The sequence below is a fragment of the Trematomus bernacchii genome, unplaced genomic scaffold (genome assembly GCF_902827165.1).
Source record: "Trematomus bernacchii unplaced genomic scaffold, fTreBer1.1, whole genome shotgun sequence".
Lineage (NCBI taxonomy): Eukaryota > Metazoa > Chordata > Actinopteri > Perciformes > Nototheniidae > Trematomus > Trematomus bernacchii.
This window is the reverse complement of record NW_022987573.1, coordinates 889120-961208: the sequence shown is the minus strand read 5'-3', so window position 1 is coordinate 961208 and position 72089 is coordinate 889120. Positions and strand designations below refer to the sequence as shown.

The following is a 72089-nucleotide window of genomic DNA, read 5'->3' as shown; positions in this document are numbered from 1 at the left end:
GAATTACACAACAGAGCACTGAGAGCTGCTGTATGACAGCTGATGCTTGTGGGAAACTCTGGGTTGCGGCTGGGAGTAGTGTGGGTTGTGAAGGGATGGGGCGGGCACTTTTTCTCAACCCAAAAGTCTTTTCATGTGAGCAGTGGTGAATACGAAAGAGTTCACATATGATGGAGGAATGAAAAAGAGTGTGAAGATGAAAACAAGAAAGGCCTGTCAGGAACCACTGATGTGTAACCTTCTCTTCCTTCTCATACCGCTTCCTTTCTCTGCGCTCCCCCTTTCCCCATTTCTATATGCTGCTACTTTTATATCTTCTTATGCAGCAGTATCTTACTTGTTCCCCTTTCTTTCTCTCTCTCTCTCTCTTTCTCTTTCTGGTTGTCAGGTCTTTGGGGTCGTCGGGACAAACCAACTCCAGCCCTGATGTAATTACTGCCAGTCAGACTGAAGGGGAGGAGACAGGAGGAAGGGACGTGGGAAGCTAAGCGCCTTGCAACCTTAAAGACCTGCCAATCTCTCAGAAGGAGACAAGAGCGAGCGCAAAAGCATGAGCAAGCCAGACAAGAAAGAGCGAGCGGTTCTGTAAATTAGCATTGGATCCATGCAAACTGACAGTAAACTGATCAAACTGTGGAAAGGTAAAAGAGCTTAGAGGGGAGACGCGTTTATAGACCGCGAAACAACTGCATTTCACAAGCTGTTAAAGAGAGCTTTCCAATTATTAGGCGGAGACTGACCTACACATTCTAGACATCACTTTGTAGATGAGGAAATGCAACATCATGACTTCAGAGTTCCATTGAAATCTCAATATGTGCCACATCGAAAGCTCTTGCCAACCCCGGCAGTCATTAAATGAAGACAGAGCGCTCGTTCGGCAAGCTTCAATGGACTCGGTCGACTTAACCTCCTGTCACAGGACACGGCTGAAAATAAAATCACCCAAAAGTGATTAAATATCCATACCTTCCAATTCAAGTCCGCTTTGGAAGGCATTACTACGTATGCCTCTGACGGTTGTCTTTTTTTACGGTTGCAAAGCTTTAGAAAAAGCCATTTATTCTAAAAGAGGCTCAATGATAGGATTTAGCTGTGGATCTAAATGTGATAAAGATCAGTGTCAAATGCAGTGTTTTTGCATTACCATCCTAACTATTCAGCAGGAAGGGTTATCAGTCTTTCCTCGTCTGTCTCAACATACTTTTGATAAGCCCGGACAAACGTCAAATCTCCTCTCTCCTATTTGTCACTAACTGGTGTAATATTATCTCTAGATGCCCTTGCCGGTGACTTCTATCACCTCTAATCAGGAAGTGCAAACTAGGGAGGATGAAGGCTGGATGGAGGGAAGCAGGGTGAAAAGCAGAAAAGGATATGCATTTGTTGACTGAGTCAGTAAATAAAGTAAATAAATAAGGAAGATTTGATGATGTGCAATTTATGATGCTCACATATCTGTAACTTCAGCCTCACATGGAGGGAGAGAGAGAGAACTGTTGGTGGTAGAGGTGCCAAAGCCAAGGGCAAAGTGTCAGACAGGTGTTTGTGTGAGTGTCAGTGTGGGCAGAGGGTAGGTAGGTCAACACGACTCAGCCCAGTGAAGTGTAACCTCATATCACCTCCTCTCAACTGAGCAGCATATCTGCCCTGCAGAGAGGCTGCTAAATCTCAGAGGTATACCCTTTTGTAAAGGTAATTAAGCCGTTAAGTACGGCACCCTGGAAGGTCGTTCCAAGCCAAATCCCACAGTAGATTAACATGGCATCACTGGACATTACTCATTTGACTCCAAAAGAGAGCATCTAAATTAGTCTGCGTGGACATTTTTTTGCTGAGTGGGCTTTTTGTAGAAGTTTGATTTGTGCATAACCTTGGCATTAACTTCTGAAATCCTCTCGCATGGAGGCAAGTGTTCAGGCTTATCCACCCTATTGCAGGCATCACAGAGAAGTTAACATGGTGTATTTTAGAAGCATGATATTAGCATGAACTGCCAAGCACCTCTTATTCAACCCTAAGATAGCATTTCTATTTGCAGACCAAGTTTTATATGAAAGAGGGGAGAAAAAAATCCCAGTCTTCTTCATTCCTGGTAATCTGCAAGAGGGTGAAACTTCATTATGAAGTGATTTCATGCCTGTGAAACACATTAAACCTGAAGTCCCAAATATAGCATCAAACAGACCGATACTGCCAACTCCACTACGTCTCGTACATCTACAAATGATCCAGATTTGTTGGGCCTATAGTAAGTTGGGTGGTAAAGCGAGGGGCTATTTACAACTCTTCCACTCCAACCGACCCGGTCTTAACCTCAGGAATGAGCCATGAAATTACTCCATTTTGAAACGGCAGGAGGTGATAAAAAGAATTCTGGTTGCAGCTTTAAAAATAAACTAAAAACCCTGCACCCCAGGGATTTTTCCCATGATGCTTTGCAGTCTATTACCCACTATGACATGAGAAACTGTCGCACAGGCTAGGGCTGACGTTTCTCTCACAAACCATCAGTGTCACAGGAACACGCAGATAGGGAAATGGGAATAAACAATGGACACCCACGATGCAGGCTCAAGATAACCACACACCGACTCTTATCAGTACACAAATGAGGAAAACGGCAGTTAGATCTGTGTTTTTGATTGTAGATGCAGATGCCGGCATGTTCATACATACGTGAATGTGACTCTGATGTGAATATTTCGCATACACATCTGTATAATCCCTGTCTGCTTTTCTTCTGGCTGGTGCATCTGAATACAGCTGCAGAGTCTGCATATGCAGCCATGTGGATGGAGGCAGTGTTTTAGATTTAAACAGTGGGGCACTTATGGCTCACAATGCACAGTGTAATCCGAACACAGGTGCAGCTAACATTTCTGTTATGATTTGCCTAGTCCATTTGCCCCCCAAAGGCACAGAGAACAACAAAGGCTGCTGAGAGAAATGGCCAACATTAGCTTCCTATTTTTAGGCAGTACTGTAGAGAAAAAACAAACAAAGTGAAGGGTCCAGCGTTAAGGACAGCCTGACTTATTTTCTCTAACTCCACCGCACTCCACCAAGACAGACAGAACTATTGATTAACCATCACTGTGTCAGAGAACATACAATTACATATCACTTTAGATAAAACACAAACGCAGGAAGACACACACACAAAGACAGTCCACCTTACTCCTTCACCCGAGGACACTGGCTGTCATATCCACTCCTGCTCAGCGGAACTCACTAAATGTTTTGCACTAGAGGAGGAAAATAACTTGTGACACAGCAGAGGAGATGAAATACAGGGGTCTAACATGGTTGTGCCCTCTTAAGAGGATAAAGGACTGAAGGCCAGGGTAAATAAGAACCAAAAAGATGGGAAAATGGGCAAGAAGACACGTCACAGGGGAGTGATTAGATTAAATTAAGCTTCAGAACAGAACATTAATATTAATTGTTATAGGAAATGAAGGAGGACAAAGAGGGAAATTATGAGCAGATGAGATCATGAGATTGTTTTATCCCCTTCACAGCCAAGCTCTCATATGATGACACGGGAGGATAGATTAGATCTCAAAGACAATCGATAACTCAGAGCGGATGTCAAAGGAGAAAGGAGGACGAGGTTGAGTAACAGGATGTGAGGTGAGATCAGGCTGGATCAGCCTTTAATGCGCACTAGTATCCCAGTTATCTGGGGTTCTGCGTGGAGTATCCCGGGTATGTGAGGATAACCTGGTATAAATATTCTGGATTTACTAGACCAAATATTTTTAACATCTTGTTAATGTTTTAAAAAAAGGTGACTTTCCATTTAAGATGGCATCAAAGTTCAGGCAGCTAAAAAACAAACTGTGGTTATGCCAAACTGTTGAGGTAACTCAGTAAGAAGGAAGGAACCAAGGAAGCAATGAAGGAGTGGCCAAATAATTAGGATATTTGAACTCTGATCTTCACAGACATTAAAACTGGGTATGAAAAATCTGATTTATCATGGTCCATGTAAGAATTAGATGTAACTGGTAAAACACTACAAACTTGTTTACAAACGTGTATGTTAATGTGCTCATTGATGTTTCAGCAAAAAAAAACGTAAAGCTCCCTTTAAAATATTAAAGCAGTTTTAAGTAATAAATCTCTCCACATCTGTGAAACCAAAACCCCTAGTACATTATCCGTGAGAATTATGTTTTCAAAATATACTGCACACCACTTTTAATCCAGTTACTTTGACCATGACACCATCCACATACGACTAAAGCAAGCTCCAGTTAGCTCCATCTGCATAATGAATCCATAGTATATTCATCATAGTGAATGCCAGAGCTTTTCAAGGGCACACACTATCTGTGTATATTTGCATGATGTTGTTTATGAGATATTGAATTATTATTCGACAAGCCAGTTTAACTGGGGAGGTAATCAGATGATCAATCTAGTTCACACACACACACTGTTATCAGTCACAGCTCATGAACACCTTAGATACATCCTTCCAAACTAGCCTGGTTGGGATATTGTTCTATCAGATAGGTTAGAGGACAAAATAAAGGAAATTACATTAAAAGGTCAAGCAGGCAGAGCAAGACTCTATGCATGTTTAAACCGTTCTGAATTCACATGGCAGTGACATACACAAGCAAGCATCAAAAAGGTTAAGCTAAATTGTATTCCCTCTGATTGGTTGAATAAGTTATGACTGAGAAAGGTCAAATGAAAGAATTGAACTGAAAATCTGAAATCAACATCCCACTTTGACATCAACTCTTTGACTGGCAGATTCACAATATTTCAGAAGTTTCAATGCAGTGAAACTCAGAGAACATCAGCATTATGTTCTTCTGTATATTTTCAATGACAGTAATTTCAGCCGTCACATAACAATAACACATAATTCCACAGCTTTCACATCTCAATACATGCTGTGATCTAAACTGCCTTCATAGTTTGTCATGTCATGCAGGACGTCCTCCTCTGCATTTTGCTCAAAAGAATCCAAAATGATGGGGGATATTAAATGAACACGCGCATGGAGCACAACTTCTTAGCTTAGACAAGATTTTTTAAATATTTAGTGTTTGTTTACAGCTGTTCCCCTGAGTGGCAAAGTGTTCTGCCTGAGTGGATTAACGGATGTCTGTGAACAAAATATTAAAGTGTCATAATTCTACTTTCCCATCTTAACCCAAAACCACAACCTCTAAGAAAGGCACACTAAATTAACAGCGAGGAAATCGAGTGATACAGTGAACAGGTCAACCACAAAAACAATGTCTGCATGCATTTCAATATCAAGCTATAAGATTTTGATTTCAAGTGCAGTTTAAGCTGATCATTTTGAGGCAAGAGCTATACGCCAGATGGTCTGCTAATGAACTTGAAATTGATTCAAGCAATCACACAAACAGGTTATGCCATAATCGTTTTTTTTTTTTTCTAAACTGAAATTAAAGAAGTAATTTGTGCAAGCAAAACACGGCATGCTAATTCCTTGAGTTCACAAATACCTTCAATGATAGCCTGCAAGGCCGTTCGCCAAGGATCACCCACGCTCTGTCGGCTGAGCATAGAGAAATCAGCCCCTTATACTCACAATATAACTCTTTACATTAAATCACTGCCATGCGCAGAGGTTAAACTAGCCGCTGTGAACCGAGTGGCTTCTGGAGCCTGAATGGACTTCAGTTTATTGTGCTTGTCACATGTGGTCTTTAAATCGATGTGGTGCACTCACACTGTGTCCTGGTGAGAGAATAGGATGTGGAGAGATTCAGCACTCAATAATGTATTGAATGTCCTGAAGCCATGCCTATCACACAAGTAGCCTACTTTGCTTTTCACATGTATGTCACTGCTCATAGACTTTCATATTAGAGGACAAATGAGCGGGCAATGTAGCGTGTGAAAATAACAACCAGTCAATAGCTCCAGATGTACACACACACACACTTGCACAAACAAACACAGCTTATTGAGCACTGAGGGGTTTGCAAACACACATTGAAATGAATAAATGACCGATGTGAGAGTTAGTTGATAATCTGCTCTACACTGAAACCATACAAAGACACCAGGATGAGGGGATAAAAAGAAAATAAAGAGGAATGAACGAGTGGGAGGAATAGGCTTATAGAATGGGTGGGGGGCTGGTGGAGAAAAAGATAAAAGTTAATGCTCCACAGAAGCTGAGAGGTAAACATAGAAAGAGAAGCGCAGGGGAGAGAGAATGGAAATGCGCCAATGAATTGGAAGCTGAGATAGACAGGGGAGGGAATGGAAATTGCAGACAGGGAGTTAGTTTGTAGATCCGAAAGCAGCATGAATGATTAGAAACAGCAACTCGGCAGCGGCTACGGTGCTGGTGGAGGCACCTCTGTGAGCAAACTGAAATATAACTCAGAGCTTTGAAGTTTTTAAAAGTTTGTTGTGATCCTTTGTGATGAAATCCAGGAGGCTGCCGAGACGGCGAGAAGGAGGAGGACAGAAAGAAGGAAGGAAGGAAGGAAGGAAGGAAGGAAGGAAGGAAGGAAGGAAGGAAGGAAGGAAGGAAGGAAGGAAGGACGGACGGACGGACGGACGGACGGACGGACGGACGGAAGGAAGGTGGGTAGAAGATCTACCACACACAGAGGTGCCATAACCGAGACAGGTGAATGGAGATTTGCACCCCTATCAACTACCAACAGAGACATTACACTGCTCTATTTCTGCAATGCCTTATTTAAACAAGCAACAGAAGATGTTAATCTGATACCTTGTCGGTAATCAGTTTTCTTTTGAAGTGAAAAAGATGCTTAAAAAAACATTATTATCCGATCAGCTGCAGCAGCAGGTGTTTCCAGTGTGAGAGAGGAGAGTATGAATGCACAACAGTCAGACGTGTTTTGTACAGACCATTCAGGAGCCCCCTTGTTTTCAGTCTAACAGCAAGACAAATTAACACACACCTGGGGGGGCTTTCTCCCATTCTCCCTGACTCTGTATCCCCTCCCTGCAGTCCCACCTGTCTGTGTGGGTCTCTGCGGCATGCTGCGCTGATTGGGGGTCTGTCTCTCTCAGCTTAATTGCCATGTTATCAGCTCCACTGCTGCACTACCACTTCGTCCGGGCCTTTCAGTCAGGCGGACATGCCAATTACGCCTCCCCCACACATACACTGGTTCTCTCCCAAGACTGCGCTGTCAGGTAACATAGCAGACAGCAGCTGGTACAAAGCGGGCAGTTGGGGATGAAACGGGGAAGAGAATCAAGGCTCTTTATGCACACATGCAGGCAAATACACACTTCAATACACATGCATACCCAGCAGGAGCTTCTCGTCCAGGCCGAAAGAACCCAGTGGAACTTTTCTACTCCCCCTTAATCCTTTACACTAACACTAACTGCCTTCCTTTCATCTCTCCTCTTTCTCTTATACCCCTCTATACTTATTTCCTTATAGTTTGCTTACCTTTCTTTTTCCTTAAAGGCACAGCTCAAGATTTTAGGAAAGATGCTTATTACCCTGTTTCTTTCCAAGGGTATTATGAATAGAGCAAGTGGGTGATAAACATATCTTACGATGTTAATTAGTCAGTTTTGCAGATTTGACTCTGGATGGGGTGTTTTCACCTTAGGGAAGACCCAGACCAGCAATTTCCACCTTTATGCTAAACTAAGCCATCCAACACTTTATCAAACAGATATGAAAGTGGCATCAATCTGCAAGACAATTCATATGTGTAGTTCCCACTCCTCTAATAAACAGACCCATCAAAACGAAGTGTACTAAAACTAAAAATATAAAATCAGCATTGTTTTTTTATGACTATTTCTATAATAATCTCACTTATTATAATTGAACCAGCTATCATCCCGAGCTACATTGTTAAATCTCTTAAAAACCAATCCCTACAGTAATAGTCAATGTAATTAGGTGATTCAGAAACGAGCTCCTTTACCCATTTGCTGAAGCAAATACATCACAGCGCAATCAATGTCAAGATTGTAAACACTTTTAGCTCTCCAACTCTCCTAATGTTGACTTCTAATGACGCCAGATGTTTCATAGGTAGCACTGTGGTAAAGAGACAGCTCAGGGCTCCTTTTTGAGACCCACCAATTAATCAACATCAGTGTGTGTGCATCCATGTCATTGTGTGTGTGAACTTGCTTGTTAACGCTGAAACTGCCACTTTCCACGGTGTGTGTCACAGTGATTTCAGTAATTCTGTTCCCAACCCGCTCTCACTCCCACTCTCTGTTCCACTCTGCTGAACCGTTTCCTTATTATCACCGCTACTCTGACATCACCGACAATCACACACACATAAGGAGACACACAAACTAAAACACACCGTAATTATCCCTCAGACACATCATGTTAGCAATGGGGCATTACAGTTTTTCTCGATTGCTAACACACTAAAATTATACATAAAGCACAATTATTTTTAACTGACACTCAAAAAGCAAAACATCGGCTCAAATCTCCAAAACTCTAAACACGTTTTCAGCTTTTTACACAATTTGCAAATCAACATGGCACTTTTTGCAAACCACTGCACATGTTTCTCCACGTAAGACACAGGAATCTGACATAAAGTCACGTGTTAGCAGGTTTAAAACACTGATATTCAAAATGCCTCACACATGGACCAATGATCAAGAAACACGTTCCACCTGACCAAACACCTGATAGCATAATTGTTGGCTCATCAATCAGGATGTTAGCACTATAAAAAGACCACAGGTGAGTACTTTTTTACAGCATCAAGCCAACATGGAAGCAAGAGGAAGAGGAAGAGCTGGGCTGAGAGTGAGAGGAGGAGGAAGAGTACTCTCTAATGAAATGAAATGTTATCAACCATGGTTTGTCGATGAGAGAGGCTGGACAGAGGGTGCAGCCTAATCTAAGCCGATTTACTGTCGCCTCTGTAATCCGGACACTTAGACTTGAAAACAGGTTACCAGTTTTTAGCTCTGCATAATTCATGATATATCAGCGCTTATATCTGTTGTGTGAAACGTATTTACTTCATTACTGTAATTGAATTGTTGGCATGTTGCATACTATAACTGTACACAAATCCTGCACAATTTACTGTGGTAGACTTATTTTATACTTATACTTTTATGCAACACAGACACTGACCAACCCCTATATCTTTGTTGTTTATCTGAAGGACTGAGAAAAAAAGAGGTGTAGGTGGAAGGCTAAGGATTTTCAATGAGGCACAGGAAGCAGCAGTTACAAACAATGCCATCACACTTAGAGAGATCCGAAGCATAGTAACTATGTGCTGAGATGCATGTTGCACAATGTTATTTTTGAATAAAATGTGATTTTCTTTCAACAACAAAGTATTTCTTCATTTACTGTATTTCTGTAAACTCAAGCAATCTTTCTCTGCAGAAACCTCTATGTACAGAGCATAGCCCATAACAGATGAAAGTGCTTTAGATTATGCTCAGCAGTGAGTAGTTGGGTGGTCAAACAATCTAGTATTATGAATGAAGTGTGTTATATTTGGTGCCAAAGTTTGCATTTGGTAAGTGTTTACGTAGTTTTGAGTGCAGTTCTTCATTTAGCAGGAGAAATGAGGTGTTTTGCACTTTGGGTGTGTGGTTTTGTGAATTGTGTTTAGTGTTCTGAGAAACCGAGCAATTAAAAAAAAAATGTGTGTTAGCAATCGATATAGCACATGCATGATCAAACACGTTAGCTTGCTTTTCTTTTTATATGTCACCCACACTCCCATGTCTGCTATTACATCTACTCCTATCAAGGCATTGGCTGATTTGGAGCCATTTTCACTTTAGATGAGAGAGGACAAGAGAGAGCTTTATTATCTAACCCTTCATTATTTTACATTCATCCCACCCGATATCCTCCAGCACAGTAACTTTCCTCTGCTGTCCCATTACGGAGGCCTCTTAACCAGTTTCAAAAGATATGTCTTATCCCTATAGTGATCTTTTTATTCCACTTTTGAGGACACTGAGATTATTGCAAACTTAATACGTGACTTGTGTCGATTTTTATTCTTATCAGAAATTATTTCTCTGTGCCACAGTTGGCTGGCAAGTGTGTGTATGTGCATGCGCGAGTGCATACACTGTAATGGATGTCTAGGAGTCTGTGTGTCTACATGTGTGTGTTTGCTCCTGCCAAGACCCAAAGCCTGCAGAGCACCAGTGACCTGATATGTAGGGCGAGACCGAAACGCTGGGATGACAGCTAAGAACCCGCCCCCACTAACTCTGACTGACAGCGCTATAACCTCGTCTGCCTCCCGCGACAATAGTTTGCTCTTGCTTTCACTTTAACATCTGTCATTACAAGCTCAATATAATAACAATTTCTGGGACAAAGTTCTATATTAGTCATTGTAACAGGACTGGAGGACAAGACAAAATGAGATGAAGTGAAATGAGAGGAAATTACTGCTTTTAGGGTGATATATTACACAAAGTGATGGCTGTTTATTCCCTAAAGTGACTGTCAGGATCTGCAAACGTCTTACACAGCCCTGAGTTCTTGTATACAGAGTCAAATATACATGGTTGTACATGTATCACTCGAGGATTATTCTGTCTTTCAGTCCTTCAGCCTTTTGTGACAAATGCAGCACTTAGGCAATCACATGCCGTTGCCTCTATCTCCCACTTATAAGAGACAAATCCGTCCTAATCTACGGATAAGGTATACAGCCACATGTCTCAGTGGATTTCAACAGAATCAGGTCAAAAGGGGGCAAACACTCTAAAGAGCAACATTGCACACAAAGAGTGCACAGCCAATTTTCCCACCACTCAGTGTAAAGGGAGCATAAGACCAAAGGATTAAAACAACCACTAATCCAAAGCAAAACTGGGGTACAAAAAAAACTACATTTAGGCCTAGGCTCCACGGGAACGAAAACGGGTTGTATCCGCATATTTCTCTTGCGTATAGCCCTTTAAGCTACACGACGCCGTAACGGAACGGTAGAAACGGACCCTGCAAACGACAACGGGTCCAAAGGTGGATAGATCTGGGAACGGAGCGCTATGGGGGGTCCAACGGGGCCGTGGGGTCGCCTATACGGTCATCCGTTTCTGATAATGACGACGCAATAGCCCCGCCTCTCCCCACCTCTGCTGCTCACCCCCGCAAAAGTACACTGCACACTGAATTCAGATTATTTATCTTTCTCTCGATATGGACATAAACGCGAATGAAGTCTAATCTGACAGGACGGAGACACGCAGCTCCTCCCGCTGTGATGCAGCGGGAGCAAAACACACACTTCAAGTCAGATCATCACCCTTAGCTATTTTAATTACCTCTCAAACTACCTAAACTAGTTATAAATATGTTTATTTTTACTGTCGGGTTTACTTACTGGATCAGCTGCTGCATGAGGAAGCATGAAGATTTAAACTTTAACACACGTTGACCGGCGAAAAACTCTGCTCGGTTCCCTCGGCCCCCACCGCGGAGAATAAACAGAAGTGCAGCCATGACAACCATTCTTCTTCGCTGCTTTTGTGGAGGAAGTTGCTGCTTTTGTGGAGGAAGTTACAGCGCCACGTACAGGCTCGGCATATGTACTGCAGCTTTTCCAGCGGTTGGATGTAAACGGAGCTGTCTCGTGTGGCAAGACACTATCCGGTGTATATTGCATGTGGACGGAAGCTTTTTGGCGATTGCGTTTGCGTTAATCCTATGCGTTTTGCCGTATGCGTTCCCGTGGAGCCTGGGCCTTAGAAAGAAGAACTCTAGCTTTAGCTACAGGTTAAGGATTTCAAATGACAAAACAGATCAAGGACATTTTTTATTTATTTTAGTAAAACATGATCTGTAGTGAGTCTGACTGTCTCTGGCATCATAGTCACAATCTCTTTCTGAGAATGAATCATTTAATAGTAGACAGGAGGGGGCACATGAGGTAGTAGAACATTTTGGCTAAAAGTGATGTCTTCTGTTCAGCCTCAAGGAGATTTTCTGGGACGTGACATTAAGAAAATCACAGTCAGTTCTTATTTGTAGCTGAAAGGCAGAAAATCTGATTATGTTTACACGCAAACTATAACATGTGTGTCACATTGAACTACTTAAATATCCCAGTAGCTTGAGCATGATATAAATCCCTGCAACATATTCGACATGGCGTGAGGCATTTCTTGAGGGTGCCATATGGCTTTTATATATATCAGTCGGAGCCTCAAGGCTCAGTGAGGTTTGGATGGAAAAAGGGAAAAGTTTGTGAGGTGAAAATCTCACATTTGCAGTGATTATGTAACAGACTGTGGGATTGACATGATAGGAGAGGGGCTTTTTTATGTAACTCCAGAGAGATACCATCGGGGGATATCATGAGAGAGCAGCGGGCTGAGAGAGGTATGTTGCAGAAAGAGAGGACTAGATACAGGTGAGAATAAAGTAGAGATGAGAGGAAACATGACAAGTGTGAGATAAAAAAAAATTGTAATGTAGGTATAGCGTTAGTTCCAGAGCTTAAAGCCATTCACAGAAAGTTGAGATGCATTTTAAACAACTCTTTCTCACTTTCTCAGCTGTGGAACTTACACGCTGACACTTGGCTGCCTATTGACATGGTAAATTGAGGGTCCATTCAAGCAGCACTGTGACAGCCAGAGGAGGCCATAGACCCCGACAGAACTGTATATACTCACAGGGCGCTATTACAATACACATCAGGGGACACAGCAGGAGAAGGAAGAGAGAGGCGGTGGAATATGCACAGAAGGTGAACTTTGTAGAGGTAGGACAAATCCAAAATAAAAAAAGTATGAAATGTAGGCTGGAGCACCGAGATGAGGAACAGAGAGAAGGGGAATGGCTAAAAGGCTGATAAGAGGAGAAGACAGAAAGCAAAATTGATTTCTATTTTTGGAAGAGGTATAACCGATGGGTGGAATGAATGTAAAACATGTTCAATTTCAAAGTCAAAGTCGCACACAGACTCACACACACACTTTTTGTACATGCATACACTATCTCACATGCAGATCAAACCTTTTTCGCAGATCATGCTACAAGATTGCGAGCGCCGGCAATGTAATTGCTTTTGCGGTGGGTGAACGTGACTCATGCTCCTGAGTGTGCAAGGATGTCTGACTTGTTACGGTGTAGCTGGAGCCATTATCCATTTGGTTTAATAGGCAATCTGCACCACAGGCCTCACTGACCCCCAGCACTTGGTAGGAGGAGCAGGCCAACCTATTAACAAAGAGTGAAAAGCTCCGAGCTTACCCTATCACACAAGGCCACACTTAATTAGACTGTTTGTTTAGCTGCCTCTAATGGGAAGGATCGTGAGTGGGGGGGGAAAGGTTGACTGCTGTCCTTGAAACTGCAGGCTGAAAGACATCTGGCCAAAGATGAGACGGAAGACACGATGATATTACAGAAACGTGCCTCGAACACAATATGCGCCATCTCATTTTCTCACGACAGATAGCGAGGACAGAGAACAACAATGGACAATATTCATTGATAGCAAATTGAATCATTACAATACCATTAACATAATTATAGCCTAAAATAAAAATACACAAATGGTTTATCTGAAGCACACATTGATTAAATTGATTAAGCCTCTTCGGGAAGACAAAGTTAAAGAGATGGTCTGTATTAAGTCAGAACGTAACAACAGTGTGGCACATAAGGGAAACAACCCCTGGATGAAATGATATCTAATTAGTGCAATCCTTCAGAAAAATTACATTTCTCTTTTACATCCATGGCCGTACCCTTTAAACCTCTCCCTTGATCTCTCTTCGTGTGCAGAAGGCTAATTAAAGGAGAGAAATTGGATATGGGCCTGTGCACACTCTAATTCAGTAGGAGGAAGGAGGAAGTAAGGGAGGAGGGGGGGAATTGAGGGTGAAGTCGGACCCGGGCACTAGATCAGAACGGTTAAGACTTGTCATTTCTGTAAGTATTAAGAGGATGGCAAGGCTGGACTGGACGAGACAATTGAAGTGTGATGCCTCAGAGTCCAAAATCCACCACACTCTGCTCCTGCTAATCCACTGCTGATTTATGCCACAGCAGACTCTCCTCTTTTACCTCATCAATCTCTGAGAGGCCTTTAGGAGCAGAGTGTAAATGTTTATCTACTGAATCATCCTCTGTCCATCCCACCCCTGCACACTGGGTCAGAGGTCCAAACAGTTGGCGGACGGTCTGAGAGGACAAATTCATTAGATCAATAACTCATTGAAAATGTTCTCCATCAACATTATCTTATTAAGAAATGTCTGAGATTGAATTAAATTGATTCTTCTATTTCTACTATAGCAAGAGGATTTAAATGCCCTCCTCTTGACTTATGAACTCCCTTTATCTATGATAATTCCTGTTTATTGCACATAATAATAGCTTTTAACTCTCCAATTTCATTGATGTGCATCAACATCCCTTTAACCCAGTCATAAGGGCCACAAAACCTAACAGGGAAGTGCACCAAAACTGTGTGCTGCGAGTGTGAAGATGTCAATGGCAATGCCAAATCAGCGGAGAACTATTCTAAGCAGCAACATGATGATACAGGTTTCAAACAAACCTCCTAGTTTTGCTCAATATATTTAGGAAAAAACAACAGACAAATTATTGTGATGGCCACAGCCACACATGGTAAAGCAATTACAGTATACTGCACCCTCATCTCCAATAGTTGCAGTCAACAATTAACACCACACTTTCGATTAAAATAGAAAACCCTTTATTTGCTTTAAACGTGACATTAGTATTTGCAAACATTTTAGCACAGGTATTTGTTTGTAATAATATTGTTCTTTGTCTTTGAGTTACCGTGTTCATTGGGGGAGGTTACTTCCTGGATCAGCAAAGGGTGTGGCTGAGGGTGGGGGACTAAATACTGCAAGCAGCCAATTTGGTCAAATTGGGTCAAACCATGTGATCCATGTCAAAGGATTGTCAGTGTTTTTAGGTATTCTGTTGATCTTAATTACCCATTGTTTTCTATTTGGTTTGGCCAAGCCACTATATATCTTCCTTGTTCCCTCCTTTTGTCAGGTCGGTTTGTTCAGTTAGAACAGTTGCTGTTAGAGTTATTTTCTGTTGACCTCTTCTATAGGTCTAGTTATGAAAGATTCTTGGCTTATGATATTTTTTTGGTTAAATATAAAACCCAGTTTCTTTAAAAACTCCTGTGGCTTACTGCTTGGTCCCTGACGATTATCATCCATCTAAATTGTTGGCTGTTTTCCAACCTGTAGCACCGAAGACTGTGTTCTCGGATAGAGGCAAAAACGGTGGTAAGTACAATGCTTTCAAAACAATTAAGGATGACCGAAACTGCAAAGTTGAAATGACATATCTTTTTAAGATGTCACTCGACAGGAAACATTTTATGAGAACTTTCCCCTGTCACTCTTCATCAGTCTTGACAAGACTTTTAGAGACTTTCAGACACTCAACAACGTACACAAACACATCATTCTCTGTCTCCTCTCTCCCTTTGTTCACTTAGTCTTTATACTTTTCTCTGTGTATCTAAAATCCACAGGCTCAGGCCAGGTGCAGCTGCGGGGCTGAGGTGGATCAGAGAGTTGATGATGGAAGACAGGAGGCTGTGTGTGTGTTCAAGAGGATTCTCCATGTGGTATATTGAGTGACACACTCCCTGCTGTGGGGAGGATGGGGTTGACAATGGACAGGGGAAAGAGGTTAACTGCTTGCATGCTCTCTCACACACACACACTCACATAAAATTGCTGTGTGACCCCGCTGGGCCACTGTAACTGAGAGGGTTAACACTCTATTACTTTACTACAGAGGCCAGAAACACATTTGGCTCCAACACCAATTGCGCCAAATGGACGCCGCCTCCAGCAGGCAACATAACGCACGCCAGGAAAACAACAAAGGGTGTATTTGTCAGTGTAAAGCTAACAACCACACCCCCGCCTCCCCCACCGTCCCACCAAATGAGGTGCTTGTTGCCTTCTGCCTCATCTGCATGTTCACACACTCAAGCATAAACACACATTGACCAAAACACATGCAGGCACCCACATGCACAAGTACAGATTGGAATCCTGTGGTAGAAGCGCCCCACTGAAAAGGGGCGATTATTTCCCAGTTGAATGAGCACCGTCTTTGTGACCTGAGCCGAAGAAAAGATGTGTTTGTGTGCTGTGGGCCTTTTGAGGAAAGTCTAGACGGTGGACAGCTCCTAGGCTAAACGCAACAGAAAAACATCAATAGTCAACACTGTAGAAAATGATTTCTACATTAAAAAACAATATAGACATTTGTGATTTTGTGTTTAACATGTTGTATCTAAGAAGAAAATGCAAGTTATAGTTTCCTAAGAAAAAGCATTAGTGTGTTCCTTTTTATGCCATTTCAGTGTCCTTTAAAGGAAAAATCTTATTAAATCCTCTTTGTTTGGGTCTGTACACATTTTTTTTTCTGCTTCCTACTCACATGTCCATCATTAAGACATTGAATAGACAACGTCAACCCTCCTACAGCTGTCTATCCACCCACATGCTTAGGGAAACAGGGGTCGTTATATATAAATAGGTTGTTTTTGGATTCAGACTCAGCAGTGTGCTCATCTCCATGTGAGCCTGTCATATTGGTGAGCACATATGTCTAGCACTGTATGGATGGATGGAAGCAACCCTGGCATTCTCTGCATCGACCCATATCTTTGGATATCTTTCATGCTGAGCTTAGTCAGGCCTGCATGTTGGAGTGGAGACACACACAAGCTCACAAAAATACACACACACACACACACGATTGCCCCATGCTTATTTTTGATGCGTATATGGATGGACCATGCAGCTCTCTCTCTATCTTCCTCCTCTGAAAAATCTCCCTGCTCCTGGATGCTGTGCAGTGGACAATACAGTTAACCAGTAGCATCATTTCTATGGCGGCTTATCTCAGATATAACAATACAGCCAGATGTCCTGGTCGATTTAAGTAAACGTCTGGTGAATTCCATCCACTCTGAATAGCCAAAAGATGGAGGGGGTATACTTATATAGCTTGACTCGTTGTACAGCAGGCAGCAAGACAGAACATGTAATTCTGTTAGCAATATAAATTCAGACGCAACTATTCATTTAAAATGCAGATCAACTCTTGTAATCGATAGAGTCACAGGCCTGTGACTGACTGTCCGCCTAACAATGAAACAACAACCTACAGACAAATCTTGCATATCATCAGCTTTATGGTGTATTTGTACCCCTGAAATATTCATGGTTAACAAATCAGGGTCCAAGATGACATGGAGTAGATTTTGGTTGTATAATGATTATTTACCCACAAACAGGTTACAGTTATCCAGTTCAATACAAAAGCATAGAATATTTTGTGGTTGTCAAGTTCCTATCAAACACCAGTCTCTGCCCTAACATGCATGAGGAGTTTCAGTAAATGGTTCTAGTTGTTGCCACTGGTTGTAAATCAAACCCTGTGTATCCACAAAAAGTGCTACCGTTTTTTGGAGCAAAAACTCTTTAAAGTTTAAGTGGCAACACACTGCCATGGCGGCATCAAAGCCCATGGCGCTGAGTAAATTAATGATGCTTAAGTAAATTATGGATTAATTATAGATAGCACAATGTGTCACTGGCATATATGCATATCTGACTGAGTGTCCAACCTCCAGTCATGCTAATGAATAGCTAACCTGCTTGGGTAGACAGAGGACAGATGGAAGACATACTTGGCATTGGCACTACACTGATGCTCTCACAAGCGTTATTGCCCTTGAGCAGAGAGAGCCTCTGATTAGGCTTCAATTAAGTTAGTTAGCCCGGAGCGAACACCAGCAAGCCAAGCTCAGGAATGCTAAAGGGACAGGACAAGAACAACAAGAACAACAACAACAATGGTACAAACAATCCAAAAATACTCTAATAGCTTTTTTATACACGGCTATTCAGCTTTGTCCCTGGAGCTGGAAAACTGGGCAAGACATCTCAAAAGCCTGAAAACAGACATTTGTTTTAGGCTGTATGAATGCGACCTCTTGAGTAAATGTTGTTGTTCAATATAAACATGTTCCCTCAGAAATGTGGGGTTTGCTTGGTATGCAAAATAGCACAATAAGTCATGAATCAATTGAGAACATTTGAATTAGCAACCATTTTAATAATCTAAATAGTTGCTGTAATGTCTTAAACAAATTACTAAACATTTGGTGTTTCCAGCTTCTCAAATGTGACAATTTGCTGATTTTCTCAGTTTTGTGAAATAATTACATTATGATAATTGGGTTTTGTACTGATAGTCAAACAAAATATGCTCTCCTGCGTCTTAGTCTTCAAACATGTTTGATGGCAATGTTCCACTTTTTTCTGTCATTCAATAGAACAAAAATACACATTGATAAGTGTGACGAGAATATAATTGTAGGAAAGATCGAATATTATAACCATGAGTTAGTCCTATTTTTTGTGAGAGAGATCACATCTGCAGCATTTTGTCTTCATAATTGGTGAAACAAAAGAATGAAAAACAAAGAATGCTGCCTCATTGTTTTATACCTGAGCTATAATTTATCCAGGTTATGGTTAGAGGCACGTGCTGGCCCACAGATATAGAGTGTCAGGTGCAAAATAGACCATGATAAACACTGCACTTCCAATATAGTTACCTTTGCACAACACCAAATAATTGATTGGCTATTTAACTGCATTGAAAATTAAACAATTATAAAACATCTCCATCATAGAAACACTTTTATGTAGAGACATTGTGACTGCAATCATCAATAACACATTTTAGAGTCAAATTCATATTGACATTGTAGATAAATAGTGGAGTCACACTTTGAATAGACGACATCTGTAATTCAGTCAGAGATTTGAGGATTTTTTTTGGTCAGGACTGGCCAAGTTATTCCAAAAATCCAGGAAATTACAAATGTATTGTGTAGTTTCATTTATTGTTGAGTACAGTTGTGCTTTCGATAAAGCATAACTCCAACTACCGTATCCGAACATTTCAGAATAAGCACATGTCCCTGTCAAACACTCAAATGGTCTAATGTGCTATAAAAAAAAGTAGCCTATACTGTAATGTGGCATAACTACGAACTCAATATTATATCCCTGAATGCTTGCATGCTTTAGAGAAACACAGCGCTCTTACCGTCCACAGCCATGCTCGGTCTCAGCGTGTATCTCTCCGTGGTGTCAACAGGGCTCTCCCATTCTTCTGCCGGATGGATAAAATGTTCTGAGTAAAATAAAGAGCGCTTCTTGACCCCTGGTACCTTTCTACGTGAGCATGGAGACGGCTCTCACTGTAGTCGTATACAGAAAAAAGAGAGCAGAAACAAGAATCACACTCTCCCTCTCTGTCGGTTCACGGCCATTTGTTGTCCGGGACACCGGGACCAGTCCGATATGAAGCGGCTCCTCCTGAGTCCCCGCCCCCCTCTCCGTGTACCTGACCGCCGGGAGACAAAAGGTCATTACGCCCCGAGACAAGCTGTTAGTGGATACAGATACTGCCCCCCATCCTCCTCTCTCTCTCTCTCTCTCTCTCTCTCTCTCTCTCTCTCTCTCTCTCTCTCTCTCTCTCTCTCTCTCTCTCTCTCTCTCTCTCTCTCTCTCTCTCTCTCTCTCTCTCTCTCTCTCTCTCTCTCTTTCACACGCACACACTCACATACACACACAAATATAAACACACTCCTCATCATAGCAGCAATGATGGGATACATGTGAGATATTTTTTATCACTGACAATGTTGCAGAAAAGTGTAATATTTTAACCCCAATATCATAATAACAGAGAGACACTCAACACTGACACAAACAACCATAATTTAAGTTGTGGGCGGCACCATACACTTTGCGACATACAAAAAGGATTACATTTTGGTGTGATATTCCTGTATAGTGACTGAGCTGAAAAAAGTTTGTCCACCAATAAAACTTAGCCACAAAGAAGGAAAATCAGTGTGCCTGCCTCTCAGTCCACAGCATTTGAGATGGTGCTTACACTTAGATGATGGCAAGCTGGGTGTAAATCCTTTTTGTCCTTTATAATGGCCAAGATAAAGCTTTGCACAACGCTTCTGTTCTGGAGGTCTCTGGTGGGGGCAAGGAGCAAAGCTTCCTAGTTTTCTCTTAAAAAACCTTTAACAGAGGATATGAAATACTTGCCTCAGAGTCTGACTGATAGTAAACACAGAAAGTAGTCACAGAGGAATCTCTCTATATGTCTCCCTTTATTGTATAGTGGCAGCAATGAAAAGAGCACAGTGTGCACCTTGTCCTTTTATGTGTGCAGGTTGCAAACTTGCAGAGACAAACCCTCATCTTGCCTTCAACCAATGCTTCTGTAGGCAAACAAGCTAAAACAAAAGTGAGCCTTCCTCTGACATAAACAAACCATGCATTCATGAATAAAGCAAGTGAGTCAGTCAGCATGTTGACAATATGGATAAGCAACAGTATGCTATGCAGTTCTTTGTGTTTACTTTCAGTCAAACTTTCAGACAAGCGCTAAGTTGATTTTCCTTTTTCTTTTTTTAAGCATTAGGAGATTTGCACTCCTTGACCCCAAAGTTTTCAAATTCTCTTCAAGGGTGTATGTGAGTTAAACATTTATAATGGAATTTCGTATGAAAATATCCTCCAGTTTGGGACATATTGAAATGTAGTATTGTGCTTCAATCAAATTGGAGCAAATGACAGATTGAATAATATAAATATTAAAGAAATACAATCATATGAAATTGTCAACATCAAGAAGCAGATCTGAGTTGTGGAGCTTCAAAACTGCTAGATCCTTCATGCTAGACTGACCTTGGGAGTGTTCAAATTCATAAGTAAGGAGGCAGGAGAGACAGAAATGTAGTTACAAACAGGGGTGCTATAGTCATACCTGTTTTACATCAAATACCAAAACACAAACACCGAATATAAATCTAAAATATATTAACCACCCTCTAACCCAACCCTGTTTGGTTCATTTCCCATAATGCTATCTATCATAACTATAATTAGCCTAACTTTGGTTATCAAATCATCTTTCAAAATCCACATCCTGTGTATGCAAAGCTGGCTTTCTGTCAATAATTTGACATTAGGGTTATTTTCCCAGACTTTAGAATGCTTTAAACAACATTGTGCAGCTGCTTTTACATGTCTAATATTACTTTATGATGAATCAACAGAGATTTTTGTGTTTCAATTGTGCCCCTTTTAAGGATATGAGCTTGAAACAGAAGAAAAGTCAAGAGCATGTGTGGGCTACCATCTCTGCAAACACGTGATCTTTGCACAAACCTAGAAACAGAAAGAAGGAGTTCCACTAGATGCTTGCAGAAAATCCTAAAAACAGCTGTCCCTCAGCAGACACCCACGTCAGCTGCTATTTGCCCGTCAAACCGCAGAGCTTCACTTCAAAGCTGAGAATTTGGGAACAAGTTGTGAACGCTTCTTTGTCAATATAATCTCACAGCATACCTCGCTAATTGATTCTAGTGCCGTTCTGATGCAAGCAGACTGCTCTATGCCGGTGCTTTTTAGTGTAGAACAGAAACAATCTGTCCTGAAAGACTTCAAGAACGTCCATCAGTCTGTGTTGGAAGATGAGGGCCATCCCCAGAGTCCAGGCACTGGAGCATCAAAGGGTGAACAACAAGGAACAAAGGACTAGCTGGTCCATCAGGGCTCCACTAGAACACATGCTCACTTGGACCGAAGCACTATATGCACAAAGAGGATATGGTACACACTCTTGCACTTACTGTATATCTCAACACACACAAGTTTGTAGACACACACTAATCCACACATGTGTACGCATTCACTCATGCTCTCAAACACAGGACTTAATTTAGAAGTGTGCTACTGCGTGCCTGTAAGGACATTTTGTCCTGTCAAAAATTGAGTAGACAAAGCTTGTATCTTTAATTTAGAAGATGGTCAGTGCAGTGAATAATAAATAGTCTGTGAGCTGCAAAGATCAAGGGATTTGACTTACACAAAATCGGTCTATTAGCTGACAGGTGGCAGAAGAAAACAAAATAGTCTAGTGAAAATGAGTGTTTGTAGTGTTGTGTGGCACGGCACAGATAAACATGAGGGAATAGTAGCTCAAGGGAATGGGAAGTGTTAGTGTTTTTTATTTATTCTTTACCCTGTAGTTGAGAGTTCGGTTGAAGCATCATTTCTTGTTGATAAGCAATTGTGCAAGGGAAGAATAATGGGAACTCAGTAAGTGTTGGTGTCTCTATACAGGCTATACATTACACACTGTTACAAACAGATGATGCCATTGCACTTTTATTGTCAGTGTTATGCCATCACATATGGCCTGTTCTGCTTGTGCCAAGAGGCCTTTACTCTTTGCTGAGACGGTGTTACACACATGCATAGAGAAATACTCACACATTCAAAGTGCTTCACACTTTGGAAAACAGCTGCAGGATGAAAAATAAACTGTATGTTTGAACAGAGACATAATAAAAGGATGAAATAGGGGTGTTTAGAGCCTGGGCTCCGTCTCTTTCTGGAGAGGTAGAGAGAAAGAAGGCACTTTCTCAAGAGACATAGAGAAGCTATTGATACTGGAGTGTGGCATCATCCTTGCCAAAGCTGGTGTCATAGTGAATGGCTGTCACTGAGTTGGCAGTGAGATATAATGGTTCCAAATAGGACAGAAAAAATGGAAAGAAAAGAGCAGTTGAGGAAAGACTGGACTAACCTTGGGAGCATCTACATTCTCAGATTCAAAGAGGTTGTATTTCAATAGAACATAAGCGTTCTCTGCTGCCTGCTCTTAATCTGATCTGAAAGGGAAGGCTCTTTCAGGTGGAAGTGAAAGCAATCTAATGAATTCCCACAGGAAGCTATTTACTCCACCGAGATGAGTGCAGATGATAGAGAGGAATCCACTTTATAGTGTTAAGTTGTGGCCCTGAGCTGTTTTCCTAATCAGAGACCTGGGAGTACGGAGTTTTACGTAATTCCGTGCGCATATTGAAGAGAAGTCTCCTTTGAAAAAGCCGTGTCCCCTCTCTGGATTTATTCAGGATGTGGAGCAAAATAACCTATTGAGAGATATATTCCTTTAGCCAGCCGCTGATCATCACCTCTTGCCTCCTGCTCTACACCCTTAATGTGTGAATGTGTGTGTGATGTATTTGTGCTTATGGGTGTGTGTGCCTATGTGCATGGAGAGAAAGGTGGGAAAGGGAGTCGATTCACATTCCACTCACTCCCTTATGGTGACCTCACTGTTATGCAAATGTCCACAATATAAGAGATAGGGTCTGAAGCTGAGCTGTGCTACAAACACTCTCTCTTACACACAAACACACACACCCACACTATGGTTTGGGAACATCTTTAGGCACATCTGTTTTTTCTTACACAGTGCCTGTTTCCCCCCTTGTGAATCAAAGTCTTTACTGAACAAGGAAAAATGCCATCCTGAGCCTTTGGCTGAATGTCATTGATTCCTTTGATAATGTGGCACAGAAACAGTTGCTTGAAGAGTGTTATTGTGTGCTTATGTGTCACAATGAGATACATAGAGTAATAGAGACAAAAACATTATGTTTCTTTATACAGATAGGCACAATATAAAGAAATGTAATACATAAAAATGACAGATGTAGATAGGAAAAGGCATTCACATCCTATTATGGTGTGTGACATTCAGACACATGCCTAACCAGTGTCCCTGTTGTGCTGTGGGGAACATGTTCTCCCTGCTTTGGGTCCATTCTTGTCTTCTCTGAGGGAAATGTCGCTGCAAATCAATACACATTTATTCCGAGTCATTATCTTATTTAAACAATGAAACATTTCTAGCCTGATGAGTGATCTCTTTCAGTACGACAATGCCCCCATCAGCAGGGCACAAGAGGGCACCGAATGGTTTGATGAGTATGACAATTATGTGAATCATATGCTAGGAGCTTGGTCGTCATCATACTTCAACACAATTGAACAGTAGGGAAGATGTTCTGTCAGCTTGTCCCAACAACTTAGTATGACGAACTGCAATTTTAAACCACCTCTCTCAAACAGTGTGGATGTATTTGGAAGCTGGACTGGATGAACAGTTTGGGATTTTAAATCAAACAGACTGAGAAAAGAGATGTAGTCAGAGCAAGCAGAGGCGAAACCTAAAAATAAAGGCTTTGTGAAAACTAAAGCTAATGATAATAACATTCCCTGCAAGTCAAAAAGAAAAGAAAGGCAACAATTGCACAATCATCCCTTCTCATCTCCAGTCTCGTCTATTGAAAGTCAATGCCCTTGGAGGTCTCTCTTGTCTTTCTCCAGAGATTGTTTCTTTTAAGTATGGTTGCTTTAATAAAAGTTGATGCATCTTTCTTTTGCTAGAATTTGTACTTTATAAAGTTTCTGTACAAGGGACTCGGTTCTTGGACACTTTAACGATGCCTTTACTTAAATGAACTGCTTTTGGTGCATTTAGATTAATCAGAAATAGTCTTAATTAATGCAAAACAACTCTTTCTAATGCTTCTGAATACATACAAAATAATTCAACCTCTTAGTCTTCATGCATTTAATTATCTTCCTCACAATGCCTGGTTTTATCCTCACAAGGGAGCAATTAATTGAATGCAAAGCACTGAGAATGTGAACAAAATATCAAAAACATGCTCTTTACCTCGGCTGAATTAAGACAATACAAAGACAGATTTCTGGCATTAAATGGCAGACAAGAATAAGCTGCCTGATTTACTTTCATCTTTTCCATACAAAAAAATATCTCTTTGTGCGGAGTCTCCAGGGATGATTGTGATTGGAGAGAATTCCAGGTTAATTCAAGCTTCATACTTATGAGTAATGGCAGGATTGCTCAGTCTCTCTTTCTCTCTCCATTCATCTTCTAAAACCCCTCTCATCTCTTCTGTCACTTTTAGTCCCTTTCCCCTCGATGAATCTGTGTTTTGCTGTCCATATACCTGTCCAAACAACTCAAGCAAAGAGTCTCCTCTCAGAAAGTACAGGGTCAGAAGGAATAGTTTGATTCACTGTGTCTAAATAACCCTTCTTAATACCAGGGTCACTCTTACAACAGGTCAGGAGAACTGATCCAGTCAATGATCTAATTCATCTGCTCAGCCATCGAGGAAACAAATCAGTTCTACTTCAGATAATGTTAGCTGTCAGGCTTTTAATGTGGAAGATATGAAAACCTCTTATAAGACCAGTAAAATTGTCATTTACTTGCCTTTATGTGTTCTCTCCCACTGAGTGAAAATGAGTGCTTACAAGGGGAAAAGTAACATGGCAGCAGGAGGATGCTGTGACATCCAGTGGCATGTAAAGTATGTGCTTCGGATCTGAAGAAATACATCAAGCATTCCTCATCACTGTGAGTTAAATGCTGCTGTATGTGTCTCCCTAACTCTCTGCGAGTCTTCTCCTTCTGATTCAAGGTTACTGCTTACTATTTTGCATGAAAATTGGCCTAATCATACCCAATATGAATGACCCACAACGTCACATTTGTCAATGTATTATTAGTATTCAAAACACACGATCAACCATCTTTTTATCCTCTGTACAGTCTTACATCCTGCTCTAGACTAATTACTGGACTGTCCTCATTCAAAGCTTTGTTGTTGCACTAAGCTTAGTGGATAAATGAAATTCCATTTGAGAATCTGTTGCCCACGACGACTCTGGTTGGCCATCCCTAAAAGAAGGCCCTAATAGCAATTTACCGTTGTCCTTTCCCAAGGACACTTCTCTTTGTTTCACAATAATACGTTGACAGTAATAAGAGCTAAATAAACCATTAATCCTCTCAAGACTTTCTTCATGTACAAAATGGCGTTTTGCACGTAGACTGCTTTCAACTAAAAGACGGTAATTGAGTTTAGCATGTGTGTGTAATAGTGAAAAATGATGATGTCCATGTCTTATTTTCCAATTTCTCTGCTTCATCCTCATTGTATTGTTGATATAATGAGCCAAAATTAACTCACATTGCAGCTCAGGCAGTATGAATGATGTGTCTGTGTTTCTTTGTGTGAGTAGGTGTGTTTGTAAGTGATGCATGAAATTATCAATAAACCTGTCATCTCCACACATCTCCTCCTGTCCTCTTTTCTTGCAAATTGCAGCTTTCTTTCAATCAGTGTACCATAAATGGGACATGGTGTTATTTGCTATTCCATCTTTTAATTCTCTGTATCTTCCTGTAGGCTGCTACATCTTTATCATCACACTATGGACATCTGCTGCGACAGATAGGACAGATAGTCCAGTGGTCCTCCCCTCCATCCCGTGTCATATGCACTGAATAAACAGTTTAAATGGAGCCATGCATCCATGCAAACTAGCACAGACTTGAATGGCTAAACATGCAGAATCATGCAGATTATTATATGCTTGCACGGAAATACACTATCATATACACAGTATCCCGGCTATAATTTGCCTTGTAGCTTTTTAATTCACCAATTACTCATTTTCTTACATATCAATTTATGGGCATATGACAAATTAAAGTATTATTCACTAAATTTGGGATATTACTTTATGAATATAAATCAATCAAAAACGCAATTCTGTGAAGATTAAAGTTGGAAAAAAAACATAATTGTCTTTTAGCTTTGCTCCCATAGATAAACCACGCTAATAGTTTCATCCAAGACAAGACAATTATTCTTATTAAAACGTTTTATTTTCCTTCAGAATAATAAAAAAATATCCAAATTAGCTGCCATATACAAGTACAATCATAAGAGCTAATGGAGATATAATGGGACACCCGGATAAGCTATACGAAGAGAATAGGGGGCCCAGACACTAAACATTACCTATTTACTTTTTAAAAACATCTAAGATAAGATAAGATAAGATAAGATAAGATGGACCTTTATTAATCCCAGTGGGGAAATTCAGTTGTACAAAGCAGCAACAGGGTAAGCATGAAAAACAGGACAGCAAAGATTCACACAGATTAATACAATCAAAAATAAAATCAAGATAAAAATTAAAATAATAATGATAATAATAATAAAAGACTATGAAATAGGAGATGAGTAAAAATAAGAATAAAATAACTGTCAGCATATATACATATTTGGTCATCTAAATTATGAAGTACGAAATGAGTTAAAGTGACAAGTGAAAATGGACATCTGTACATATAGTGACATATCTGTCTACATATTTGGTCTACTACTAATATATTAACATGGGTTGTGGAAACAGTGTATATTTATGTCCAGTGATTTTATTTGATTTCTTTTTCATTATTGACCCCTTGTTGTGCAGCCTGATGGCTACAGGCACAAAGGACTGTCCGAGGCGCTTGGTGCGTTGTTGTGGAGGGATGAGTCTGTGGCTGAACGTACTCCTCATCTTCACTAGCTCTGCGTGGAGTGGGTGGGAGGGGTTCTCTAGGATGCTGTCGAGCTTCCTCCTCATCCTCCCCTCTGCCACCTCCTCCAGATTGTCCAGTTGTACTCCAACTACAGAGCTAGCCTTCCTCACCAGCTTGTTCAGCCTGCCAGTGTCCCTAGATTGGAGAGAGTTAATTTAATATACAGAAAACAAGCTAAAAACATGCAACACATGCCAAATACTCTAAATACTAAACTACTTTAATTAAACCCACTGTCTATTAACATCACCTGCATTTACTTTGAACAAATATGTTGAAAAACTCTTTCATTTCAGTGCAAAACAGATGTAACACACACTGTAAACAACTTATCCACACTGACAACAGCCCTTGTGAGACATGACACCAAGTTGACTACAATGCAGGTGAACTATAAAAATATGTTATCAGAGTGTCTCTATTCTGCCCTCTGTTTCCAGCTCACAGCTGCATTGACAGGAAGCTTTGCCAAATGTATTATGGCAGCACATCAAAGGGATGATTATGGTACGATTTTTGGAAGGACCACAGTTAGTCAGTCAGCCTTTACAAGCCCCATACAGATATCAAATCACGAGCAGCTATCTTCTTTGGACACTACCACCACAATTGCAGATGTGTGTGTGTGCGTCTCTGTGTGTTGGAGGTTGATGAATACCTGCTGAATGTCTCAATGCTCATTGAGACACACTTTTGTTTACAAAATACAAGATGTCAATTTATGTGGTACTCCTATCCAAGCCATTTGGGTGTGAAATTGTGGTTATATAAATTAGCCACAGCAGAGATAAATGAACCCATTCTCGTGCAAATGAAACAGGGGACTGAATTGGACCAGGCTCTGAAATATTTTCTCATTGTTAATATTGGCCAGTATTACTGATGATTTATTTATCACTGATGAGACTGACCTGGATCACTCATCCATGGGTCAGCGTGATGCCCAGCACACAGACATGTAATCTGTGGTTTTGTTCACAATCTTTCCCTTATTGTATAAACCATCTGATGTGAATACAAGCAGCACATTATTTCTAGATGTGATTAAATAGATCATTCAACTCAAATGAAATAATCACAGCAAAGTAAAAGAGGCTGTGTGTTAGTGATGAAATCAAGGCTTGAGTTGCGCTCCATGTTGAAATTGGTCCTCGGCTGTGTGAGCTATATGTCTTCTAATGTGTCTGACAGTCCATTTTCATCATCAACGTCCTTCTCCCAGGAGTGAAATAATGTCTGCCCTCCAGGCAATGTAAATGAAGAGAAATGTTAGAGCCTGGCCCGGGGATCAGACAGTGGATGGGTGAAGTTAAACGTGATTTAAACTAATTGATGTATGGCCTCACTCCATCTCAAGGGGTGAAACCTAGAAATGTCATGTTAGGATGTAATTACCTACATTGCAGTCTCTTGTTTCATGTTTGAATATAGACTCTCCAACATGGATATTTTTCACTCATAAAGCAAGGCAAGTTATCGCTCTAACACATTAACATGTCAGAATTACTTTAAAATCAGCTGAAACCACTCTGAAATCTAAATATCCTCTTTAACATATGGCCGGACTTCAATGTTTTATTAACTACTATTTCTGAGTACCAGAGCATGCTTCAGTTACGGTCGAATTAAGAATGGTTTTACAGTGGATTAGATGTGTTTTTAAATGCAGGAGCCCTGTTAAAGCTCTGCTTTTATGAAGAGCAACCTTCAAGGCCTGATTGTTTATTCAAACAAATGCCAGCTGTGTCATATGCCATGATTGGGGTTATGACACTCTGTCAAGGGAGTAAATTAAATAGTCTCGTAAAATGCACAGAGACCATATTATGGTGATTACTAAATTGAAAATAATTACCAGGCCTAAAGTCTCTATTAATGGCTTAAGAAGAGGAATTGCAAGAATATTAAAATAAAAAAATAAACATTAGTTGAACTTTCTGTGATATCATGAAGTTAGTTCAGACATTATGCTTCATACACATGAGGAAATAACTTACCTTAAACACACTTAGTTACATTTTGAATACTAATCTATGAAAGCCTCCAGCAGGCCTAATTCAAATGTGATTAGTAGCAATAGTTCAATAGCTGACAGCTACCTCCCTCTCCAGCCAGTTTGAACTTTTAAACTCTGGGAGGCCTAGAGTTTCTGGCAGATAAAAATGTATTTAGGAAAACCTCATCCCAAGTGCCCTCAGTATTCCTAACTCAACATAGTGACTGAGTAGATGTAGGCACTAACTTGTTTAATGTATTATAATGTGTAATATGACTTTGTCAATGTTTGTTTTTACTATCTGTCTGTCTGGTTTGTAGGTGTCTAGTAATAAATTGCCACCCTGTTGAACGATACAGATATTATAATCTATTATTTGTATTATTCTTCAGAATGTGGCGCCCTCCTGTGGCTTCAGAGTACACATTATATTCGTTTAAAACATAATTAATAACCTAATGAAACACGTGTAATCACACAGTTATACGGCGAGGCATGGGGAATGAGCACGTTACATAATCCACGTCAACAATTTAGAACTAAATGAATATCATGAGAGATATTTAACAGAAACCCTCCTGCCTGTAGGGGCGCTGTTACAAACACTCTACGGAAACTTCGGGAAGGACCGGGTCGCTGGCTGCTGCTAACGGAAGTGCGACTGTTGTTTATCCGGCGGTTATCCTGCTCGTCGTTGGAAAAACGATGGCTAGCTCCGCAAAACAAGGACCTAAAATTGTCTCCAAATCCTCTGCGGGAGGCGCCGGGGCGGCGGGGGCCGGCGGCGGGCTCCCGGTGATGCCCCTCGCCTCTCCGCTCATGGGGAAGAAGAAGAAGCCGTTTCTGGGGATGCCCGCTCCGCTGGGCTACGTGCCTGGTCTGGGCAGAGGGTAAGCTAACGAAGCTAACACGCTTAGCTAGCTTGCTAACAACTGATAGCTCTGTAGCTAGTTGGTTAGTTGATGTATGTTAAATGAAAGCTAAGCAAACTGTCTTGCATATTCATATGATTGTCAACTGAGCTTGGGTGTAAAAACATTGCAACAATATGCATTAGATATGTATACGCACACAATAGTAGCTAACGTTAATTAAATGAATGAAGATATTAGCTCGCATTAGATGCATTGTTTTAATGTCCTTCTTGCTGTAATGCCTTAGAAACCAAAGTAAAATGTGCCAGGAACGTTAGGTATTACACGTTTATATTTATTTTTGACCCCGCACAGCCTGCCGACAACTTTCTGCGAAATCAATTGAAAGTGAAAAACCAATGCTTGTCCCAAAACTATTAGTATCTTTCTGGCTTAAGTGACAAGACAGCATGAGTCAATCATCAAAAGCTAGAATACTTCACCAAGACAGCACAAATAAACTTGTGAAGCAACCCTCACCAGCTGGTTATGTATTACGGTTAATCCTGTGCATGATTATCACAAGTGTGCCCATGTTAATTTGTCTAAATAAAGTTTGTATTAATTGCTCTTCTTAAGTGCAACTGGTTTCACCACCCGATCTGATATCGGTCCTGCTCGTGATGCAAACGATCCAGTGGATGACCGACATGCAGCTCCAGGGAAGAGGACTGTTGGGGACCAAATGAAAAAGAAAGAGGAGGATGAAGAAGATCTGAACGACACAAACTACGATGAGGTGCTTTGGACTTATGACTGTCTGACTGTTATTTGATGATTATATGTTAATAATTAATCCAATCACTCAATATTTAAAGTTGACCAGACATGAACTGCCTTTTATATGATTGTTTTGGTCATTCTTATACCACACTAATGTTTTTGTTTCTTTTAGTTTAATGGATATGCTGGTAGCTTGTTCTCCAGTGGGCCCTATGAGAAGGATGATGAAGAAGCAGATGCTATATATGCGGCACTGGACAAGAGGATGGATGAAAGACGCAAAGAAAGAAGGTTACTAAAAAAATCTGTCAATTTTTCACCTGAGTTTTAGGGGATATGTAGTACGTTTGAAATCCTGTGCACTTGTTGTGAATGACATTTTGAATGCTGTCCTTTTTTATTTTCAGGGAGCTGAGGGAAAAGGATGAAATTGAGAAATACCGTATGGAACGACCCAAAATCCAGCAGCAGTTTTCAGATCTTAAGGTATATGATTACATAAAATGATCCTATACTGTCCTCTTCTTACACCTGTCTCTAATGATTTTTGATGAAATGTTTTCCTTTTCGTTAGATAATCACATGTTTACCAAACTATGAACAGCAATTTAACTGGAGACAACAGCAGTATGCTGCCATCACTTTGTTAAAAGGAAACATTGTCTTTTTTTTTTTACATTTTACACAGAAAAGCAGTTTAAGGATAAATCAATTATCAAAATAATGGCCAGTGCTTTTCTGTTGACCCAACTATGAATAAGTCTACTTAGTGTTGCAGCCCTGTTGCTGACATTCCACGTTAATTAGCTACTCTATTTCATCCCTCATCATTTGCTATTTTCCACTTCTTCACAGAGAAAGTTGTCAGGGATGTCAGAGGAGGAGTGGCTGAGCATCCCTGAGGTGGGAGATGCCAGGAATAAGCGCCAGAGAAATCCCCGCAATGAGAAACTCACCCCTGTCCCCGACAGCTTTTTCTCCAAACATCTGCAGACTGGAGACAAGCATACCACTGTTGATCCTCTGCAAGGGGTCAGTATACAAACACTCATCCACATCCTGCACGGCATCTGCATATAACATATTACTAAAACACATAATGTAGTTTCAGCCTGCACCAGCAGGAGTCAGAATTTATAAAAAAAGTTTTTTAATGCTGTTATGAAATCTCAGTAGACTCAGTGATTAAGAATTATTTTGAAATATATATATTTTTACTGCTGTAGAGAAGGAGAAAGAAAAAACACATTTAACTGTAAAGACACATGCTTTACACACTTTTTATTTCAAAAATGTAAAAAAGAATGCCATGTACATACGGCATTCTCCAAAACATTTATTATTCACCAGAATTATTTTTTCACAGGTATTATTTACAGTGCTGAGAACATGTCATAAGATTTAGGCCTATGTTTCACAAACCTTTTTGCCATTCCATTACACATTTCTCATAGAGGGAATCATTTTTCTCTTAATTGACATTGTTCCCATTCTCCACTAGCTGGCAGGTCTGAACACGCCCTACCCGGGAAGCATGACACCAGGGACAGGAGAGCTGGACATGAGGAAAATCGGTCAAGCCAGGAACACACTTATGGATATGAGGCTCAGCCAGGTAACTTATGATCTTCCTTTACCATCAGTATTCTATCAATTATACTTTAGATTCTGTCAATACACAATATTTGCTGTTTCTCTTACCTATCACTGCATTTTATCAATCATTAGGTATCTGACTCAGTGAGTGGCCAGACAGTGGTGGATCCTAAGGGTTACCTGACTGATCTTAACTCCATGATCCCCACACATGGGGGAGACATCAGGTAGAGACACACCGGCAATACAACAGAGTTCCTGTATTTGTGTTAATAAGTTGTGGGTTTGCCTGATGGTTCTATGTTTGGTTCTCCTGTCCAGTGACATCAAAAAGGCTCGTCTGCTGTTGAAATCAGTGAGGGAGACCAATCCTCATCACCCGCCTGCCTGGATCGCCTCTGCCAGGCTGGAGGAGGTGACGGGCAAACTTCAGGTGGCCAGGAACCTGATCATGAAAGGCACAGAGATGTGTCCTAAGGTAAAAGATGGTGGACACAAGTATATCAAAACTATTAAAGGCCTGAGCCCATAGGCAAACACCCAACGTGTCAGAAGCTCAACTAGACCATAGATTGGGTAAAATGTAGTGATGTGTTAGGTATCTGTGGTTGTTATACAGTCATGTTTAGAAGAATGAAACCTATAAAATCAAAGCGGTACTGTCCATATGTGCTGCAGTTTTTTTTTTTTAGACCTTATTGATGTAAGCGGTTCTCTTTGCCCATTAGAGTGAAGATGTGTGGCTCGAGGCCGCCAGACTCCAACCCGGCGACACAGCTAAAGCCGTGGTGGCCCAGGCTGTCCGCCACCTGCCGCAGTCCGTCCGCATCTACATCAGAGCTGCAGAGCTGGAGACAGACATGAGGGCGAAGAAACGCGTCCTCAGGAAGGGTAAGTCTCCATGATAACATCAACTAAAACAATATATATAACAGGGTTTGAAATACCACATTCTCACATTGTTTGGAAGTTGATATCTTGGCACGGCATGTTGCTGTTATGTTTCTATGAGGAGACGTTTATGTTCCTCCTCCACAGGGCTTGAATACATAACAATTCCCCTGATTTGCATACAAGGTTTCATATGGCAGCTGCAGTTCTGGCTTCTCATCAAGACCAGACACCCCAGTTGAACCATGGTGTTAATGCCCTAACATGAATGCATGAACGTGCACACACACACCCACACACATTGATACTTCCCAGCAGCATACCCCACTGACAGAGATGGATGTGGAGCTTCCTCTTTGGAAGAGCTCACTCTGCCTCTACATGTCCAGTTGCCTCTGCTCTACTTTTTCTCTGTTATATACTCAACAGTCTGCCTTCCACTCAGACACTATTGAACTTTACCACTACTGCCAACAATAATGTTTGGTGTTTGTTTGTATTCCTTCAGTATGTTCACTGAAATCTTAAGTGTCTCCATTTCCTTTTTGGCACTGTAAATGATGTGCTTACACAAGTGATACATCATACTCTCAATCACTCAGAATAAAGTAAATTACTTGACAATTGTGTTTTTTGTTGTTGTATGTAGCTCTTGAGAATGTGTCCAAGTCAGTTCGACTGTGGAAGACAGCTGTGGAGCTGGAGGAACCAGAGGATGCCAGGATCATGCTCAGCAGAGCTGTGGAGTGTTGCCCTACTAGTGTGGAGGTACCCGTGGTTACATATTTGTCCAACATGAACCACTGCATATGACTAACAGAATGCCATCAATTGCAATGCAACACTTGAGCTATTGCACCTACTTCCACATTTAATTATTAATGTCTGTCCCGTTTAGCTCTGGCTGGCCCTGGCCCGTTTAGAGACGTACGAGAACGCACGTCGTGTCCTGAACAAAGCTCGAGAGAACATCCCCACCGATCGCCACATCTGGATCACTGCTGCCAAGCTGGAGGAGGCCAATGACAACGTTCAGATGGTAGAAAAGATCATCGACAGGGCCATCACTTCTCTACGTGCCAACGGTGTGGAGATCAACAGAGAGCAGTGGATACAGGTGGGTTCCTGACACTTCATGGTTACGTTGACATCATAAAGAGAGACAGAGATTGGTTTTTCTGCAGTTGGGAATGTTAGAGGGAAAGTCCCTCCGCTAAATAAATAGTACAATTTCACAAGCGCCTAAGAAAGGCAACATTGTCAATATCAAGGTCTTTCAAAAACAAGGCTAATGCTGACCAAGGACACATTATTTTGTAGTTATTGTGTATTATTCATCAGTAATGTTTGCTGGGGTATTTCCCTTAATTTCAATCGTGAGTTGCAGATGAAACCACATTGATATTTTTCATCTAGATCAAAAAGGGAAAAAAAGAATGATTGTGCCTTTGAACCTTTATGTTTTATCAGTAAATTCTTCCAGCTTTGATAGCATGCCAGAATACTTTAGAAAAGCTGCCCTCAGCTATTTCACCTGGGTGCAACAGAATACAAGCCAGTACCGTGACTGACATTTAGTTAAGTACAGTTCACAGCTGTTTTGCAATCCTAGGCATTTGCTGCAATTACTTTCCACAATGCTTTTTTATTTGTTTATTGTCCTTCACTACCTAGATTTTTATACCTCCGGCAAAGTATGCGGTTATTGTGGCAGGTTCATCAGGGCCAAATGCCAGTACACTCATCGCAGCAGCAAGAACAGATGATCTTTGAAAATGGCAGGATTTGGCACTTCTTAAAAGGATCCCTTTGTGTATGGAACCCTAACTAGTCCTTTGTTCTGCTTAGAATGGGGCATTTCCACTGCAGCACGTAGCACGGTTTAAGCGTGCCGTGCCAAACCCAGCCCGTTTTTGGTTGCGTTTCCACTAGGGGTAGTTCTGGCTAACGGGTACTGTTTCACAGTTTTTCTTGCTCTCCAAAATCCAGGTTCTTTCCGGGCCAACAACCGGGCTGAGTATGCTAAACTAGTGAGAGAATCGCTGGCAAGGGGGCTACAACTACAACAAAATTAACATGTTTTACCGTGATTTAATTGTAATACACGTTTCAAAATGATGCCGAAGTCACAACATACTGATACCGGTTAGTAAAAACCATGAATTAATGCTTTGGCAAGTCTGCAGAAAAGACGGCAGGCGAAAAACCTTTTAAAATGCGTGTTTTCTGTCCACCGTCCACACTCACAACAACGGCCTATACAGACATAAATAAACCAGCGACTGTACTCACCATGACACAGGCAGTCTGTGGTGTGTACTTGTTTAACTTTTGTCTAGTTTCTGAACAGATATGAGGAGCTGTGAGCTCTGAGGGCTAACAGCTAACGGCTGATGTTGGTTTTGTGGTTCACATTGAAGATGACGTCACGGCTCCGCCTACACTGCGTTACTATAGTTACTACCCCAGTTCCTAAACTGTAATGGAAACGCAGCATAAAGTGAGCCTGGCCTACCAAGGCCTAACTATACCGTACTAAGCCGTGCGAGGCCCTGCAGTGGAAATGTGCCATAAGACTGCAGAGAATACCTCTCATAAATACTCACTATCTATAAACTGTAGGTCATCAACAAGGTTCAAGGTTCAAGGTTCTTTATTGTCAATCTGACATAGCTACAGAGTAATTATGCAGTTGAAAATCTTATGTCACAGGCTTCTCCAACAATGCAACATAATAACATAACATAATAACAATAAGAGCAAGAGCAATACAAAAATAATAATAGTTATAAAAATGAAATAAAGTTATGATGTGGAATAGTGCAGTATGAGTCTATATACAAGTTATTGGAATGATATATATATATATTAGGTATTAGATACATACTACTGAGTAGCAGATGAATGTTTGATGTTGTTTCAACAGTTCAATTTTTTAACAGTCTCACTGCCCGCGGGAAGAAACTGTCTCCGAATCTTCTTGTCCTTGCCAGGATGCTGCGGTAACGTCTGCCAGACGGCAACAGAAAGAACAGTTTGTGGCTGGGGTGATGGGGGTCTTTGATAATCCGTAGTGATTTCTTCCTGAGCCGCTGGGAGTAAAGGTCCTCCATGGATGGCAGCTCCGTCCTGGTGATGTGCTGTGCAGTTTTCACCACCCTCTGTAAAGCCTTACGATCGAGGTCGGTGCAGCTGCCGTACCAGGCCGTCATGCTGCCAGTGAGGATACTCTCTATCGGTGCACCTGTAGAAGTTGCAGAGTATCCTGGAATCCATTTTGAACCTCCTCAACCTGCGGAGGAAGAAGAGCCGCTGTCGAGCTTTCTTAGTGATGGTGGTGGTGTGAAGAGACCATGTCAGGTCCTCAGTGATGTGGACCCCAAGGAACCTGAAGCTTTTGACTCTCTCCACCGTAGTCCCATTGATGGCGATGGGGGCGTGTCCCTCTCCCTGCTGCTTCCTGTAGTCCACAATCAGCTCCTTTGTTTTGCTGATGTTGAGATGGAGGTTGTTCTCCTGGCACCAAGATGTCAGGTTTTCGACCTCCTCTCTGTACTGCCAGTCTCGTCATCGTCTGTGATCTGGCCGATGACGGTCGTGTCATCAGCAAACTTCACGATGGTGTTGGAGCTGTGTGTGGCCACGCAGTCGTGGGTGAACAGGGAGTAGAGGAGAGGGCTGAGCACGCAGCCTTGAGGGGCACCGGTGTTGAGAATCAGGGTGGAGGATGTGATGTTTCCCACCCGCACTGCCTGGGGTCTGCCCGTCAGGAAGTTCAGGATCCAGTCGCAGAGGGCGCTGTTGAGTCCGAGGTCTCTGAGCTTGATGGCCAGCTTGGAGGGCACAATGGTGTTGAATGCTGAACTGTAGTCAATGAACAGCATTCTCACATATGTGTTCCTCTTCTTCGGGTCCAGGTGTGAGAGGGCAGTGTGGAGGGTGAGGGTGAGGGCTATGGCGTCGTCTGTGGACCTGTTTGCTATGTAGGCAAACTGCAGGGGGTCCAGAGATTCAGGGAGGGAGGAGGTGATGAATAATTTGACTAACCGCTCAAAGCACTTCATTATGATGGAGGTGAGTGCTACTGGGCGGTAGTCGTTGGGGCAGGTGATGATTGTCTTTTTGGGGACAGGAATGATGGTGGAGTGTTTAAGACATGTGGGGACTACAGACTGCAGCAGGGACCTGTTGAAGATGTCTGTGAACACCTCTGCCAGCTGAACTGCACACACCCTGAGAACACGGCCAGGGATGCCATCAGGTCCAGGAGCCTTGTGTGGGTTAACCCTTTTAAAGGATTTACACACATCTGCCCTATTTAAAACAAAAGGGCAGTGTAGCTCCTGGTCCCTCTGTACCTCCACAGCCTGGCTGCTCTCAAAGCGTGCAAAAAAACTGTTTAGCTCATCTGGGAGAGATGCGCACGCAGACACTCCCGCAGCACCCCCCGCTGCTCCTTTGTAGTCAGTCATTGTCCTTAGTCCCGCCCACATATTCCTAGTGTTACAGCCTTTGAAGTCAGATTCCACCTTGTCTTTGTACTGTCTCTTTGCATTTTTTATTGCTCTCCGGAGATCATACCTAGACTTCCTGTACTCCTCCAAATCTCCCGCTGTGTGCGCGAGAGTGCGCGCTTTCAGTTTGCCGCGCACCTCACCGTTTACCCAGGGCTTTTGATTTGGGAATGTCCGTACAGAAACCTTCGGTACCACGTCATCGATGCATTTCCCAATGTAGCAGATGACAGTGTCCGTGTGTGTGTTGATGTTATTGTCCTCAAACACACTCCAATCCGTGGATGCAAAGCAATCCTGCAGTGCTGAATCTGACTCCTCGCTCCATCGTTGTACTGTCCTTGTTATCGGTCTGTCCCTTTTAAGTTTCTGCTTGTAAGCAGGCAACAACAGTAGTGAGATATGGTCTGATTTGCCGAAGGGAGGGCGAGGGAGAGCCTTATATCCATTCCGGAAAGGGGAATAAACATGGTCCAGTATGTTTCCCCCGCGCGTCGGGAAGTTGATGTGTTGGTAATATTTTGGCAAAACCTTCTTCATGTTGGCGGTGTTGAAATCTCCGGCCACAACGAACGCCGCATCTGGCCGTGAAGTCTCGGTTTTATCAATAAACCCAAACAGCTGATCGAGTGCCGTGTTGTTGTCGGCGAGTGGCTGCGGCGGGATATACACTGCTGTTATCACAACAGATGTGAATTCCCTCGGCAGATGGAAGGCCCGACATGAGATCATGAGGTGCTCTAGCTGTGCGGAACAGTCCGATGAAATAATCTTCACATCTGAGCACCAGTTGTTGTTAGTCATTACACACACACCGCCTCCCTTACTTTTCCCCGAGTTTGCAGTCCGGTCCTGACGAAAAATAGAGAATCCGTCAGGGACAATAGCGGAGTCCGGGATAGCGGGGTTGAGCCAAGTCTCAGTGAGAATTAACACGTTACAGTTCTTAATGTCCCGTTGAAAAGCAATCCGGCTTCTGAGTTCATCTAGCTTATTTTCAATGGATTGAACATTAGCCAGAAGAATACTCGGAAGAGGGGGCCGATTCTCACGTTTTCTCAGTTTGACCAGCAACCCGGCCCGGCATCCCTCGCTTTGTCTTCTTCTTGCGTCTCTCAGGTAGAACAGCAACAGGTAGCCATGGTGAATCTCCATTGTCTGTCGGAGGGTTAATATTGTCCACGAAGTTTCGCAATTGGAAAAGTTCCTCTCTGCTATATTGTATGGCAGAGTAGGTGCGGTCGGCTAGCATGTTGCGAACCATGTTAAAAGTAAAACGGCAAAAGTAAAAGAAATATGTACAAAATACGAAAATGGGCAAAGTTGGAGAGGAGCACAAAGACGATGCGGCCATCTTCACCGGCGCATCAAGGGCGCAACATGGCTATACTGTAGGTTTATTTAGTGGTTTTTGGTTACTGGCCAATATTCTCTAATATTTCAGGTGTGTATCCCTTAACTCTCTTGAATTCCCCTTCCACATACCACCCACAATCTTGATTTCTCTTCTCTTCTTTCTGCAGGATGCAGAGGAGTGTGACAAAGCAGGCAGCGTGGCTACCTGCCAGGCTGTTATAAGAGACGTCATAGGGATTGGCATTGAGGAGGAAGATCGCAAACACACCTGGATGGAAGATGCCGATAGCGTGAGAACTGAACTACTTATACACTGATAAATGAGGGGTAATTCACCTACTCATTTCCTGTCGGGGTGCAACTTAACTGAGATGCTCTTCTGTTATGTTTCAGTGTGTTTCCCATGGAGCACTAGAGTGTGCCAGAGCCATCTATGCCCACGCTCTGCAGGTGTTCCCCAGTAAAAAAAGCGTGTGGCTTAGAGCTGCCTACTTTGAGAAAAATAACGGCACCAGGTGACAAGCTTTGGTTTCTAAAAATCTAACTTTTATGGTTTGTTTGTTTAATGAAGGGTCCGTCTTTAACATTCTGTTTTTCTCTCCTTCTCCCTATTATGCGCCACTGTGCTCCTCCCCCCCATTGCTCTTCCAAATCTCTTTGCATCTCTCAGGGAGTCCCTGGAGGCCCTGCTCCAAAGGGCCGTGGCTCACTGTCCCAAAGCAGAGGTCCTGTGGCTGATGGGAGCCAAGTCCAAGTGGCTGGCTGAGGATGTTCCTGCTGCCAGAAGTATTCTCGCTCTGGCTTTCCAGGTGACTATGATGCAAACTATGACTTGTTCACGTGGTACTCCTGCAAACATGTGTCTTTCTCTGTTTTCCCTTTCCTGTTACTCCCCCTCTTACACTCGTGCTCTTTGTCGTTTCTCCTTTTTCTTTTCCTCTCCAGGCGAACCCAAACAGTGAAGAGATCTGGCTGGCTGCTGTCAAGCTGGAGTCTGAGAATAACGAGTATGAAAGAGCCCGTCGACTTCTGGCTAAGGCCCGCAGCAGTGCCCCGACAGCAAGGGTAAGTGTGTCAGTCAGAAAGTGGAAAAGAGAGATTTTCCTTTTTTAAACTCTCATGAGGCTCCGGTACAAAAAAAGGGTAGAAATCTGCAAGTACTCACAGACTTGATGGCTGAAGTTTTTGAATTTTCTCCACATTACGTTATATATCACTGTTTTCATAACCTTTCCTTTCATTTGGGTTATGTTGGATTAAACCGACTGAAAAGAGTTGTTATCCAAATAATGAAATGACCTTCCTTATTGCCATTTTTGACTGTTTGTACAGGGGGAAAGATTTCATGTGTATTTACACGGTTATTTCATTTTACTCTATGATCATCAGATCAATTATTAACAGAACATTAATAGTGCATTGTTTGAGATATATTCAACACATAAGCTGTCTTTCTCAGGCTCAGGCTTGCCAGGTTACTTCACCTCAAAACCTAATTTGCACCACATGTTGACAGATGCTGTCAGTGGGGCACTATAGTTGTCAATCTCTTCTTTTATTTATCTATTTTTGTATTTGCTCACTGGTACTACTAAGCGAGCCCACTTTAATCTTGGGTATAGATTGTTCTGTCAGGAAAGAAACCTTCTTTGTGTTAATGATGCAGCATTCCAGCTATGCCATAGGATGACAGTATTAGATACAGGTCAAAGTTGGTAAAGTATTTGTGTTGCATTATGGGGGCTATTTTTTAACAGTGGTAATATATATGGCATGTACATGACAATTCCATGGGAAATTTAAAAGAGGAATTACGTTTGTGGACATATTTTCTGTCTAAAGAAATCATGTGTTTGTATGTTTGATTTCTCTCCAGGTGTTTATGAAGTCGGTGAAGTTGGAGTGGGTGTTGGGGAACATAGACGCTGCTCAGGAGCTGTGCACCGAGGCCCTGAAACACTACGAGGACTTCCCCAAACTGTGGATGATGAGAGGGCAGATAGAAGAGCAGGGTGAAAACATGGATAAGGCCAGAGAGGCCTACAACCAAGGGGTGAGGAGGGGGCAGTGTCTGGAAGAGTTTGTTTAATTATAATAATATAATAATAATAACTAAACAATAGAGATATTAAATCTTTGATCATGTGTTTTGATGAAAATGTGTGATTTCCCCTATAACCGTTTTTGTGTCTCTAGTTGAAAAAGTGTCCCCACTCGAGCGGCCTGTGGTGGCTGCTGTCTCGTCTGGAAGAGCGAGTCGGACAGCTGACCAGAGCCAGGGCCATCCTAGAGAAGGCCCGACTCAAGAACTCCCAGAGCCCCGAGCTGTGGTGAGAAAATACACAACAGAGCAATGTGGTCATCTATTTAAAAGGCAAAAGCAGGACTCTGTCTGATGTCAATGTCAAAAAACTAAAGTATAAGAGAAATGCTAAACACATGTTAAGCTGTGAATGTTTAACACAGGTTGGAGTCGGTCAGGCTGGAGTTCAGGGCCGGGCTTAAGAACATCGCCAACACACTGATGGCCAAAGCCCTGCAGGAGTGCCCCAATTCAGGTGAGAAGATATTCCTGCTGTTAAAGTAAACTTTCTTTTCCCAGAAACAGCCTGACTTTGAAAAGTCATCAAAGTATGGTCCTTTTTTCAATATTAACTTTGTTTTTCTTTCGAGTGGCATGGTTTTCCAATCAAGTTTTTTCTAGCCAAGCTAATGTTTGCCTTTTTATATTGCCTCAAAACACTTTATTTTATTATACTTGTAACATCCACCTGATGGGGAAATGCTATATCTGTCAGGGAATCATTTCCATAGATGTTTACCTTTTGCCCTCTGATGCAGATGCCCAGCCTTGGGCAGCATGCTATCTCCCTTAAGGAGGGGCTGCCCTCGCATTTTGTTGTTGTTACCGGGCAACTGTCGGTCAGAGATAGTTATTGTTGTGGGACACCTGAGGCCTGTACTACGAAGCTGGATTTTCGCTTAGCCGGCTGACTTCAGGGAAATCTCGGGCTTTCCGGTCCTACGACGCTGGTTCTCTTTTTAGCAGGCTAGATCTCCATGGTAACTTATGCTGAGCGGCAAACCTGCTCCGGAGCAGGTTAGGTTGCAGGCTAAGAGATCAACTCAGTGAAAGCACCGCCTGCTGACCAATCAGAGCTCAGTGTGTGTGCGGAGTTTAAAGCGATCAATTAATATTACAGGATAGAGGAAATACAGAAAAACTGCCGTTGCAGGAAAGACGGCCGGCAAAAATCAACTGACTGTGTGAACGTGAAAATTAATAGAATATCCCCTCCCATCTTCAGAGCAATCTGACTATTATAATATTAGTGTTAAGAAAGCTTACTTAAATATCTGCCACGACATAAGTAACCGGATCAGAGTAACATTAAGTACAGTCCGCCGCACTGTGAGTGCAGACGTAGATGTGTGCCATTATCATTCATATCATATCACATCATAATGTATCATATATTTCCTTATCTGAGTCAGCTGAGCCGTATCTGGCCGTGCAACACTCACAGTGTCACATACTGTATGCAGAAGTATTATTTTAAGCAACACATTAAGTTGACGAAACACTCGAGTCAAATGTAATTAAAGTCAGATCGTGTCTTGGACGGGGCAGTGATTTCATAAACCTGTTAATGTACGCATTCAAATGCTTTTTCTTTTACCAGCTGTATTCACCTTGCAGGTGCAGCTATGTGGCTTTTATCCTGGATAAAGTGTTTAAGTCATGGATGTTTAAAGTTTAACGTCTTCATATTTGACTAATATTAAAGTTCACTTTTCATTCAGGAAGTATGACGCTGCGCTGTCAGTACGCTTGTCCATGTTTGTGATTGGTCGAATGCTCCAAATACCACCCCTTTCATGTGAACGCGCACCTAACTAGATAGGACACGGCTGGCTTGAGCGATCCACTTGATAACCAGCGTCGTAGTACAGTTTAGCCAGAGCGCGTATGTTTTGGATTGGGCCAACCGGCTAACTCAAACATATCCAGGTTAGGAAAATCCGGCTTCGTAGTACAGGCCTCTGGAACACATTCTTCTCGAGGTGTAGATGACCCCGAGCCATAAGCGACAACAAATGTGATTCAGTGTCCTCAGCTGTTTAGTCTATCTATTGAATTATGTTGATTATTACACTCTGAACTAGTTAAAACCTCGAGCTACAGGAGGTTTCTTCAGAATTGATTGCGGCATCTCAACCGTGTGGTCAGATCGTGGCCCGTGACATGTCTTGTGAATTCTCTGGCCGAAGCTCCAAATAAACCGTCAGTGTTTGCCATCAAAGCTCCAGCTCTCCTCGTGTCTCTTTGAGTCCTGACTCTCCATTGCTACAGAAGTTTCCCCCACAATATCTACATCAGAGTTTCCGTTAGCCGGTAATTACTGGACTTTGACCAGTAAAATATGCTGAAGACCGGCAAATCTAAATTTCTCCGGTCAAAATAATTTCCCCTTACCGCATCAGTTGCGCCGCTTATGTGACAGACAAGAATAGTACATTCTAATGTCTAACATTTAATGTGGAGAAAGAGATGTATACTCCTGAAGGGGACATTTTGACCCCTCATGTAAACAAATGCATAATGCTGCGCTATACTTTGCCGCAACACCTCGTTGCTTGTTACATTGTATCCATGTCACGTCTTGAGTGGGTTATTTGTGAATATACTACGTTTTGCCCTGTCGACCAACGTAGCTATTACACGTTTTTTGTGAGACTGGGTTTGGACGGGCTGTCAGGAGAGAGGGAGGAAAAGAGAGGCTCCGTTTATTATTCCCTTGTTATTATCCAAAGTTACTCTACACTTTTGAATAATGTAGTTAATCTACTATAATTAGTTTGTTTAATATCCGTTATCAATTTGTTTTAAAGCTCAATAAATAACAAAGAAGACCTTTGACCGGCACTTTTCTAATTTTGTCCGGAGAATTTAAACTTTAACGGACATGTTGACCGGCAAAAAAAAAACTCTGATCTACATAAACCCTAGCCATTATTTAACTGAACTCTTTCAGGCCTAGGCTCCACGGGAACGAAAACGGGTTGAAACCGCATATTTCTCATGCGTATAGCCCTTTAAGCTCGACGACGCCGTAACGGAAACTTAGAAACAGACCCTGCAAATGACAACGGGTCCAAAGGTGGATAGATCTGGGAACGGAGCGCTCTGGGGGGTCCAACGGGGCCGTGGAGTCGCCTATACGGTCATGCGTTTCTGATAATGACGACGCAATAGCCCCGCCTCTCCCCGCCTCTGCTGCTCACCCCCGCAAAAGTAAACTGCACACTGAATTCAGATTATTTATCTTTATCTCGATATGGACATAAACGCGAGTGAAGTCTAATCTGACAGGACGGAGACACGCAGCTCGGAGCAAAACACACACTTCAAGTCAGATCATCACCCTTAGCTATTTTAATGACCTCTCAAACTACCTAAACTAGTTATAAATATGTTTATTTTTACTGTCGGGTCACTCATTACTGGATCAGCTGCTGCATGAGACAGACACTGACGCTGTCAGAAGAGAGGAAAAAGAGAGGCCAGGCTCCGTGTATTTTATGATTATATATCATTATATCGTCGTTATTCATTTGTTTTAAAGCTCAATAAATAACAATGAAGACCTTTGACCGGCACTTTTATAATTTTGTCCGGAAGATTTAAACTTTAACACGCGTTGACCGGCGAAAAACTCTGCCCGGTTCCGTCGGCCCCCACCAAGGAGAATAAACAGAAGTGCAGCCATGACAACCATTCTTCATGGCTGCTTTTGTGGAGGAAGTTACAGCGCCACGTACAGGTTCGGCATATGTACTGCAGCTTTTCCAGCGGTTGGATGTAAACGGAGCCGTCTCGTGGAGCTTGACACAATCCGGTGTATATTGCATGTGGGCGGAAGGTTTTTTGCGGTTGCGTTTGCGTTACTCCGATGCGTTTTGCCGTATGCGTTCCCGTGGAGCCGGGGCCTCAGAAACAGCAACTACTAGTTGTAAATCTGTTTCCATAATCTCAGATATTCTGTTTTGACCCATCCCCATTTCCCTCTGCAGGCATCCTGTGGGCTGAGGCAGTGTTTTTGGAGGCCAGGCCCCAGAGGAAGACCAAGAGTGTGGATGCTTTAAAGAAGTGTGAACATGATCCCCACGTCTTGCTAGCTGTTGCCAAGTATGTCACTGTTTTCCTCTCTTTTTCAGTAATATCTCTGCTTTTATTTTTTATTATATAATACTTTCCCTTTCTCTGCAGTCTGCACATTTTTAGGCATGATACTTGAATTTGTATTAAATTGAATGCATTCCTTTGCAACCATTTTAGGTTGTTTTGGAGTGAGCGTAAGATCACCAAAGCCAGAGAGTGGTTCCTGAGGACAGTGAAGATCGAGCCTGACCTGGGAGATGCTTGGGCTCTCTTCTACAAGTTTGAGCTGCAGCATGGCACAGAGGTAAGGATCTTATTATTGTCTTGCATTATCTTAGTAAATCCACTTTGTTGGTGTCAAGCTCACATGGTTCACTTGATGGAGAATGATAAACACATCCTGCAGTCTGATGCAAGTTCAGTTAATGTAGATTAGTTTATCAATGAATAAGGACCAAGACCGCACTGGACAGATAATGGTCTCATTGTATCATGTCTAAAAATGGTTCCTGAGGGCATGCATGTGTTAATGGTATCTAACATTACTTGTTGTGCGGTCACCAGGAACAGCAGGAAGAGGTGCGAAAGCGCTGTGAGAATGCGGAGCCCCGTCATGGAGAGCTGTGGTGTGCCGAGTCCAAACACGTCCTGAACTGGCAGAAGAAGACGGGAGAGATCTTAGCGGGGGTAGCCGGCAAGATCAAAAACACATTCTGAGGAAGAGGAAATTTGGACTGAAAATGCCCGAGAAGAGTCACCAGTCTGTGAGGAAACAGATTTGGACATGCTCAACTTTTGTTTTGGACTAGTGTTCTCTACCAGGATTTACCAATCTATAGCAGATACAAAGGATTCACACATACCAAAAACCCTTTTCAGGAACAGAATTACAGTTTGTAGACTTATACAGAAAATAATCATTGATTTCTAAGTGAAAACAAAGTAACAATTTAATCCCTTTTCAAGTGAATAGACATTAGCAACAGTAGTCAACTTTTCTTTTTTTGTCGCTCTGTGTTTTTTCAGGTAGCGCAGGACTTTCACTAGACTGCCGTTTTCAAGTCCTCAGACAGACTTAGGTCAGGACTTGACTCTGCCATCCAGGAAACATTCAGTTTTTAAGCCATTCCTGTGTAACGTAACGTAAGCTTTGTCTTTGCGGTATTTGCCTGCTGGGAAGTACAATTTCTCCAAAGTTCAGGATGGCGGTCAAAGAGTTTAAATCTCTCATTAGACCATAGAACCTTCTTCCACTTTGTTTCAGTCTCCTATATGCCTTTTGGCAAAGACAAGCCCAGATACAGTTACAGCAGTTCAACTTTCCTTGCAACACTGCCATAAAGCTGCACCTGGTGGATCACCCAGGCAACCGTTATCGTTTAATAACTAAAGGAAAACATACTCACTCTACTGAGGTGGTGGCTTAATTCATTAATGTGTAGCTCTATAGTTAAAGCTGGAGGCGATCAGTTGAGGATGAATATGTTGATTTGTTTTCACGTTGACATTAGGCTGTTGTTCTGCTGATTAGTGTTGTAATTCTAATTTCAGTTGTGGTAATTATAACAAAAACCTGGAAAACCACAGAGCTTAAATCGGCACTGCAAGGGTGAAATATACAAAAGACATGTTGATTGAATCCACCTTTACAGTATGTTGTGAATGAACTCTTTATGTATCGGGGGATAGTTGTTGTCAACACTTGTGTTTGCTAAAAGAAAATATCATAACATCTTGTTTTGAGGAAGTTTTTTCCATGTCCAGATTTGACTCTGTTTAGTATTTGTATATAAACTCCTCTTCAGGGACTATTACATGAGATCTCATGTTGTAGTATTGATCCTTTTCTACATGGCTTGCTTGAAATGTGTTTAAATTCTTTGCAGGCATCACATAAACTACACTGTTTATTGCACAATTTGCTTATTCACCCGAACAAGTCCTATTATGCATGGTTGTGATTTGAATGCTAAATCTAATTGTGCACATTCCTCAAAGAAACATTGAGTTCCTCAAAGAAATGTGTTTTCTTACACACATAATACTCCCATGCAGTTCCCATGAATGGTCAGCATTTCTGTCTCTATGGGGTTTATTTTAACTTTGTACCTTTTGGTTTGGCTGAAATCAGTCTGTATCACTGCATTATGTAAATGTCTCAACATCATAACCAATAAGAATCGTTTTATTACCCTGGTTTTCTGTTCTCACTATATCTCATGGCTTATTCCCCTCTTCGGCCACACAATGTACAAATGTATGCCTAAAGGGCATTTTGGATATAAACCCGCACCAAAGTACACGCGCTTTTAACACCAATCCTTCACGGCATAATGTCTTACCAACGAAATCGAAAGGATAAAGGCAAGTGATTGATTACAGAGGTTGTCTTCGACTTGATGGGACTGGAGTTTGGTGAAATCCTAAACCCAGCGTCAGCAATCCATGACGGGAAAAAATTAGAGCAGCAGGGGCTTTGATGATGTTGGAAACATCGGAGCACCACATCGGAAGTCTACCTGCTATCGCGTTAACCTATCCACCTGAGGAAGTATAAAACAATACTGATAAAAGACAATGAGCTCGGCCGGATCAGGATTAATTCATTGTTTCTCCATGCTACTGAACGATATGCCTTTGCTTGTTTGAGGATTCTGCAGTACAACATGATAAATGGTAAGTACGGTTTTAACATCTGTTGCGTAAATACGCACCAGATGTGCGGGTGTAGAAAACTTTCCAAAGTTGCGCCGCTAACAATAGATTGAATGTATAGAGCTCTACTTCAAATGGGACTTTATTCAGGTGAAATTATGGTATGTGGAGGAAACCGACAGATGCTTTAACGCATGTGAAGCTGTGGCGCAGTGTGGGTCTGAGCAGGATCCAATTGAACATTTATTATTCGACTGTTTCGTTGCATAATATGTACAATATCAATGTCTCTTTTATAGTGTTTGACTGGAACTTTACTCCGTAATGTCCTGGTGGTTCTCTTATTGGTCGACGCTTGTGGGAAACGTAGATGTAACTACAGGGAGATCCTGGTTTCCTACAGAGAGTTCATCTTCGTTGAGCTGCAGAATCTGGTATGAGGACATTGATGCAACTTTTGGATGTGTGTCTGCGATGATGTGCGCGTTATGTGACTGATAGAGTTAAAAAAAAAAAAAAGATTCGTCCTAACATTGGTTTAGATGTCAGTTTTTTCTAGTCAGCTGATACATGTGGAAGCGACGTGTGATTATCCTGTGATAGACTGCAGCGTTCCACTTTTTGCTTCACTTTTGAATGAATCCATATGTTCATATTGTTTTGCAGAATTTGACTGGTTCAATTAATACCTCCAAAGGGAGGGACCCCTGTCCCTCAGGAAAGGTAAATGGCACGTCAGCATGTGTTCTTTCAGCACCATGGACAGGGTAAACATGAGGCTATTTGTCTTGGGTTTTGCAATAACCTGTGACCTGGATTACTCACACTAAAGAGAAGAATATCTCAAGGAACACAATAAAGCATTACTTACATGTGTTATCAAGTATGCTAATTTATTTAGATAAATGGGAATTGTGAAATGCTGTTTTATTTTTGTTTGCTCTCTGTCTGGACTACTATTGCAGGCACATCGCATTCTGGTTTCCATCTATAGTTTGTCACATCAGATGAGGTGTCAGACAAGCGGCAAGTCAACGTCTGACCTGGAAAGGCCACTGAAGAGCATGGAGCAGCTCATCAGTCAAAACTGCAGCCCTGATGATCTGGTTGGTCTTTGTGTTTGTATTGAATTAATATGTCTATCAATACAAAGTCAAACAAAACTGCACAGCATATAACAGACAGATACACCCCACCACCCCTCCTCTCTTTCACATCAAATAAGAAATAGATAGGGCTTGGGAAATGTTTGCTCATGGCCGGGTCTATACAAGACAACATAAGCATCCTTAATAATGTGAGAGGAACAGTATCAATACAGATACCTGGATAAAAAGCTAATACTTTGCATATTCTTTCAGGGGAAGAACGTCTCTTGTTCAGCTGTCAAGAAAATACGAGGAAAGAAGAGAAGGAGAATCAGGTTCATCAAAGTTATAAATGCGCTGATCACATGTTGGCAAAAACTTATTGTCTCCATGCCCTCACATTAGAAAATCTTTCTTGCGCTACTTTAAGGTGGATTATGTAAACGTCACCACATCAAACTGAGGATTTTACCTTGCCAATAACACATTGTTCTTTGAATGCAATATCATGAATGTACACAGTTGTCAAGTTCTCAATTATTTTATTTTGAATAGTTTTATAGTAACCACAGATAAGCTATTACATATCCACCATGCTTTCAATTACTTGTAGAAAATGTATGTATAATGTATTTTTCTTAGCCTCTCAAGATGTAACAACCATTTGTGTCTTTGTAAGCCATATGTACAATATACCCATGACATGTTCTTCTGTCATGTAGAAAAATAATAAATGGAACTTTTTTAAATGTCTCTTCTCGTATGAAGTCGTGGTACTGTGATTTTCTTCCTACAAATAATAATAAAATAACGAAGTTAAATGAATTGATTACAAATAAATAAAACAATACTTTATGTCACACTTAGCCACACATAGCTTACCATTAGTAATCATTGCAATAATCATATCATCATATATCATGAAAAAATATATTAATAATCTAAAACTATAATACATTTGATTATATCTTGTTGAGAGAAATTAAAGGTGCATCAAATAAAGCTGTATGGACCTCCTCGTGTTACTATAGAAGCGGAACCATTCTACAGCATTGTTTCCGCCCGGACCTAAAGATATGTTGCACAGCCTCGACCAAACGATACCCCAACGATACGAAACATCAACATCAGACACACATGGCATCGATGCGGTAAATACACCCTAATACCATCACAAATGTCCGTATAAAACTGCATTTAATTTTCTTTACCGTTTAATTGTATTCGCTTTCGTTTCGTTATTTTAAAAGCAGCATCAGTCTGTGTTAACTATCGGACGTAGTTACATATTTCCTCATCCTAATGAGTGTTCTGAAAAGCTCCTTTAACAACTGAAAGCGACGTTTAGCTATTTTGTTGCGTGGTTGGTTATATAGGTTTATCAGCAAGTATAAGTCAAGTAGCCCCTGACATAGCCGAAATGGCCAGCAGCAACATTGTAGACATGGATCCAGATGTTGCTCGGAGGCTGTTTGAGGAGGGGGCTACGCTGGTGCTGCTGGATGTTCCTCAGGGCACAGAGCTGGGGATTGACTGCAAGAGTTGGCAGGTGGGTCCCCGCTTCAAGGGAGTGAAGATGATCCCCCCAGGCCTGCACTTCCTCCACTACTGCTCTGCTAACTCTCCAAGCTGTGGAGGAGAAATTGGCCCGAAGACAGGGCTCTTCGTCACTCTCAAACCCAAAGACATCCTGTTGGCCAGATGGGATCCAAAAGAAGAAGACCTGGACTTCTCACCCTCCCAGGACGAAGAGGAGGTGAGCCGGATCAGGGCCAACCTGCAGGACCTGGATCCTCACCTGGGGCCCTATCCGTATGAGGTGATCAGGAAGTGGGTGTCCCTCACTGACCGGCTGAGTGAGGAGGTGGCCAAAAACCTGCAGCCCCTTTCAGGTCGAATATGTGCCTTCAGTGACGTCATCCCTGAGGTTCAACTCACTCACACCAAAGACAGGGCGGAGCAGCCGAGGAATGACACGGCCTGTCAGAGCATGAAGGAGGGACTCGAGAAGCTCCCCAGGATGAAGCCGAGGGAGGGCACAGAGTTTCGCTTCTCTGTTATCCCCGAGAAGAAGTACCCGGCTGGGGCTACACCTGAACAGATCACCCAGTGCAGCCTGGACCAGAGCTACGCCCTGGAGTCTGTGCTGGAGAAGAACCATCAGCTGCAGCCCCTCAACTTGCTAGGTAATAATACACCATCAATATAGCACACACTTCCATTTTACATATTCAAATCTGACTACATTTTCTGTCTCTCTTCTCAGGTGAGATGCAGTTTGCCTTTGTGTGTTTCCTGATTGGAAATGTATACGAGTGCTTTGAGCACTGGAAGAGTCTCCTGTCCCTGCTGTGTCGATCAGAGGAGGCAATGCGAAAGCGTAAGGAGCTCTACCTGGGTCTCATCGGCGTGCTTTACCACCAGCTGGGAGAGATCCCGCCGGACTTCTTTGTCGACATCGTGTCTCAGAGCAACTTCCTCACCTCCACATTGCAGGTAGATGATGCAAAAAATAATGACATGCATGCTGGTATGAACATGGTCTCAAGTACATATACATGAAATATGTAGTGTCAGTGTAAGGCTTTATCAGGATGCTTGGACAACTGATTTTTTCTGTCAAGTTTTAAACAAGTCAAGTCCTAGTATTGTGCCTGATTCTACCTGTCCTGAATTCTCACATTGACCACAACAGTAATCTTATCTACTACTGGATTTAAGAGACCCTGAAAATAGAATCTTAAGGAGTTGCATAAATTATTATTTGTATTATTATCAAGGATGTTTACGTTTTACAATTACAAATGATTACATTGTTTGGCTCATTTTCTTCCAGGACATGTTCCAGTTTGCCAGTGGACCCGGTGTAGACGGCACGCTGCGGAAGAGAGCAGAGAAGTTCAAAGCTCACCTGACCAAGAAGTTTCGCTGGGACTTTGATGCAGATTTGGACGACTACGCCCCTGTGGTGGTGGAGCTGCCTGAAGGTGTTACAGTGGACTGAGAGCGTATTATGGATTCAGTGTACATGCTGAAACCATAAGCAGGTAACAGGACTGAAATAGACTGACACTGAAGGACAGCACTGATGCCTGGTATTGAACCTCTGATCCAAAGGTTCTCACAAGGTTTCATGAAACTCAAAACAACCTTAAACTACGACCACTCTTCTTTTCAGTAACACCAGTAGTTCCCTGACAGTGTGTTGCAGGTGTTCCATGTGGGTTGTACAACACCTTCTACTATATCCACACACGTTTTACTCAGTTGTGAAGAAAGCAAACTGTCATTAATGGCAGAGCTGAACTATACTAAATATTATTGGTGCCCTCTGGTGGTGGATTTTTCTCAGCTCAGCAAGTTACCATGCCAGTCTTAAAACTCTAATTACCATTTTGTGTCAAATTCAACAATCTCGTTTTTTTTCCATACCTCATTTTAGTGAAATAGTTTATTAATGACTTTGCTATGAATTATAAAGAGTGTCATACACAGTGCTGTTCTCTTCATCAGTAATGGAAAACAATAAGTGTAACAATAACTTCACCAGACCATATAACAATTCGAAATAAGCAGGATTTTGTGAGAAGAGAACTAAAGCATAGGAGTGTGACTGTAGTACTTTTATACCTGTTGTATTAAAAATAAATAATGCTTACAATAAATAATTTTGGTTGCACAATGTTTAGAAAAAGGCAATTGTGGTTTGTAATGTTAAACACATACTGTAGACCCCAACTGAGCAATTTTCTTCAGCACTGTTCTATGATTTATTGGATCCAGATTCCCTTGAATAAAAATACTTTTGATACAATTAAGACCTGTCCTGTTGCATGTCACTTACAACTATTGAAATACTTTCATTTTACATGTCAGGAGTCATCTTTCTCACCTCCACTAGATGGCGATCATGGGCTTTTTGCAAACATTGAAAAACTTCATGTATCTTCCTAAGGATCTTCATTGTAAATGTACAGACACGCATTCACACATTGAGAAGCAGTTGTTTCCGGTGCTTGGGACAATTAAGCTCTGTTAGGATTTGGCAGTGTGTTCTGCGCACAGCTTGACTGTCTATGGTGGAAATCATCTTTAAGCTCACTCTTGACTCCAACAAGTTGATTTGTGAGGAATAACAGGTGGAGGAATAAGTGTGAGCAGCACATGCAACAAGTGGATGATGTCATTAGAAGCAACTTATTAGCTGTGTGTGAATGTGTGTGTCCCTGCTTGGCAGTAATGGATAGGACAGGCCTTGTGTTGGCTTGTTGGCCCATCAATCCATTCCCTTGTTAAGTTCTTCATTGACCTTCCTGAACTTTTTTGCTCTCCATTTCCCAACTCTGTGAACTTATCAAAAACCATAAAGCTGCTGTGAAAAGGACTAAAGCCTTCTAATGTAATTATGTGAATCAATAGAGTAAGCCTGTTGATGGTCACCCAAATGCCAACGCAAGAAATCCCTTCTGTTCCCAGAAGACAGCTGGTATTGTAAAATGGATGTTAATGCTAGGCTTTCTTATGAAAACTACCCCCTTTGATAATTTACCCACATTTTAAAAGAAGATTAGTTCTCTAGTTGTGGTCCACTCTGAGACCACGAGGGTCCTGCACTGGTTGTTATTTTCCTTTTGAATGCAATTAGGTAGAGAAAATGGCTTGGAACACATGGTGGAAACCATCTCAGCACAACATGGAAGGAAATGGACACCAATTATTTGTCGATTCAAGTTCCTCACTTGGGATTAAGTACCGTACATTGTCAATGAAGACAGTCTCTGAAATTACACTGTTGGGACCTCGTTGGCGTTCAAGCCCCTCCATTAGAGCTGAAATTACAGCGTACAGTCAGCGGACAACTCATTTAGTGTTTTTGTGCTGCATGCACTCTTTTACCCCCGGTATACGCTCTCCTGCCATGATCCTGGTATGGCAAACATTTTCATTTTAATCTCTCATTTGTTTCGTTTGGTGTGGCCGCCCCCCGGGGAGTGAAGAACTCTGGGAAACGGACTGAGTTGATTGTGAAGAACCTCAAAGGCAGGCAGGCCCTGTCAGTCATGGTGGAGCTTTCTCTCCATTAGATCTGAGCTGGTCATTTCCATGGGGCTTCACAAGCCGCGCACCCTGCCAGTGTAAACACAGGCCCCTCTGTTTCTCTCCCAGCACTCAGCCGCCCACCTCCCCCAACACAAAAGCAAGAGAGATGGATTTTGGTGACTTCTTTGCTGACTTTCTTGCTATTCATTATTGAACAATCAGGTGTTCGATCATGTGTGTTTGGACTTACTTCATTATTAATGGACACAGTTGTTCCTGTTCAAGCAAGCATCTGCAGTAAAAGAATAAATTAGCCTCAGTAAACATTTAGAAATGTTCAGGATTATCGCCCCCCAGAGATTTAGTACTATTTCTCTGCTTTTGTTGCAACGACCCGTGTCACTACAATTCCCCAAACACTACTTTGGACGAAGATTCAATTTCTGGTCGTTGTTTCTCACGTTCAGTTTACTGGTTGCATTTCTCTGCCTGCTGCCTGTCTCATATATCTCATGTCGAGGTGAAGTCTGTTTTTTTCACATGGCGAGATGCATAATTATGATGAATCATTTGTCAAAAAAATAAGCTTTTTGGTAATGGCCCGTGTCCATAGATTACATGTGGGGAAAAAAGTTGGTACACAAATGGAGAATGTTTACTCTGACTTCTTTTTACCTTTTAAAAAAAAAAGTGCATTGGGGAAAAAGTATAATTACAGACATTTGGCAGTGTGGTGTAGTTGTGAAGTGAACAATTCAAACGTGTCTGATATTGAAAATGTGTCCAGTTAAATGACTTGCTCTATATAAAGGCATGAAAAGTGTATGCATCTGTGATATGGATTCTGTTCCCTGCTGCTACTTCCTCTCACCTTCCGGTCTTGGACATTTCCTCCATACGTGTTGATGACCAAGCTGCAGCAGCGGGGCTTCACATGTCTGACTCGCATGACCCAAATGTGAGTCAGGCACGTGTACATGAGTGCGTGGTGTGGGGTGCATACATTTCTAGCTCTGGTGCCCCGACATATGCACGTGGGCGCATGGAGGGGGTGGATTCGTAAAGTGGGGATGGACAAGGTTGAAAAATCCCTCCTCGAAATATCATACACACCAGGGAAGAAAGAGAGTGTGTGAACAATAAGTTCTGTTATAGTGATCTGCTGAAGTGATTAAAGGCAGGAGCTAAAAACAAGGCGGTAGACCTTTTGAGGTCAGCAGGCATGTCTGTCAGGGTCGGCCTTTTCTGATCATGTACAGCATGACGGCACCACAGCTGGCCAATAAAATGTCTTGACTAACTAAGTCTGTAGAGGTGAAACAAGCAACATGCTGTGATTAGCACACACACACACACACACACACACACACACACACATATACACACAAAGCAGCACAACACAAGCAGAGTTAACCTTGGTTGTCGTCTCTCACCGCTCATAAAAGTGTCTGCGCCTGTGCTGTATATCATCCCTGAGAGCTTAACTAAACATTGGACGAGTCCTTTTGAATAAAACATGGTTTAAACAAACGGCAGTAAAGATCCGTTGCTGGTCCCTATTCCCCATCCTCCATCCTCAGTCCATCAGATAGCTTTCACTCTCCCCCACCTGCCCATCAGATGACTGATCTCTGACTTCCATTTTTAGTGTGTGTGTGTGTGTTGTCTTTGGCTGTGGCACTCAGAGTGTGAACTCTGGCAGACCTTGTCACAGCAGAAAGGAGTTACCGCAGCACCCCAAGTACACATACAACCTCTCGCTATCGCTCACTTCTCTTCCTACACTTATTTTTCTTGCTCTCTGTGTGTGAGGGTTTTGAGGTGAAAGCAGACCCCTCCTGGTAGCCCCACACCCAGGGGAGAACCAGCTGAATGGTAGCAGGGTGGAGAGGAAGGGCAGGATGGAAACCCTGAGCAGACCGGGCCTTTCAGATGGCGCTTTGAGGAGCATGAAAACATTCATCACTCACTGTTTTCAACCGGGTATTAAAGTCCCTACTGTTTTCTTCTGTTCTTTTTCTGCTTTCTATCAATTTTTCATTTCTCTTCACCCTCAACCACTCACACCAACACCATCCACGTTGTGAATAATTCAGAGATTCTTATGTATTATTCAGACCTTTCTAACACACGCAAATATAGAAACTTGTTCTTAGTCTTTTGCCCTTTTCTCCCACCCTAAACCTACACGCATGTTATATCATTTCAGCACATTGAACATGTTTAAAGCATTTATTACACAGTGCCTTCCTAAAATAGATTCTCAAATGCCTTTTCTCAAAGTGAATGGAAGTAATGTAATAAAGGCCATATATGTGATTCAGTAACTAAGGAGAAAACACATTGAGTTTCTTTGGTTTTTGCTTTTCTCTTTGCTCAAATTTGTCTTGCGTCCCATTGTGGCTGCCCTGATCCCAATGTTGAGAACCGCTGCTCTGAAGTTTAATAGAAGGCTGCTTTGCCTTGGCTTGTGCTGGTTATTTTTTTGATTTCTTGTGGAAAATAGTCATTTTATTACTTTCCCTTTTGGACAGGCAAAGCTTCACATTTATCTTAGAAGGAAACCGAAAATAAGAGTGAATGAATGTTCACTTTCTTGACCTTGGAAGATAATCAGTAATCTGACTATTTGAAAAACTCATACATCTGTTGGACGATACTCCAGTTTTGATTAAGCCGTCTGCTGTCACGTGTTTTTCCTTTGACTTCTTCACAACTCCCCCTCCTCTCAAAGGGAAGTGCAGGTGTGTATAGTCCTCCCTCATGCATCGTGCTGTAGCTCATTCTGAAAGGCGCCGGATATGTTTTTGCGACACAGAGCTTTTAAAAAGCTGCAGGAAAATCCCCATGTTACCGGTTTTATTCCCGCATCTCTTTAATGCAACACTAAATCTTCCCCTGCCCGTCTCCTCTTTGTACCATTTCTCACCCCACTCTTCCCTACCGTATTCCACTTCCTCCATCCCTTTGCTTTTCATTGTCCAGCTTCAAGTTGAGTTATGGGCCAATCATCCAGAGTCGCAGAGCAGGGAGTTGGATCCGATCTGTTATCAGCATTTGCTAGTTTGCTGTCCCTTCTCCATTCTGTACTATAATAAGCTCATATTTGTTCTTAGCAGCAAATGTCTTTGAGAGATTAAGTAAATAAATAACTCAACATTTTCTTTAAAGTCTTTCCCTGAAGCTCTAGCTCTTACTCCCTCAGTTCTGTTGGCCACAATCCCAGACACAACTCAGCTGATTGTCCCTAATCTGAGCGCTAGCTGTCTCCTGTCCTCTCCTGCTGCTGTCACCACTGCAATTAAGAGCATCTAATTGGACAGGCTTCTGTCAGTGTGTGTGAGCGCATATGCGTCTGCCTCCATGTTTTGGCCAGGCTTTCTGGAGCCAGGTGGCCACGTGTTTGGCTCACGGGAGGCTATTTCTCTATAGATGTTAAACCACAGGCAATAAACGCAGCCATGTGATGCACACAGTGAAAGTTTGATAGAAAGCCAAAGACCTGGCAACACATGCATGGGAAGACATTAGATGTTAGGAGGAACGGGACATTTGGCCAGTAAGTTCGGAAATTTGGTAAAGCTTCTATGCAGATATGACCATGGTGGTTTGAGTTCATTCCAAGAAGTTAATGGAACAGTGAGGAAGAGATAATGGCTCTGGATCTGAGATATGTGGCCTAAAGGCAGATAGGCTGTAGTTGTGTGTGCGTTGGGTCTCTGATGAGTGGGTTGGGTCTTGAAGCTGACTTGGGAAAGGTTTGATGGAGCAGAAACAGAAGAAGCTGAAACGGCCATGATGTCACGTCAAGCTGCAACAGAGAATGTTCTACCACAAACACTTTGGCAAACAGCTCCCTCTCTCTGAAGCAAACACAGAAAGAATATCACTGAGATGTTTCCACAAACACTTGTCACTCTTTCTCTTTCCTCCTCTCATCTCCCCATGTCACATTATTTCTATAACGTTTGCCCCTCTAACCCATGATGTCTGGCCAGTAAACAGACATTGGCCCGGGACCTGAACTGTACCGACTCCATGTTTCTGCTCTCTGCTCCTTATCCACATTACCACTGAACCACAGCTGGCTAATGAAAGTCAGACCCCGACTGCCCACAGGACGCCTGCATGTTAACGAATGGAGTGTCCTAACTGATGGAGTCGGAGGACTACTACTTTGGACATGCCAATGATTTTGGAGATAACCGGATAAACATTTAATATTGGAATGAGTACAGGAACATCAGGACACGATTTTGCTCCCAACATCAACATGTTTTTCTAGAATATCTTAGTCAATCCATCTGCTAAGAAATAGTATTTGTACAGAAATATGTAACATTTCCTGTTGAAACTGCTGATCATTTCAGCAATGGAGCACATAGATATTCTTTTGCCTTGACAAATGTGTGTGTATTGTGTGATTTTGTACATGTGCTTATGTGTTCTCTGAGCACACACTAAAACTATTTCTTCTGTTTTGCCAGGTGGGGTGTCAGAACCTGACAGGGGTATCCACCTCTCTGTTCAGAATCGGGGAGTCTTGTTCTTGTAGTTTCTTAAGGGAAGACGTCCAGTCCAAAGTAAACATTTGATCTGAGAGCTCACTCAGTCCAATGCAGCTGGCTCTACAGTAAAGACATCCCTGGCCATATGTTGAGTTTTATATGCAGCGATGCAGGGGGAAGATCTGCTTTATGGCTAATCATATTCTACTCTCACAGCTTCCAGTCCTGCACCCCCAACACGAGGGCTGCCCGGATTCATGGGTAGATAAACAAAGACCCGTGCTGAGACGGAAACACGTGCGGTGATCTGGTTGCATTTAATGGTCTGAGAGGAGAGAGGAAGGTGCTGTTTTTACACAGAAGATTGGTTGGGGCTGTCACTCCACAATCTGTGGGGTGAACACCTGGGTTCTACTGATTCTATAGTGTTATATTGATACGCCTAAATCACAATTGTAACCTGTCGATATGAGACGTGTACATTTTAAAAGAGAATTCCCTCAAATGAAAAGTTGAATTCATAAGCAATAAAATACACTTTTGCTAAGTTCAAAACACAATTGAAGTGTTGCAGTTGCATCATTATCGTCCTGCAATGACCAACAGCTTATAGCAGCAAATGTTGGCAAACACTTTGCAGATATGGCTCTTTAACTGCAATACTGAGTCAGTTCACTGACTTTATGAATTGTATCTACATGTGCTATTGTTGCACTACGTAGCATTTACAATTTACCTATAATCTTTGCTTTTGGGCACAGTGGGGGCTGTTTTGCAAAAGTTACAGGCTCACTTCAAGACCATTTTTTTGAAAATATATCCAGACCTCATATTGTAAAAGAAAATCCTAGTTGTTTGCTGTAATAAATAGTCAAAGTACTAATGTAACTGTAATGTACTTTAATTATATAGACTTTTGATTAAAGGTGGGGTAGGTCATTTTGGAGAAACCAGCTTGAGTGCGCTAGAATTTGAAAATACACAGCCGGAAAAAATCTGCCACTTCCTTACAGAACCCCTCCTCCAACACTCACGAACGCGCACATGACCAATGAGGGCACGAGATAAGTGTGTGCACAGATGGAAGGCTGACAGGCAGGTAGGCCATCCAGTTATTTTAGCCGGGCCGGCTAAAATGATTGGTCGTGCTTTTTACAGTGCTACGGCTTCCACAGATGACATTTTTTTATGGATTTTTTGTCAAAGCACTTAAAATATTCATTGCTATCGGGATGTTAAGAGCATTCCATGGAATATAACAAAAAGTGTATCTCGAGCCGGTTTCTCAAACTTCTGTAAAACATGTTTTTTCTCTTTTGCTTGTGAATGAATTTACCACAAAACACCATTTCACACAGCTCTCAGCAGCTGTTTAAGTTTGCACTGTAATAAATAATGGTCAATTCATTGATTTACAGAAACAGCTCAAGTTCGGTTTTTATTTTCTCCTTTATTATTGAGATTACTTATGCTTGGTTTTATCTTTGTGTGCACATTGTTTCCTTTTTCTCTTTCCTTAAATTGGGAAGGCAGGGTTTTAATCTTTCTTCTCTCTTTTGGCAGCCCTGTCAGTCCCATAAAAGCAATGGAATAATTTGCAAATCGGTGGCTATCGCACCCAACCAAAATGGAGTCCAGCTTTTCACACAATTATTTCTCACGCCCCGCAGAGACCTCAGTCTCCATCAAGGACATGGGAGCTTATTGTAACTGTGTTTGTTTGTGTTTTAAAATGGAGAAGAAAAGATCTCAACATTTTATAAGTCAGGGGTTTTGTGGCTGGGACGTGAGCACGGTGGGGCCACATCAAATGTATACATACCATACAAAGCAATGAGACCTTTTTTCCCTTTGGGACGCAATGGCGACGCCTTCATGCTTTAGGGGGATTGAGGGGTAATCTGACAGGATTCCTGACTGCTCCAATTTGGAATTGCTTTGGTTGTAGCCATGCCTGAGTTTCAATATTGGTGCTGCAGTGCTAAGTGGATACAGTCTGCCTTAAGTTAGCTATATGGGGTCACCAATGCACAAATTCTTACCCTAATAACCAATAGCCTGAGAAAACACACGGCTGTCTGTAGATCGGCACATCAGTGTTTCATAATTCAAACCACACAAACGTACTTACATGTGCATGCATGCACTCTCTCACCCTTTCTCTCACACACACACACACACACACACACACACACACACACACTCTGTCACACACACACATGTTTGACTGGCACATGGTCTGTGATTGCTGTGGCAGATATCCTTCATATCCTGTCCTGTAAAGAGCAGGGATTTGTTAGTCTTACAGATGCCTGGATGAGGGGCTCAATCCATACTGCTCTGGGAGGATGATGATTCTTTTGTTTCATTAAAACAAATCATCTCCAGGGAAGTCAAAGGAACTCTTCTCAAAGCCGCAGGGACATGATCAACCAGACAAGCAAAAACACTCTCTCGCGATTATCACACGTGTGTGTCTGCGAAAAGAGCTGGAATCAGAGTTTAACAGTAGGAATGACTTATTAATTTGCTAAAAATATCCAAAATCTTACCTTTGATAGCCGCCAGGCTTTGTATTTAAAACCTGCTGATGAGGAGAAACAGTGGATTGGAATTAACCTGAAATGAAGTTCATTAGCACTGCATGCCTGTAGTGAAAAGCTCAAGTCCACGTAATAGGCATGAAGGTATTTTGTGGACTAAGTAGATGGGGGGGCTTTGGGTCATGGGATCTTGTTTGGGGTCATGGACAAGGTCATGGGATCATGGAGTTATCACATTCACACTGCATGGACGTTGGTTGATGGGGTGCTCTGTTTTGGTTAATTGTCGGTGGTCCAAAAGGTTGCAATGTTATAGCAAAGTTGTGAACAGGCAAATTATTTCAGCTTCTTTGGTGTTTTCAATTCTGGCATAATCTTCATAGATTGTCTGCCCTGTTTTACAAGTCATTGTTAGTTTCACAAGCTCCGTTATACTGTTTCATCTTCACACTTGCCCGCTGCATAACTGTCTATGAAATGTGATCCTATTCATGAGGAATACTGTTGATGCCAAATCCACACACTTCCGTCATCCCTTTGTCGGAAATGAATGCACATTTGATTAAGTTGCTTGTGGTGTGAGTGCATGGACAGACTGAAGGGGGAACAACATGAACGGGGAGACAATTATGGCAATACATTTGCAATATGCATTCCCTCCAGCATCACACCCAATCCGGGCTTGGTCCTCTTGCAGTCTGGAGAGGAATTCCTGTCTTTATTAAAATGTGAGATTTGTTTGGATAATACTGTGTCATATGAAGGATTACACTGCCAGACAAAAGAGTCTGTTTAACCCTCCCAAGGCCTATACTGTGGCTCTCCTTTAAACCAATATGCTCCAGCTCCCATGCTTCAACTGTACGCGTCATTGTTGATTTATTGACACTGATCCACCTATCAAATATGATTACATTCCTTACTGTATTATGACAACAGTACGTTTGCATCAGCCAAGTGTGAGACTTTGAGGCTCCTCTGAAAGTTATGTACGTGCACACATGCATACTTTTAAGTGCAGTGCACATGGTATGTAGAATAGAGGCACTGACAGCAGCTGTTGTGTTTGGTATGTGCTCTGTGAATTATAAAGGCATGTATAACCTTTGTTGGGTCATTAAAACATTCGTCAAGAATGGCAGCAGGAAGTTCATGGTAAATATGAAAGCAGAATAAGTTAATGAGGAAAAATGAATCACAGTCACAGATTGGAACCAAATGTTTTACCATTTCTTGGCTAATTATTCTTATTTTGTTCAGATCTACATGTATAGGGGTTGACCGTAGTGTGTGTGTATCTAGAGTACTTTACAAACATCAAAAGGACCATTTGGTTTTAAATGAAGGTTGCATTTTACATCCTTCAGTGGTTCAGTCTGGTGGAAATTGATAACTAATATCTCAGCGTTGAGTTTCCCACATCATCACTACAATTATAGACAAATACAAATATTTGATATTGTGGCCCTCTACACCTATTGTTTTATGTGACTTTACATTTTTATAAGAAATGTTGAGTGTTTTGTCTAAAAAAAAAACGATCAGGTACATGGACAACCACCACAGTTGCATATACACACATGGATTATTATAATGTTGGATTATTTCATAAAGAGGGACAGGGTTTAGCTTGCCTCACTTCTTACTAGGAAACTTGCCAGTTAACATTTACAGGCAAACGAGTAAGAATCACAAGCAAAAGGTCTGCAGTTGAGAAGATGTTGGTGTGCTGCTAGAAGTCATTATCAAGCCTCAACATGCTGTCTTCGCTCTCAAATTCTCCAATAACAGTTCTTGCTGTTGGTTAATTCCGTTGCCAATATAGAGTTGCATGTTAGCTATTAAACTCCCATATGTGCCTCTCTATTGTCCAAACCAACTCAATGACTAATCCTCCAGTTATCATGCACTAAAGTCAACAACACAAAAACAAAATCACATACTCCCACAGTAATGCAGTCCAGTATTATATTTAATGACAACCTTTTTTAATACGTCTAATGCTGACCTTTTCTAAATGTTTGACTTTGTACAATGTTAGCGCATTGCAACAATGATATGGTTAATGCTTAGGCAATACTTTATTTACACTTTGCAATATAAAGAGCATTACTACTTCCTGCATTGACTCCTTTGCATTGGACGTTGCACATGTACACAAACGCTCATGGTTTGAAGGCTTCTCTATATTGTCGTTCAACAAAACTCAAATATCCTAATGCCTCAATAAAGAGGGCCCTAACACACACACACACACACACCACCCCCTACATGTGATTGGACCTCCAGCTTTCAAATCCTGCTATGCTTCTCCTCTGTTCTGAACCTGTGCCAGAGGCTGTGAAATGAGATGATGATGTGTGAAATGCCGAGCTCTCTCATTTAGTCTTGTGATTGAGACAAGACAAATCAGGGTTGAAGACAGACGGTAGAAAGAGATAGCTGGAGGCTAATGCTGCACCACAGGGGGTAAAACACTGGACTATATTATTGCTCAGAACTTTCTTTGAATCTCGTAGCCTGAAGAAGAAAGGCTTATCCAGTCAGAGATATAGATAATAGAGGCATAACCATCTCCCCTAGCTTGGGGTCCTTTCGTAAATGATCCCAGGCTGAACAAACATTCATCTGGCCGTGAAGTGCGGTCCTCCTCACCCCCTAAACTGCGATCCTCTCGCTTGCAGCCCTCTCCAACGTCTGCCTGAGTCTGTTGCATTGGCATTCCCTGCATACCTGTGCTCAAGTGACGGGGGCACATGCGCAGGTCATAGGGCCACAGCAGGGAGCGGATGTATGCGTATTAACTCAAATCTGCAATGACAACCCCGTTTTCCCGTTATTGCAGATTATTTTTTTCCCAGGCTGTATGTTTATAGAGAATATGGGTCAAGCTGCTGAGTGAACGGAGGGTGATTGGCGGGTATTTGAGCCATAAGATTCAACGCTGGTTGAGTGTGACCTCTGACTTCTGGGCGTGAGTCTTAAGCAAACTCAGAGGAGATCAACCTCTTCTGACGGAGTAATTAGCGTGAACAATAACGCACAATTGGTTACAGTTGGATGAGCTTGAATTCATCTAATAAGGCAAGCAATGCACCAAGTGGCTCAGTGAAGCGCTCCGGTTGGGGAATGATACACACTCTTTGAAGTTGTAATGAAAGGCATCTCTCTCCTCCCAGTTCACCGGCTGTTTGAACGCCATATGCCCCCTAGATAATAATAGAGGTATGAAGTTTCTGGAACAAAAGCATGGATGACCAAATAAATACAAAAATACTTTACACAATATATTTTACAAAGCCATATTTCCTTAATTGATTTCAGTAATTTCTCTCCTGTATGATAATACCCCCCTGCCTCAAACATTGTGTTTAAATTAGCTTTTTGATCTGTAAATACTTTATTGGTCATTTCTTTAAGAACAGTTCTTCACTTAGATGGTGCAGTACAATCAATGGTGGTCATTAGGAGCCTCTATGTATTTCATTGTAATGCTGGAGTTCTTAAAAAGTATTTTCATGTGAAGAGTCTCTTAAGGAAAATAAGTTACACAGATTTTCATCAGATGACATTCTTCCATTGGGACCCCCAACAAAAAAAATAGTCTCTCCTATTTTATATGACATGTTCTATCAGTATTTTTTGTCTTCAGTATTAATTAAAATACAGTTGAATGAATATAGTCAGTTAATTGTCATGTATGTCAGTAAAAGGACCTGCGGGGCAGTTTGATTCTGTCAGTTAACCAGTTAAAACCAAAATATTTAGGTGTGCCTTGCTATTTTTTCTTGTGATGCGATTGTAATCAATTGTAATCTCTGAGTCAAGTGTTTTGCATTTTTCCATCTGTTTTTCATTAGGTTTTAACAGCAGAATGCGATATTCCAAAGTATCATATGGTGGCCTGCACTGCCAAATGCATTGTCCCCTTCTGCTCACACAATGTGTGAGTAATTTGTTCCAGAATGGGATGGATTCGGCAATTTCCTTTATCAGGAAAATTAAAAGTTGATCTCTGCACAACATACAACTTTATTGTTAGGCTTGGAGTGAAAATCAGGTCATTCCAGTTCAGAAGGTCCTGGTGGAGTCAAGGCATGAGTCTTCAGTGTTAAAGTCACATGTTAGTTGCATGTCTAAAAGCATCGTCATCATGACATGAGTCATACTTGAGTCCAGTGACAGGAGTCCACACATCTGCCATTTCTGCTCAACTATGCCTTGTCATCACATGTTCATTGTCAGTTAAAGTGAATCTGGTGAAAATGCAGAAGACAAGTGGATCAAATTCAACATGTTTAGTTTTTCCTAAATTAACCATTGAGTGAGCCTGAGAGATTTAAATTGTTTGACTGTTTATTTTTGATTTGAGTTTGGGGTAAAAATAGACCTGGGTTATGTGGTATAGATCACCTAGTCTGTAGTGAAGCAGCAAATACAGAAGGGACAATTTAATACCTCAATTAAATGTATTTCAGTTTATTCACAAACAATCAAAAATACAAGTACAATCAAAATACAAAATGGAGATATGGAAAATGTGACACCCTGCTATCTAAAGCTTTAGAATATGGGCACAGACACTAAGCAGATATTACTATAAATGTGTCTATCCTTTCCAGAACCTAATCCTATGCCCCAGGCTGATGCAGTAAAAAGTTGTGTTTGATTATAGACCCAAAACAACAGCAACTCTGCCCTCAAACCGAACTTGGGTCTCTGCAGTGGCTGGCGAGCATAAGGCGCTCTTAATATTTCTGCTCTTTAACTGATTTAAGCTCTCAGTTAAACTACAAGGGAATGGAATGATTTGTTTCTACTTTATTTCAACAAAAAACTCCACAATTTCCTATGAAGACCTCTGGATCATCCTTTGGAAATATTGTTACAATAAACTGTACCTTGTTTTTGCTTCTTTTATACATTGTTGTGTAATCTGTGTTCTCTGCTGTTCAACACCGTGGCAGCTCATGGCAGAGTGTTTTATTGTGGCCTGAACACAAATGATGGTGATCACATTGATTGTTCACTCACAATTACTCCCATAAGGACTCCAATCACAATTTAGTCTGTTTAATGCCGGAGGTGCTGAATGATTGCAGCTCTCTCAGCGTTTACTGTTGTGGAGCTGACTCCAGCATTATTCACGGAACCAAGTGGACTCGTCCAGACCTCTGCGAACCAGCCTCTGCTGAGCATTTAGTTTGTTGGAAGATGGTCTCACTCTCCAGTCCCCCTCCGCAGGCAAAACGAGTGCCTGAATGGAATGGATTTGATTTATTTCAAATGTTTTGTTCCATCTTTAATTCTCCTTTTTTTCACTGTTACCTACAAGCTTACAAATATGCCTCGTAACAGGACATCTTTCAGATATCCTGAATATGTTTAAAAAGTACACAGAAAAGCATACAAGACTTTCAAAAGAAAAGAAAGCATTAAATGTGCAGAGATTTAATCCCATGCAGCAGGGGAATGTGAAGGGGCAAAGCTTGCCAATTTGGTCCACGCAGGCTGTTTCCTGGGAGATTGACTTCTGTTTTTCCATGTGTGTTTATAAGGAACAAAAGCCCAGCTGTCCTCATTGCCTCGGGTTCACACTTGTATTTGTTGTATATTATTAACATTAAAAAGCAATTGGAAGTTACAAACTACTTGTAGGCCTACTCTATTTATTGTAACATAGGACTTTTACCTAACTTTACTTTAACTTTGTAGTCATTTCTAGCTAGTATTGTATTGTCCTTTGATCAAATTCAAATCCCATACATTAAAAAGTGAATCAAATGAAAAAATCATGATAATCTGCAAACAGTTTCTAGCGGAAACCCTGCTCCAGATTACATTTTGATTGTACATTCACTGGCCTAGAGTCTGTCGGTGTGAGGGGTGCAGTCATATCAGAGCCAGTGTTTGCAGTTAATTTACTTTATGTGACAAAGTAGCCTATGCACAACAATGGAATACAATTAACGACGACGTCTCAACAGGTTATGGTTATAATTATTTGACCCTTGCTTTGATTGCATCTACTTTGATTAATCACTGATTACCTGGCGATCAAGTGATTCAAATCAAACGCACCCACGCTGTTACGTGAACAGGTGCAACTGGGTCTAGCTAACATGCTAAATGCTAAAACAAAAAAACAGGCTTAATTGCAAAGTGGACCATCCAGCAATGACTCGTGCTTTCACTGAGAAACCTTTACCTTCCGTGAGGTGTGTGAGAACTTTCTGCTGTTTTTGTACTGCTGTGGCTGCAGAGCTGTGTTCAGTTAAAAACGTTTTTGAAACTGAGCAGCCAGTGGGACAGAGAAGCTGAATGGACTGGGATGATGCTTTTAAAAGTATGTGCATAAAGGAGGACTTTGCGGAGCACAAGACTCACAGTCAGGGGCGGACTGGAACTAAAAATCAGCCCGGGCATCTCGGCCGGCCCACTTCGGTACCAGTAGTAAATTATCAACTGGGGGGGGCCGTTCAGAAAGGTGAGAAACGCACTTTCTTGTTGTAACTCACTGTACATGAGAACGTCAGAAACGATTGTGTTGCCTAGGCCTACATACTGTTGTGTTTCTGTGTGCCAAACAGCCATTTTGACATGTCATTGCATGGTAACAGAAAAACATATGTTCCCTCGTTCTATTTAGTGTTTCATAGCAATTTAACAGTATCAGGGCCCTAGCCTGCCTAAATGGAACAGGGCCATAATTAATGTTATTAGTCACACCTGTGTTCATCTTGCAATAATATGTCAAAATTGCTTCTGTGAAAAGGGCCAATTGCTGAAGTTTTTTTTGTTTTGGGATGCTGTCGCCACAAATACACACAAACTATGGCCCTCTTTTCTACCATCTCTATGTTAAGGTTAAGATATTTTCAGAAAGCTTAGCATAATGAACACATAAATGTCTGCTAATTATATTTACAGGACACACACCACTACATTTTATTCTCGTGAAGAAAAACAGAACAGTGGATTTGTGATGAACATAAAATCTAGAGTGCATGGGAGAGGTGTTTTATGGCGCATTTCCACTACACGGCCTCGCTCGGTATGGCTAGGCCTCGTTAGGACCGGCTCACTTTATGGCGCATTTCCATTACAGTTTAGGAACTGGAGTGGTATCTATAGTAACGCAGTGTAGGCGGAGCCGTGACGTCATTTCCAATGAGAGCCCCAAAAAACCAACATCAGCCGCTAGCTGTTAGCACTCAAGCTCACAGCTCCTCATATCTGTTCAGAAACTAGACAAAAGTTAAACAAGTACAAACCACAGACTGTCTGTGTCATGGCGAATACAGTCGCTGGTTTATTTATGTCTGTATAGGCCGTTGTTGTGAGTGTGGACGGTCGGAGCATATACTGCGTTAGCTTAGCCAATCTCCATTTAGAAAACACGCATTTTAAAAGGTTTTTCGCCTGCCGTCTGTCTGCAAACTTGTCAAAGCATTAATTCATGGTTTTTACTAACCGGTATCAGTATGTTGTTACTTTGGCATCATTTTGAAACGTGTATTACAATTAAAACACGGTCAAATATGTTCATCTTGTTGTAGTTGTAGCCCCCTTGCCAGCGATTCTCTCTCTAGTTTAGCATACTCAGCTCTGTTTGTTGGCCCGGAAAGAACCTCGATTTTATGGGGCCAGAAAATCTGGAAATAGTACCCGCTAGGGCTCGGCACGCTTGAGCTCCGCGCTGTAGTGGAAATGCGCCAGATTAGGTTTATCACGTTCCTGGCTACTTGTCCAACCCTAAAAGAGCATATATGGTTTATACATGTCTATGTTGTGTGCTTTGTTGTTGTTTTGTTCTACACAATCTATAGGGCTATATTATTTATGAAGCTTCATATTGCTTGTGCACCCGTCGTGGTGTCTAGTGCTCAATTGCCCTTCCTATTGTTGCCATTGTTGGTAAATGTATGAGTTTTGTCCTCTTTCATTTCCAGTAAGGCTGTACATATATTGTGGTTGTTTTTCGACATGTGGCAAATCAAAGTCTAGAACTCACAGCAGAATTAACCTACCTGAGATTTATAATGTACAGCACCAGTAATATTTAATTACAACAGGGGTGTCTGGGGAGGACTAGCCTCTATTACCTCTGATTGGTGAGGCTGAAATTATTTCCATTCCTCCATCAATTAAGTTCAGTGGCAGAGGACCCATCTGTTAGTGGTTACAGTGCCTGGCTATTAAATATATTCTATCCTCCTTTTCATTTTAGTGCTGAATGGGTTTTGTTATGATCGGAGAACTGTGCAATCCATGCTGTGGGTTATAAAAAAGTGTGTGTGTGTGTGTGTGTGTGTGTGTGTGTGTGTGTGTGTGTGTGTGTGTGTGTGTGTGTGTGTGTGTGTGTGTGTGTGTGTGTGTGTGTGTGTGTGTGTGTGTGTGTGTGTGTGTGTGTGTGTGTGTGTGTGTGTGTGTGTGTGTGTGTGTGTGTGTGTGTGTGTGTGTGTGTGTGTGTGTGTGTGTGTGTGTGTGTGTGTGTGTGTGTGTGTGTGTTTTCACACAGTGCATTCACTGGTGGTTTGCTTGGTTTATTTTACTCAGTTTTTTTTCTCTTAAACTCTTAGTTTTGCTTGATTCTGAGAAAGTGTTGCTTTATCTTTATGAAACAAAACTAATCCCATAAGAAAGCTGTAATTTTGTTTTAAAGGTCACCTATCATGCTATTTCTAGGCAATAGCATAGGTCTCAGATATATAAAAATATATAAAAAACATGTCTCTGAAGTGTTTTGCTCAAAATACCAAACAGATTACCCATTTTAGCCATGCCTCATATCGCTCTATTTCACTTCCTGTTTCAAAAGTTCTGATTTTGGGTATAAAGCTTTAAACGCTCGCCGCCGTGTGGACGGGCCGTTAGGCTGCAGCCACACGAGGACGATAACGGTCGTATCTGCTACAGTTCTCTATCAGATAGACGGTTCGGCCACACGAGGCCGACATGGAAACGCAGAAAACGATAACGGTTCCCAAGGTGGGTAGATCTGTGGACGAAACGCTCTGGGGGTCCAAACGGCTTCGTGATTACGCCCTATAACGATCATTTCCTGCTAACAAAGACGCAATATCCCCAGTGTTTCGAGCCAGGTCCCGGTATCTCACAGGACAGTGCACCCAGCAGGAGCTTCCAGCTAGATTTGATCGATATGGACATAAACGTGAGTGAAGTCTAATCGGACAGGAGAGGAGACACGCAGCTCTGCATGATAACCTGCAGCTCCGCCCGCTGTGATGGAGCGATGAGCGGAACAAAACACACACTTCAAGTTAGATCATCACCCTTAGCTATTTTAATTACCTCTCAAACTACCTAAACTAGTTATACATATGTTTATTTGTACTGTCGGGTCACTCATTACTGGATCAGCCAGCTGCATGAGACCACGGATACTGACGGGCTGTCAGGAGAGGGGGAGGAAAAGAGAGGCTCCGTCCTCCGTGTATTATTCCTATATTATTATATAGTCGTTATTCATTTGTTTTAAAGCTCAATAAATAACAAAGACCACCTTTGACCGGCACTTTTCTAATTTTGTCCGGAAGATTTAAACTTTAACGGACATGTTGACCGGTGAAACCCCACCTCTGCTGCTAAATCCAGCGCGGAGAATAAACAGAAGGGCAACCATGGCAACCATGCATGCGCGAGAAGTCTTACGGTGCGTCCACACAGCAGCGTTAAAAAAATCTTGAAACGCTTCTGCCCATTCACTTTGAATGGGGTGACGTCACTTTCCCTCACTTTTCGCCGAAATGCATTGTGGGCAGGCGAGCGGAGATTTTCAGGATTTTGAGGATTCAAAGTTGAACAATGTTCAACTTTTGAGGCTGAGGTGGAAGTGTCAGCCAATCAAATCCCGTGTACGCAAATCTGACAGTTCAAGCTCTAGCCAATCAAACTGGGCGAGTATGCTGGGAGAGACATACCGCAGGTCATTTCCTCATATTCCAAAAAATGGAGGAGAAATTAGCGGTAGCAAATCAATCACCCGGTGCTTTATGACCAGACCTACCGGGATATAAACCGGAGGAGCCAGGCATGGAGGGAGGTGGCAGAGACAGTGGTAGGTTTTCGCCTGTTTTGGGGAGTTTATATCCAGTTTACTTCGGGCTTTTTGGCTTCGTATGTCGCGGGCGGGAGATTCATGTGATTGGTTGCTCGCAAAAAATCCTCAAGCTTCAGATACGCCCACCTCCAAGATTTTTTTAACGCTGCTGTGTAGACGTACCGTTACAGGCCCGGCATATGTACTACAGCGTCTCCAGCGGTTCGAGCTGTCTCGTGTGGACGGACACGTTTCTGGTGCCTTTTCGCCTCATTCTGAAAAGAAATGTGAACACATTTTTGACTTGCAAAATTATCTTTTAAATTGACAAACATCATATGTGTAATTCGTGGCACAATTCAAACGGAATCGAAAGATAATCTTTCTCTCCCCATTGACTTCAATACATAATTTTTCCGAAATAAGGTCCCATGGAGCTCCCCCGGAAAGGGAGGGACTTCGCCTCTCTATTGCGTGTGGACGGAAGACTTTTTTGAAAACGGTTTCGGTGCGTTTCCGTTATCGTCCTCGTGTGGCTGCAGCCTTAGTAAGAGCAGAACAAGAACACCTGCTGAGTCAATGGTTGCAGTGTTGTGTTTGTCTTGCACGAAAGGGGTATTGTCTAGCTAACGTTAGCAGACTTTCTTCCTCAAATGGGTCAATATGTGGTGA

The 72089-nt window shown here is 41.9% G+C and overlaps 3 protein-coding genes across 3 annotated transcripts in view; 2 read left to right on the top strand and 1 right to left on the bottom strand.

Moving 5' to 3' along the window:
* The window catches only part of samd10b (sterile alpha motif domain containing 10b), a 58295-nt gene extending 38885 nt beyond the window's left edge, over positions 1–19410 (bottom strand). Inside the window, exon 1 of the mRNA XM_034126396.1 lies at positions 19124–19410. Coding sequence (XP_033982287.1) covers positions 19124–19136 — 13 coding nt within the window. The 5' untranslated portion in view covers positions 19137–19410. The remainder of the gene's footprint in view (positions 1–19123) is intronic.
* A 10633-nt stretch (positions 19411–30043) lies between these two features.
* prpf6 (PRP6 pre-mRNA processing factor 6 homolog (S. cerevisiae)) lies at positions 30044–47711 on the top strand. Its single transcript, XM_034126486.1, has 21 exons — positions 30044–30253; positions 30857–31016; positions 31173–31291; positions 31408–31486; positions 31856–32032; positions 32502–32615; positions 32729–32823; positions 32918–33074; positions 33325–33487; positions 34137–34255; positions 34386–34604; positions 39525–39647; positions 39751–39872; positions 40028–40166; positions 40303–40422; positions 41234–41410; positions 41554–41687; positions 41824–41915; positions 45433–45547; positions 45698–45824; positions 46085–47711. Exons 1-21 carry the CDS (start codon positions 30069–30071, stop codon positions 46235–46237), a joined length of 2889 nt encoding a protein of 962 aa, XP_033982377.1. The 5' UTR covers positions 30044–30068; the 3' UTR covers positions 46238–47711.
* A 2600-nt stretch (positions 47712–50311) lies between these two features.
* aar2 (AAR2 splicing factor) lies at positions 50312–53081 on the top strand. The gene is made up of 3 exons (XM_034126692.1): positions 50312–51449; positions 51530–51759; positions 52100–53081. Exons 1-3 carry the CDS (start codon positions 50684–50686, stop codon positions 52265–52267), a joined length of 1164 nt encoding a protein of 387 aa, XP_033982583.1. The 5' UTR covers positions 50312–50683; the 3' UTR covers positions 52268–53081.
* The last annotated feature ends 19008 nt before the right edge of the window (positions 53082–72089 follow it).

Coding starts and splice junctions, on each gene's coding strand:
- prpf6 (XM_034126486.1), top strand. CDS start 30,069: ATGGCTAGCTCCGCAAAACAAGGACCTAAAATTGTCTCCAAATCCTCT. Junction 33,075..33,324: donor GCACAGAGATGTGTCCTAAG/GTAAAAGATGGT, acceptor TTTGCCCATTAG/AGTGAAGATGTGTGGCTCGA. Junction 40,167..40,302: donor TTCTCGCTCTGGCTTTCCAG/GTGACTATGATG, acceptor TTTCCTCTCCAG/GCGAACCCAAACAGTGAAGA.
- aar2 (XM_034126692.1), top strand. CDS start 50,684: ATGGCCAGCAGCAACATTGTAGACATGGATCCAGATGTTGCTCGGAGG. Junction 51,450..51,529: donor GCAGCCCCTCAACTTGCTAG/GTAATAATACAC, acceptor CTCTCTTCTCAG/GTGAGATGCAGTTTGCCTTT. Junction 51,760..52,099: donor TCCTCACCTCCACATTGCAG/GTAGATGATGCA, acceptor ATTTTCTTCCAG/GACATGTTCCAGTTTGCCAG.